The sequence below is a fragment of the Pyrus communis genome, chromosome 11 (assembly GCF_041283825.1).
Source record: "Pyrus communis isolate YQ-2024b chromosome 11, ASM4128382v1, whole genome shotgun sequence".
NCBI classification, from domain to species: Eukaryota; Viridiplantae; Streptophyta; class Magnoliopsida; order Rosales; family Rosaceae; genus Pyrus; species Pyrus communis.
This window is the reverse complement of record NC_142575.1, coordinates 5,538,322-5,606,300: the sequence shown is the minus strand read 5'-3', so window position 1 is coordinate 5,606,300 and position 67,979 is coordinate 5,538,322. Positions and strand designations below refer to the sequence as shown.

At 37.1% G+C, this 67,979-nt stretch overlaps 10 protein-coding genes across 23 annotated transcripts in view; 2 read left to right on the top strand and 8 right to left on the bottom strand.

Moving 5' to 3' along the window:
* LOC137742193 (uncharacterized) overlaps positions 1–1,015 on the bottom strand; it is a 5,280-nt gene extending 4,265 nt beyond the window's left edge. Inside the window, exon 1 of one of the 3 annotated variants that reach the window (XM_068481984.2) lies at positions 503–1,015. The gene's annotated coding sequence lies outside the window, so the exon portion shown is untranslated. Of the gene's footprint in view, positions 1–26; positions 256–502 lie in introns of those variants that run through there. The other 2 variants (XM_088679939.1, XM_088679938.1) reach the window with 2 other exon arrangements.
* A 4,894-nt stretch (positions 1,016–5,909) lies between these two features.
* On the bottom strand, positions 5,910–7,734 carry LOC137743616 (uncharacterized). The gene is made up of 3 exons (XM_068483541.2): positions 7,253–7,734; positions 6,975–7,017; positions 5,910–6,293 (listed from the first exon to the last, which is right to left on the bottom strand). Exons 1-3 carry the CDS (start codon positions 7,526–7,528, stop codon positions 6,148–6,150), a joined length of 465 nt encoding a protein of 154 aa, XP_068339642.2. The 5' UTR covers positions 7,529–7,734; the 3' UTR covers positions 5,910–6,147.
* Positions 7,735–9,305: 1,571 nt separating this feature from the next.
* LOC137742107 (tubulin beta-2 chain-like) lies at positions 9,306–12,047 on the bottom strand. Its single transcript, XM_068481858.2, has 3 exons — positions 11,232–12,047; positions 10,760–11,029; positions 9,306–10,197 (listed from the first exon to the last, which is right to left on the bottom strand). Exons 1-3 carry the CDS (start codon positions 11,623–11,625, stop codon positions 9,521–9,523), a joined length of 1,341 nt encoding a protein of 446 aa, XP_068337959.1. The 5' UTR covers positions 11,626–12,047; the 3' UTR covers positions 9,306–9,520.
* A 610-nt stretch (positions 12,048–12,657) lies between these two features.
* LOC137742253 (uncharacterized) lies at positions 12,658–21,741 on the bottom strand. 5 transcript variants are annotated; one of them, XR_015953451.1, is made up of 10 exons: positions 21,432–21,741; positions 21,257–21,320; positions 20,554–20,801; positions 20,250–20,465; positions 16,984–20,160; positions 16,666–16,850; positions 16,356–16,504; positions 16,216–16,265; positions 14,412–14,510; positions 12,658–12,948 (listed from the first exon to the last, which is right to left on the bottom strand). XR_015953451.1 is itself a non-coding variant. In XM_068482071.2 (7 exons), exons 3-7 carry the CDS (start codon positions 20,758–20,760, stop codon positions 16,417–16,419), a joined length of 3,873 nt encoding a protein of 1,290 aa, XP_068338172.2. In that variant the 5' UTR covers positions 20,761–20,801; positions 21,257–21,320; positions 21,432–21,741; the 3' UTR covers positions 12,658–16,416. The 5 variants fall into 5 exon arrangements, 1 of the variants encoding a protein (XP_068338172.2); XR_015953450.1 differs by having other exon boundaries at positions 12,658–14,510; positions 16,333–16,504; XR_011069376.2 differs by having other exon boundaries at positions 12,658–14,510.
* Positions 21,742–25,438: 3,697 nt separating this feature from the next.
* Positions 25,439–27,962, top strand: LOC137743601 (uncharacterized). 2 transcript variants are annotated; one of them, XM_088679946.1, is made up of 4 exons: positions 25,439–25,785; positions 25,980–26,648; positions 26,735–27,457; positions 27,725–27,962. In XM_088679946.1, the coding sequence occupies exons 2-4, from the start codon at positions 26,028–26,030 to the stop codon at positions 27,803–27,805; spliced, it is 1,425 nt and encodes a 474-aa protein (XP_088536072.1). In that variant the 5' UTR covers positions 25,439–25,785; positions 25,980–26,027; the 3' UTR covers positions 27,806–27,962. The 2 variants fall into 2 exon arrangements, with proteins under 2 accessions (XP_088536072.1, XP_068339627.2); XM_068483526.2 differs by having other exon boundaries at positions 25,471–25,785; positions 25,990–26,648.
* Positions 27,963–28,082: 120 nt separating this feature from the next.
* On the top strand, positions 28,083–31,257 carry LOC137743144 (uncharacterized). 2 transcript variants are annotated; one of them, XM_088679944.1, is made up of 4 exons: positions 28,083–28,219; positions 29,489–30,109; positions 30,203–30,889; positions 30,980–31,257. In XM_088679944.1, the coding sequence occupies exons 2-4, from the start codon at positions 29,906–29,908 to the stop codon at positions 31,088–31,090; spliced, it is 1,002 nt and encodes a 333-aa protein (XP_088536070.1). In that variant the 5' UTR covers positions 28,083–28,219; positions 29,489–29,905; the 3' UTR covers positions 31,091–31,257. The 2 variants fall into 2 exon arrangements, with proteins under 2 accessions (XP_088536070.1, XP_088536071.1); XM_088679945.1 differs by having other exon boundaries at positions 30,966–31,120.
* Positions 31,258–35,296: 4,039 nt separating this feature from the next.
* LOC137742110 (uncharacterized) lies at positions 35,297–39,321 on the bottom strand. Of its 3 annotated transcripts, XM_068481862.2 has the most exons (5): positions 39,146–39,321; positions 38,996–39,068; positions 36,451–37,077; positions 35,682–36,344; positions 35,297–35,565 (listed from the first exon to the last, which is right to left on the bottom strand). In XM_068481862.2, exons 3-5 carry the CDS (start codon positions 37,072–37,074, stop codon positions 35,452–35,454), a joined length of 1,401 nt encoding a protein of 466 aa, XP_068337963.2. In that variant the 5' UTR covers positions 37,075–37,077; positions 38,996–39,068; positions 39,146–39,321; the 3' UTR covers positions 35,297–35,451. The 3 variants fall into 3 exon arrangements, with proteins under 3 accessions (XP_068337963.2, XP_068337965.2, XP_088535891.1); XM_068481864.2 differs by lacking the exon at positions 38,996–39,068 and having other exon boundaries at positions 39,146–39,312; XM_088679765.1 differs by lacking the exons at positions 38,996–39,068; positions 39,146–39,321 and adding an exon at positions 37,915–37,988.
* An 8,901-nt stretch (positions 39,322–48,222) lies between these two features.
* Positions 48,223–51,073, bottom strand: LOC137742111 (uncharacterized). 2 transcript variants are annotated; one of them, XM_088679764.1, is made up of 4 exons: positions 50,364–51,073; positions 49,393–50,013; positions 48,585–49,289; positions 48,223–48,469 (listed from the first exon to the last, which is right to left on the bottom strand). In XM_088679764.1, exons 2-4 carry the CDS (start codon positions 50,008–50,010, stop codon positions 48,395–48,397), a joined length of 1,398 nt encoding a protein of 465 aa, XP_088535890.1. In that variant the 5' UTR covers positions 50,011–50,013; positions 50,364–51,073; the 3' UTR covers positions 48,223–48,394. The 2 variants fall into 2 exon arrangements, with proteins under 2 accessions (XP_088535890.1, XP_068337966.2); XM_068481865.2 differs by having other exon boundaries at positions 50,513–50,879.
* A 4,064-nt stretch (positions 51,074–55,137) lies between these two features.
* Positions 55,138–57,996, bottom strand: LOC148692747 (uncharacterized). The gene is made up of 5 exons (XM_088680404.1): positions 57,560–57,996; positions 56,996–57,067; positions 56,558–56,701; positions 56,023–56,391; positions 55,138–55,547 (listed from the first exon to the last, which is right to left on the bottom strand). Exons 1-4 carry the CDS (start codon positions 57,762–57,764, stop codon positions 56,306–56,308), a joined length of 507 nt encoding a protein of 168 aa, XP_088536530.1. The 5' UTR covers positions 57,765–57,996; the 3' UTR covers positions 55,138–55,547; positions 56,023–56,305.
* A 588-nt stretch (positions 57,997–58,584) lies between these two features.
* On the bottom strand, positions 58,585–66,893 carry LOC137743756 (uncharacterized). 3 transcript variants are annotated; one of them, XM_088679723.1, is made up of 4 exons: positions 65,622–66,893; positions 59,733–60,720; positions 58,949–59,644; positions 58,585–58,832 (listed from the first exon to the last, which is right to left on the bottom strand). In XM_088679723.1, the coding sequence occupies exons 2-4, from the start codon at positions 60,387–60,389 to the stop codon at positions 58,722–58,724; spliced, it is 1,464 nt and encodes a 487-aa protein (XP_088535849.1). In that variant the 5' UTR covers positions 60,390–60,720; positions 65,622–66,893; the 3' UTR covers positions 58,585–58,721. The 3 variants fall into 3 exon arrangements, with proteins under 3 accessions (XP_088535849.1, XP_068339800.2, XP_088535850.1); XM_068483699.2 differs by having other exon boundaries at positions 59,733–60,353; positions 66,529–66,893; XM_088679724.1 differs by having other exon boundaries at positions 59,733–60,353; positions 66,645–66,864.
* Between the last annotated feature and the right edge of the window lie 1,086 nt (positions 66,894–67,979).

Sequence of the window (67,979 nt, the reverse complement as noted above, 5' to 3'; positions counted from 1 at the left end):
AAAAATCATGATAAGGTAAAAACGACCTGTTGTTGGCGTCACTGTCGCCGCTAGAACTAGCGGAAACGACAAAGCTCGCCAGCTATGCCACAATCAGAAGGAGCACTCTCAAATTTCAAAATATTTTACACACGTCTGCCCCGTTTGGCAATGAGAAGGAAATCACAGGGGAAAAAGAAGGACACAATGCTGAAAAGGTGAGATTTTTCTCACTTTCTCAGCTGCCAAACAGTGAATATCTAAACCCCATTTGGCAATTGAAACGGAATCACAGCATAAATAAAAAGGAAATCTTTTTCTCTCAAAATAGAAAATTGAATATCCTTCAACCGACAATTTCCGAGCGGAAGAAAAACGGAAACTTGAAAACAAACCAGCATTTAAACAAGGAAACAGCAAGAAAATTTACATACATTTTCTCGGTAAACAAACGGAAAAAAAAAATAAATAAATTCTCGTAATTTCTGACTCAGACGAGTAGCATCGTATGCGTAGTACTCACCGGAGTGAATCTTTGGTTCGACGCACCGCCGTTAACGGGAACAGCGACGGGCTCGAGGGCGGAGCAGTAAGTGTCGGTGGATCATTGGTCTGTGTGAGCAGAAAGGTAACAAAAAAGCAGAGAAATCAAAGGCGGAGAGGAATCATTAGGTCAGCAGCCTCGTAATCCGAAATGCTTGCGTCCTTCTCTTCCCCAAACTCCAACGCCTCTCAGAAGCTCAGAGGAGAGAGAGAGAATCTGGAGTTAAGAGTGAGAGTGTGTGGTGGTGTTTCTGGCTGGAGCTGATTTTATTGCCGTGAGGTACAATCAGTCAAAGCTAAAGAGAGGGAGGGGGAGGGGAATTTGATCCTCTCCGAGGCAAAGTCTGGGATCCTCATGCACACGCACCGTTAGATTTTGATCTAATGATTACAATTATTATAATTTTAGAAAAATTTCTTGTTTATAGTCATTAAATCAAAATTTCACTGTCTGTGTTATTGAATCAGGAGGATCCCGAAAATTTGCCTCGGAGAGGATCCAATTCCAAGGGGAGGGGGGAAAGAGGGAGGCAATCGTTTTCATCGGACGGCTGAGAGGAAGACCCGCTGTGATCGGGCGGTCGCATCGGATAGCCTCCTAAGAGAGAGAGACAGTATGTTGCCGGGTCCCACTCTGAAATGCATTATTATTTTATTTGTTTCTAATACTTTTCCACCTGTTGATCTCGTTTCGTATCATGAAGATTTTCATTATAAAGGTTGATTAAAAACCGCGGGCCCAACTGACTCGGTTGCAGAGGTTTTTATTTATTTATATTTTCTGGGAAAAGTGTTATTTACAATTTTTTTTTTTAATCTCAACTTTTTATTCTAATTTATAGTTATTTAATCGAATAAATTAAGAATAATCGAATAAATTAAAAAAATAAAAAAGGTTAAGAATAGGCCCTGTGGTGATTGTTGTTTTTATTGGCTATATCTGTTCCAATTTTCATAAAAATATATAATAATTTAGGCTTTTCTCATTACTCCGTTTTTTCTTGTGAACTTTTGTCTTTTAGTTATTTTCCATGATTCTTTTAAAAAATTGACAATTGTAATATTTTTACACAATTATCAAAGTGCATAACTTTTTGAACTTTTGTCTTTTAACTATTTTCTATGATTAAAATTTGACAATTGTAATGTTTTTACATAATTATCAAAGTGCCTTACTTTGGCTTGATTTTAGTCTGGTATTGCAAGTAGCCGTCTTTTTAAATAATCTTTATTGTTTGATTTTTTTAGTTTACAATTCAATTTTATGAAGATAATTTTTAATTTTTGAAACTACTCAGTAGTGTTATACTATTGTAAATAACCGGATTAAAATAGTTCTTTCACGTGTACATGATCTTTCTCTAATTTTCTAACACAAAGCCCTTCACGAACATGGTATATGTAGGGATTGCTCTCAACAAATATGGCTTATTCCCTTGCACTAGTAATTAATGTCATTTATACCTAAATAAATATCATTTAAGTAATTATGAAAAGGAAAATGCACAAACTTGGTTTTATTTTGATTACTTTTATTATTGTTACAGTTACAAAGAAGAGGAATGCTAGTTACGTTTTTTATCTGAGTGTATTTTTGCCCACAACCTTATTTATTGAAAGATAATAAAATTTGATATTTGTGTCTATCTGCTATACAAATCTTGAAATTTAAGCTCATTTACCAGTGATAAATGTGATGGTGAGCATTATCATCACTTAGGTTGGTGAACAAATACATCCTCTTTTCATCTACCTTTTTCGACTTGCAGTTCTCATTCACTATGACATGCGTCATCCACCATCACTTGAACCTAAAAATTTAATATGTTTAAAATTTGAAAATTCATTTTTCATACATAATTACATACCCCTCATAAATCAAATATAACTCATTTATCTTTTTTATTTCTTACTAATTGTTTTTTTATTCTTCCTAATTAAAAGGAAATGAAGAAACCCTCAAAGGGATTCACTTTTTTTAATCCAAAAAGATGTACCAAAATATAAAAAGGATATGCTTTTGAACCAGTGCGTGGGTTTAAAGGGACCACTTTCAACCAAAAAGGGGATCAAAGAGAGGAGCAGTGGAAAAAATAATTAAAGTAAAAGGTGAGGATGTGATGATATGCAAAAGGAAGTGACCTCTTAAATTAATAGAAGAATATGCAGATAAAAAGGGAATTTCAGATAAAAAGAGCATGATTATATTACAATGTAGATCCATGTTTGTCACAATCCTATATTGAAATGAATAAATGCATACAAGAGTTTATAATATAAGAATTATACGACCATTTTTACTTCTCTTTAAAAATGAATCAGTTGCTGACTTCATAACGGTATTCTAGTTTTTTTGTACGTTTGGAAAAATTGTACAACCATTGAATATATCATTTCTACTTTTCACATCGAGCTCTACACTTACACATTGTTACTAACAATGACTATTCGGTCTAGCGACTTTCAATCTTTATTTTTTGAAGAAGCTCTTGAATTATAATGTCATGGATGATAGTTTGTTGTGTTGCTGAATCTTCGAAGGGGAAAAAAAAAAGGCAAACCATATAGATAATTTGAAGTACAGTTACAAAGTATTAAGTATAATATGGTATTATGGTATAAACCTCCCATAAAAAAAAAGAGTCAAAACAATGAATTAACATATTTTTTGTTGAACAAACTGAAATTAGAGTGGTTACTCAATACTACCATTTGATGGTATTCTTCTTCATTTATAAGTAAGAGGTCTTAGGTTTGAATCTCATGGATAGCGATTTCGATACCAAATTAGGTTAACCATTGTGTGGCTTAACCGAACTTCGACTCCACCTCCCCTTAATGTAAAAATATATTGCTGTACCCAAAAAAAAAAAAGAAAACTAAAATTAGAGCGAGGATCCTCTACAACTCCATATATTTTGTATAACCTAACAACTCGTTTGGTCCATTTCAGAATTAATCTAATCATCCAAATTGTTTATTTTGTAGTCATCAATCAAAGATCGTGCTTGCAAAGTCCACTCAAAACATGAACCTATTAGTCATTGATAACTATCGTGGACATTTCATTGTTTATTGACAAAGTTCTGCTTATATTTATGTGGTCACAACTAGATGCCTAAATACATTTCAACTTGAGTGAAAATTTGTAAAGATCATCTTTCAATGATATCTTCAAAACAATATGTTTAGATCATACGAAACAAGAAAATGATTTTCACGCACCCTTTTAAATCTCTCACACATATTCTCATTCACGCACCCTTGAATCAAATTAAAAATAAAAAAATCATAAAAGAGAAAACTTTCACCGGACGGTAACCTCCACCCCCCTCCTCGCTGACCACTGTCGAATTGCCAGCCAAAATGGAAAGTTTGCATTATAAAATTTGAAATTATGTGCGGAAGATGTTTATTGGGTTCAAATATATTATTTTGAAGTTAAATCTTGATCAAATTGTTCTATATAAAAAATAAAAAATTGCAAGACTTGTACCTTATAAAATGCATATAAATTGATTTAACAAGATACCCCTCCATACGAGGTAACATGATTCATCCCAAAATATAGATCCATCCATGTGCTAAATATTATTGCCAAATGGACCAAATAATATTCAACAAATTTTAACTTTTATGATGATTGTTACCATTTAAGCGTTATTGAAATATGATTGTTCAAAATAAAAAATAAAATTCAAAGTGCTAGTTGATAACAGATTGTAAAATGATATTGTTGTACACAACAATTTCTTGGAGATCATCATGAGTGCCTTTGCCCAATATTGACTTTGTTATTGGAATCCAAAGCAACTTGAAGTAGGAACTTCATGATCTGTGCGTCACAATTATGTGGTTCTTTGTACCCATATAACTTTCATCAAGGATACAACAACAACGCTTTATCTTATTAGGTGGGATCGGTTGTATGAATTCTAGAACGTCACTACGCTTAGTTTTGTACAAAGTCTTTTATTAACTCCAAGTACTCTATGTCTTTCTTACAACCTCTTTCCTTGTCTTCCTCTACCCATTTTGCCTTGAGTTTCTATCTCATAATCACATATTTTCTGAGTCTCTGTCTCATAATCACATCTTTTAACTAAATCATTTGTAGGTCTTCGGTTCACAGTGTATAAACCACCTTAACTGATTTCTCTAATCTTATCGGATAAGTGAAAAAAAAAAAATTTATAACTACACTTCTATGACTATATAAATGTTTTACTGAAATTAGCATCATATTTTTCTTTACATGCTTTTTCTAATACAACGAAGTATTAAACTAAGCGGTGGAAAGGCTAAATTACACAATGATCTATTCATATTTATTTGTTTCGAACTTATCATTTACGATAATCAAACCTAAAACATATTCATAAGTAATTAAAAATAACACTAGACTGTAGTCCTAACAACCACTTTACATATTTGTTGAGGCTGAGAAGCACTAAAAAGCTACCCAGCTACCGAACCAAATTCTCAGGCCCGTCTCACAGCAAGGGCAAGAACAAAAGGGCAAAACAAAGCCCAACATAAACGTAAAGGAAGACTGCAATTCTCCCATCGTGGCCATCGGCGTGAACAAGGTCTGTCATGCTTATGCAGTAGAGGGTGCATGACAACAAAACTACCATAAAAGCATTATATTCATGCACAAAAAATGGGATCCTTGTGCAGAAACTTCACCGAATATGACCAAACATGAAATGAGTCAGCTTTTGGAAATCCATTGCTATTACTTTCTATGTAAAGTTGTATGTAAAGTTGATACGAACATACCATTCACCGTAAGGTATCTCTGTAAGTTATAACCACAAGTAGTTTCTTACCGGTTCGTTACGCAGAAGATCAAGCAATAACATACATGATTCTTCTTCATAAGTTCATTGCTGGTTCATCCCATGCAAACAAAAATATATATGCATCTTCTCCTAGTTTTCGTTGCAAGAACGGTAGTCTTCCATTTTTTTACACCTATTTAGCTGGAAATCTAGTCTTGAGTACAAGATTCACAGAGATAGACCTGGAAAATGTGAGCCTAGTGATGCTTCTCTTTTCAATGCTGAAAATGCACAATCAATCGCAGGGGACGTTGTATACACGGTATTATATGCCAACTCGGCTAGGACACTGGCAAAAATTGTAACAGAACATAAACGTAGAAAAAGCTCACACCAAATACAAGAGACACTACAGCACTACACATTAAACTCTTATACTGTCATGTAAATCTTGCTCTATATGAAGTCAAGCATAAATTCAAGCAGCATAAATTTTTAAAACGAAAATTGGACACCATCCTGACTGCATTCATACAATAAGAAGAAACAATACCAGGCACCAAACTACACAAGAGAAGACATTACAAGAAGCAAACTCGAACATGCTCAATCCTTCTCTTTGATAAGCCATTTCCAAATTTGCATTTCCGAAACATTATTCTAGTTTCAGTGCACAAGGGAATATGCTACATTTGATCATCATAGTAAACTGATTTGAAAAAACACACTACCTTATCTAACAAAAAAAATGTACCAATGGACGATACAACTGATTAACTGAAAAAGCACATCCAAGTATAACAGATTGGGCTAAATTCCCTAAAAAAAGAGGAAATACGTATCAAGTTGCTTGAACTTCAGCTGCTGGAGCACTTTCTGTAGGTTTAGTCGTGCTTGGAACAATTTCAGTCTTTGAGTTGGGAATGTATCTCCAACCACGCTTGTGGACTCCACTTATTTTCTTGGGGGCATCTGCAGCTGGCAAGCCTGCAACAAATTCTACTAAATTAATTTTCATATAAAAGAGTAACATAAAATCTACAAAACTAACCCATAAAATGATCAACTATTATTAGCTTAGCAGTCCTGACTCACAAGACTCACAACTACAGGTCTAACACAGAACTCTAAAGAACTAGTACTAAATACATAAATGACAAACAAATAGAGGATCGAGACTCTGTAACAAAAAGGAACCTCATATTCATATACGCAGGTTGTACAGATGCATTATGTTTGTATATGCAAGCGCATAGTGGAGGTGTAAAGAGAGTCAATATCCCGGATCCCGTACACAGTTCTCACTTATTAATTATAACTCAAATTAGGCTGCATGTTCAGTCGCAAAGAAAAATACTGTGACCAGGGAAGCGCTCTGGATACAAACTAAATAACACAAATAACTACCAACCATTCAGGGTGTTCCATTTTCAAATGAATGAAGACGATCATTCTTCTCAGAATGCACCCAAAATCATGTAAACAGAATAAAAGGTTACATGTTTTGGATCACCGTGATACATAACAACGATATGAACAACTTGTCAGAACACCAATAACGATCAGATCAGTAAACCCATTTAAGTAAACCCAGGTACAAATGAAACTCAATTGAACCGAGGACACGAAAAAGTTCAAATTCCATGAAATGTAAAGCTGAACACTGACCTTCCTTATGAACGATTCCCCATGCCTTGCCATGTCTACCATCCTGAAAAATTAAAAACCACATAAACCCTAAACCATTAAACCCCAGACACAATGATAACAACAAACAATAAAAAGGAAATATGAATTAACATTCCCTCATTTTGTACTAGCAATCAAATCAAATGTAAAAGTTTAGAGTAAAAGACATCCCAACTTTGTAATCATTTCCCACATTTTCCCAGTAACCAAACAGAGCAAAAACCCAAAATCTGGGAAAAATTGATAGCAATCAATACCTTGTAAAGATTGATTTTGGTAATCTGGTAAGACACGCCGACCCAGTGGGTCTTAGCCATTTGGTACCCCAATCCCCAGTTGGGAAGAAACTGGGCCACCTCGAACAGGTTCTTCTTCTTCTTCCGCTTGGGTTTCTTTGAAGCCGAAGAAGGAGAAGCGGCGGCGGAAGTTGGGTTTTGGGAAGCGGTGCTGAAGCTTCTGAGGAAGCTCGATGTCAGCCTCCAGAGGCCTCCGGTTCGATCCGTTAATGCTCTGTTTGCGAAACCACTCGCCATTTTCCGGTTCGGCTTTCTCACTCTCTCCTTTCTCCCTGTGATGGGCTTCTTTTGGATAAATTGTGTTTTGCTGGGGAGGCGAAACTCGCTTGAGAGGTTTGTGGTTATTACGGAATGACCTCGTGAGTTTTCTTGAATTGTTAAAGGACCCCTATTTCCTCAGGTGAGTTAGAGATTAGGGATTTTATTTTATTTTATTTTCTTGTAGGAGATATAGGACACTGATGGCAGCTTAATACCTTTTTCATGCCGACTCTAATAGCATGGGCTTGTTAACGACCGGAGCATTACAACGGATGTTTGCTTGAGGGAACTTAAAATGGGTGGGTAAAAGTGTTGCGATCTGTTCACAGAGTTGTGTAAAGTTGTATTAGGCACATCATATACTACTCGAGTTAGTAGAGCACCCTACCCTTAATCGCTCCCCATGCAGTTCAAGTTCACATAAGATGGCAACATACTTTTGGCATCCAGGTCAAATAGTAGCCCCAAAACAAAGCCAATGACCCTATGGAATGTATCATTGGGAGTTCAAACCAAGATTGGGGTCCAAACATTTGCTAACTTTCCTCTTGAACAACCCCTTCAAATTTAGGGATTTTTGAGAAAAATGTACGATATTCATTGATAACAAAGAAAATACATACATCATTGAGAACATGGTGCAAACAATGAGCCTTGATAAAAACTTGCCGAAGATTTCAACCTAATCGAATTTAGGGATTTTTAGATACAGTCTAATAACCATTTAGATTGGGAGTTTTTACGAAAAACTCACGGTACTGTTCACTTTAACGAAAAACCACATTTTTACACTAAAAAGTTAATCCTGGTACTATTCACTTTATCTTTTATTTTGTCCTTATTATTAAAAATCAAAGTTTTCAAACTTTTTTCATTAATTTTCCTTTAAATGTAAGACCCCCATTTAACATTGCAATAAATTATTATTTCTTACATGCGTAGTGTATACAAAGTTCTTGTTGTCATAAGAAGTCACGTCACTAGCACGTGAGGGATATAAAGAGTGTACTCGCTGTTGCAAACGGAACAACCACATGAGGGGATACCTTTTTTTTTTTGGTCGAAACATGAGGGGATACTTTGAGAAGGGAGAAAGAAGTTGAACGGACAGTAGAGATGATAGATTTGATTAAACGAGAAAGAGAGGCCATGGATATGCGTTCAGTAACGCTTGGATGTCTTCGACGGCGGAGGGTGGATTCGAATTTTGAACCATTTCCAACATCGTGCAGCTGGAGATATATCAGAAACTCCCATCGAAGTTCACTTTGAATCGTTGGGTACTTACATATTCGTTTTTTATTTGAGCAACCCATCTTAAACAGCACTCAAACTCTCGTGGGGAGTGTCGCTATGGGCATTTTACTGAACCCGTTAAAAATTCTAATAGGAAAGCCTTATATCTTGAAATTAATCCATACAGCTTCGGCACTCAGCAGCTGGGCTACGGATTTGTCGATTGATTGATTCTCGAAATCACCTCTAAGATCGCTTTAGGTAGTTCCGGCTCGTGCCTAGGAGCGTCTTTGGGTTGTAAAGAATAAAACTCCCTCCTCTGTTCTGGAGATGGATATAGCCCCATAAAGATTAAGCTTCTGAATGCTACAAGTAGTATCCATATAGTCAAAGTGAGGGGTATATCCCCGATTGTCGTCGATGGTATGCCAAAACCCCCGTTCCTAGGTGCAGTTCAATACAATAACCGGAAGTTTGATGCTACTATTACCACCGAAGATAGAGAGAGACAGAGAAAGATCAAATGCTTGAAGGCAAATATATCATCACTACCGCAAATCCATAATGTCGAAAATAAGCGAAGTTACAGCACAAAGCAGCAACTGGAAGTTGATATTAAAACTTGTCCATCATCTCTCTCTCAACCGGAAATTCATTCATTCACATGCTACACAAACGCACTAAACTGGAAAGTCGATATTAAAAGAAGCGCTATTGCTTTGACGATAGATATTACATTTCCTCCTCGTACTCTTGCTGCTCATCCTCGTATTCCTCCTCATCGGCCGTTGCATCTTGGTACTGCTGGTACTCAGACACGAGATCATTCATGTTGCTCTCAGCTTCAGTGAACTCCATCTCGTCCATGCCTTCACCAGTGTACCAATGCAAGAAAGCCTTCCTCCTGAACATGGCAGTGAACTGCTCACTCACTCTCCTAAACATCTCCTGGATGGATGTTGAGTTCCCGATGAAGGTTGATGCCATCTTAAGACCGGTTGGTGGGATGTCACAGACAGTTGACTTGACATTGTTGGGGATCCACTCAACAAAGTAGGAAGAGTTCTTGTTCTGCACATTCATCATCTGGTCATCCACTTCCTTGGTGCTCATCTTACCACGGAACATGGCTGATGCTGTTAGGTAACGTCCATGTCGGGGATCAGCAGCACACATCATGTTCTTGGAGTCCCACATTTGCTGTGTGAGCTCTGGAACAGTCAGGGCCCGGTACTGCTGAGAGCCACGTGAAGTAAGAGGAGCAAAGCCCACCATGAAAAAGTGGAGACGGGGGAAGGGAATCAGGTTAACAGCAAGCTTGCGCAGATCAGAGTTGAGCTGTCCAGGAAACCTCAGGCAGCAGGTAACTCCAGACATTGTTGCAGAGATCAAATGATTCAAATCACCAACTGCAAACATCAAAGATGAAAACAGAAATCAGCTTTCATAATCTTTTCAGGAAGTACACATCAATGATCAATGCGTAAATAGTTCAAATATAGTACTATATGCTTCGCACATAAACAACAAATCATGCTTTCAGAACCCAACAATAAACAATGAAAGAAGCAGTGAACATTCAATAGTGCTCACCAAATCGCATTTTCCCTCGAAATCAAATTCAAGCTTTGAAAGCATGAAACCTCATTTTCACTTCAAAACCAAATCACACCTCACTTTACTTTCACAAAATTTAGACAGATTCATTCATCACCAAAACTCATTTTTCTTAAGAAATGGATGAGGACGCATTACTCAACAATAAATATGAAACCAAATATATCACATAGTGCACAAACTCAAAAGCAAAACACGATTGGACATTCAAATCATGCAACAATCAATCATTCAACAGAGAACAATAACCATAGTCAAATTTCTAGAGCAAATCAAGATGCATAAGCATACAAACACTTGCAGAAAATTGATTCTCAACCAAACAACTAAGAAGATAGATCTGAGCCAACTTACAGCTGGGTGTGGTGAGCTTAAGTGTGCGGAAGCAAATATCGTAGAGGGCTTCATTGTCAAGAACCATGCACTCATCAGCATTCTCCACAAGCTGATGGACCGAAAGAGTAGCATTGTAAGGCTCCACAACAGTATCTGAGACCTTGGGAGATGGGAACACAGAGAAAGTCATCATCATCCGATCTGGGTACTCCTCCCTGATCTTCGAGATCAGAAGCGTTCCCATCCCAGATCCAGTACCACCACCCAACGAATGGCACACCTGAAACCCTGCAACACCAAACAAATCAAAATTAGGGTTTAATCGACCATCGACCCACAAATGAAAACCCCCAATCTCACCCTCACAAAATACAATTAGGTTTTCTTCAATTCAGTAAATTAGGGCTTAACCAACACAGAAATGAAACCTCCAATCTCTAAATCTCACAAATTACAGTTAGGGTTTAATCATTTCAGAGTTTACACATACCTTGCAAGCAGTCGCAATTCTCCGCCTCCTTACGAACCACATCGAGAACAGAATCGATCAACTCTGCGCCCTCGGTGTAATGACCCTTGGCCCAGTTGTTCCCAGCACCCGATTGACCGAAAACGAAGTTGTCAGGGCGGAAGATCTGGCCGTACGGCCCAGATCTGATGCTGTCCATGGTTCCAGGCTCCAGATCCATGAGCACGGCGCGAGGAACATACCGGCCGCCGCTGGCCTCGTTGTAGTAGACATTAACCCGCTCAAGCTGGAGCTCGGAGTCGCCGTGGTAGCGGCCGGTGGAGTCGATGCCGTGCTCCGCGCACACCACCTCCCAGAACTTAGCACCGATCTGGTTGCCGCATTGGCCTCCCTGGATGTGAAGGATCTCACGCATTTTCGGTTCTAGGGTTCACGGCAGAGCAGATCGGCAGATCTAGAGAGAGAGAAAGAGAGAGGAAGTTTTAGAGAGAGAAAGGCGCAGCGGCGGAGAATGAGGGAGCGAGTGATTGAGAGGGAGGATATATAGAGCGGAGTGAGGTGTACGCTATAACGGCTCTTTGCTAATTTTTTTTATATTTTATATTTTTGAGATTTTCACTGGCCGTTTAAATTAACCGGGATCGGGAGAATCAACGGCTGGATGGGCGCCGCGTAATTTGATGGGTGTAAAAACTGTTTAAATTTTAGAGCCTAAAACGAAGATTTTGAATTTAGAATTACGGATACAGCTGGATACGGTATGGCCCACTGGTTTATGGATCCGGAATTATGAAATGACGGAATTGACCCTGGACGGTCTGGTGGTGGTTCGATGTCATGTGATGTGGTTCGTGAAGTTAATAAAAGGCTGTAGACCCTCGAGCTCCTCTGGAAAAAAGGTTATTCGTGATCTGGTACAACGCGCGGGGTCTGGCATTGCGTGTGGTCGAATCTTGACCCCGACTTTTTAACCACTGATTTCGGAAGAAAACTAATTTTTTATTCTCTTTCAGGTTTGATGAAGATATTTTGAGCGAATAAGAAATTTGAACTCAAGACCTCGACATTGTACACATATTGTGGAATGCGAAACCGAATTTGGAACATCCGTTGCAAGGTGAACCAAAAACCTTTTGTGGAATCTCAAGTTTAAATTTTTTTTATTATATCGGAGAATTTTTTGAACTCAGACTTAGATTACTCCGACACATCACGCAACGGTCATTCATCAATTACCTAACTTCAATGGCTTAAGTTTAAAAGGTCTTTCACAGGATGCCAACAATTTTGAGTTTAATTACAATGAAGAAGATTACTTTACACCTAAAATATCTCAGACGACGAGATTAACTTGCATAAAATAGAAAATAGGCTCAACATCACGTGATGTTCTGGTTTAATAATCTTCAGTCAGTCTTAAAAGGATAAGCAAAGAAGTAAATAGAAGTGCATTTAAAACAAAATATTAATATAGCATGCCCAAGAATGTCTGAGAAAATCAAACAATTAAAGCTTACAACCATACCATATACCCATCACTGCAAAACAAAACGCAGATCAAGCAAAATGCCTTCAAAGGCATTGAAGTTTGTAAGGTAAGGAGTCTCCATCGCCCAAATAACCGTCAGATCTACCGCTTCCACACAAACACGCTTTGAGAATAAGCCAGCACTAGAACAAAACAGTAAGCAAGCATCCTACATTGACTCTGCAATCATGCTATAATCCCTGCACCACACTGCAATCTTTATCAAACATTTAAGCTCGTTAGGAATTATCGAACAAAATAACCAGGTTTTCCGCCATTGTTCGTATTATTCTTTTATGTTATTCTTGTTCCTTTGTAAGCCTACTATGACCACATCAGGGTGTTATTCTTGTTCCTGTACGGCCCCGTCATAGATTTTTAAGCAAAGAAGTGCATTTCCGAGACAAGTATTAGTTCAACGGCGATTATACTTCAAACACAGCTGACAGAATCAATCAAATTCAAACATTTCGGTGCTTATGTTCATGTACAGGCTAAAGCATCTAGAGCAAGAACAGTTGTTAAAAGGAAGGATAAATTTTCTAAGCGATTTCCGAAGTTGTGTTTTAGTATTTAAGTTGCTATATTCTGGATTATACAAGGGAAGGTTTAGCATTAGGTAGATATTATTACGTGCAATAATATAAAGAATTCGGGGTTTGAATCGTGCCTAAAGTTACTCCTAGAAATCATGGTAATACTGTTGAACAAAACTAAGATTTGGTGTACTGCATTCACAATCGAAAGTAGGAAAGAGAAGGACAAAACATGCCATTTCTTCCCTTCCTAAACCTCCCAAACTTTGATGGAAAACAAGAAAATTAAAGTGGTAGGTGAGAGTGAAAAGATGTATTGTCTAAGTTTTGTGTTTGTGTGAAAGAGCGAGAGAGAGCGAGAGAGACTTATACAGGTATTAAAATAGACAACAATATTGCTACCAAAATAAAAAATAAAAACAAAAATATTCGAGTTCAACCGGCAAGGCTGCCTCAAAACTTCAACATGAACCTAAAATTATACGCATGGAAAATTGATAGGAAGTGTTTGCCATACCCCAAGGGGACAATAATTGCAAAATTCATTCAAAAGTCGGCAACAAACAAAATAAAATTTATTGTTAGTGAACGTATAAGACAAGCATTAAGAATGTGGTGTGCTTGGGGTGCTGCCCGCCAATGGCAGGGTTGATGGTAATATAAAGAAAACTATCCTGACTCGCTCTTTGCTTTGTTATTCTATATATTTGTTATTCTGTACAAAAGGATCCTGCCTAATTCACTAATTTGGGGGAAGCTACTGAACTTTTATATTTGAAAAATATTTCAGGAGGGATCGTAATACAAAGAAAACTATCCATCAAACTGTCCTGATGCAAAATAATAGATGAGTCATGATCCCTTAACCCTAACAATCCAAGTAGACATCTTTAAATGTAAGCCTGTGGCCCTTTAAAGTTAGGATCTAAATATATGCCTAGTGTATAGAAGGTAATCAGATTTTACCAGTCTCCTAAGGTTTCCTAAGATTTATCCTGCTGCTTCGAAAGATGAAAATATACTCTTCGTAAATATGTAGAAACAGATGAATCCCAACATATCAGCAGGTTATAAAATCAATGCTGAGAAGCAAATTTTGCCAACTAAATAAAATCTGTACATTGAACACAACCTTACCACCTCAAAAACAGATGACAGAGTAAACCTTTTTCCGCTAAACTTTCAGCCCTTATGGAGTCTTCTTCGCCAAAAAAAGACGGGTCGAATTGAAAAGATCTAGTATAGAAAAAGAGAAATTCCACCAAAAAGAAAAATCAACAACAAAATTGACCTTTCACGCTAAAAATTACATGACAGTGTTAAGAATAAATAGTCAAGTCAGTAGTAAAACAAATAACAATAACGATAAAAACTGAACTTATGAAATTGTAAGCCTTTCCCCAAACATAAAACTAATAAGATAAGATCTATAAGGCTTTCCAAGATTAAAAGGCTAGCCAACTTGGTTTAGGTATTCACTTTACCTTTTATTTGACTTGTTTTATCTTTATGTCTTATGTTGATTTCTAGATGATAGTAGTGCTTCTACTCCTAGTCTTTTTAATTTGTCTTTTATATAAAGTCGGGCGCTAGTTTTGTGAGTTTGTAAGTAAGTTTCGGAGGCCTAATTGAATAGTGAAGTAATCAAGGCTAGGAAGATGTATTTAACCCTAATATATCTACCCTTACCGAGACTTTTCATGCTGGTCTGTTATTCCGAAAATTAGACAGCAATCTTTCCATCTTTTTAAGGATCTCATTGTTTTCTCTGTTGTTTTGATGTTGTTTAGTGATCAATATTCTTCTCTATTCCCTAGTGTGTTTTGCTGTGCTACAGCAAATGGACAGTAGCTTCCGCTTCTGTCCTACACCAACTAGCACAAGACCAAGCTGCAGAATAATATACAGATGAATTATGCAGACCAGATTCTTCAATTAGGTTCACGATATTCCAAATACTTGTCACTACAGTTTATCAGCTAAACAAAATATCCTTCAAATAAATGTCGATTCACAAGCCACCAAAACAGTAAATAATAGTCCAACAAGCAATATCACGAGGCCGTCTCTGCTAACTACTATAAAAAAGAAAAGACTAGGATATATGATTTATCATGGCTTCTATCACTTTTTCTTAGAAATCAGCGTGCAAAATCCTGTATAATCTAAATAGTAAAAGGTACTCCAGTCATTGCCTTCTATAAGCCTATACACTTTAAATATTTAGTCTTGAAGCCTACTGTGGTACTACAGAATAGAGATAGACACTTATTTCACCCTAAGTTCATTTGCTTTACAGAAATCATCATCTTTTAGCAAAAACTACTTTAACACTTCCAACTTATTGGGTAAAATTATGACGAAATGTTAGTGATAACTAATCTGCTTAATGTGGTCGGTCCAATCTCTACTAGATTGAAGACCAAGGATCAGGTTGATTACACAATATATACTATACTAAAAGTTGCCTATAATAGAAATGATGAAGCAGGTCAGAGAGCGCAAGTCTCCTTACATTTAAAACAGATATTCTTGTAGAAACCGAAATGAAATGATTGACAATAATGTAAAATTCACAAAGTTACCTAGAGCATAAAGAAAAATGCCTAGTTTAAATTAGCTTCAATGTTCAAGGTAATGTCCTTGTTTCGACCTTTTGAGAGCTATTTAACAATGATACCCTTTATAACCATAAGTACATATCTGAGAGCAGTAAAACTAAACTTAATACATTGCCGGTCCAGTTGAATAAACTTAATATATAAGAGTAAGAGAGTCAAGCATACATACGCATATGCTATAAACCAATGCCATCTCAATAGTACCAAATGCAAAGGGAAGTGATAGCAATATACCACTTTTGGATTGACAATGACAAGGTCAACAAAAAACAATCCGAGTGAAAGTAGAAAACTTGAGAGTCAAAAACAACAAACTTAACTGCCATTGAACTCCAGTTCCAAATACCATCTCCATTAACATGGCAGCAACCTGAAATGACAAAACTAGCATAAACCACCCCAAATCTAGAAAAAAGAGGCATGGAAGGGTGCATCACCTATATTGCTAACGCAATAATACCAAAGAAACAATTGGTCCCCAGGTGAAATGCAATCAAAGAGATCCACATTGCAGCACACGATCATCCATCAATGCTTTTCTCCTCGGCCTTCAAAGTCGGACTTTTTGACTTATTTGCAGCCTCTACCAAGGACTGATCACCAGAGGTTCTACAAAATGAACAAAAAGAAAAAAATGAAGCATCAGACTTCTTAGAAAAGATTGAAAATAATGATAATGTTATAATTAAAATCAAATATGAAGCGAATCAGTAACTTTTTTTCTTTTATCAAAAGCCAATAAGTAACTATGATGTGCTCAAAGAACTTACAGTTTCTGCTTTTTGGCATTCTGCTTGATGCTTCGCACCATTTCCATCGCCATCTTCTGGTGTTCCCTTGTTTGTGAATGCAAGTCCAAGCCTTCAACTGTTTCACAATCAACTTTACATATCCGGCACCATCCCATACTAGCTGGTTTCCTTTTCCTTGATTGATCAAAAGACTCTAGATCTCCCTGAAGATATAAACAGCATCGAAAAATTGGACCATAAATCAAATACAATAAAATATCACAATGGAAGTTGTAGTAACAATGAGAACAGAAGAGCATCACTTAACACATACAGATACTTGAAGTAATACTTAACTGTGTAAGCTCCATCAGTTGGAAATCTTTGAAGTGAAAAGCTGCTCCTAAATCCAGGTTCACCAAGACGTGGATGACTTGGCCTGTTGCCTCGAAATGATTCAAAGTTCCCAGGCCCAGTCATATCTCCTAGGCGTGAATGACGATCACCAAAACCCATAGGTTCTCGCAAATGCAAATGACTATGCAAGTTCTGAGGACCCAAATGATCTCCCCTCCGAAGATGACCAAGGTGCCCATCAACAGTTTGCATATTACTAGGGCCCTCAAACTCACCCCGACGAAAATGACCAGGAAAATTAGAAAGCCTACCCTCACGGAATGAATTTCCATGTGGATCACCAAACCGATGAAATTCCCTTCTATCAAAATCATCAGGGCCAAAGCCTCTAAACCCATGAGATGGGATGCCAGGGTAATCTCTAACTGGGCTTTGGGGAGCCAAACCATCCATAAGGCGTCGTCCAACAAAATCTGGATGACTGCGTGAAGGCTCCATTCTCCCAATATCTCCAGCAGCAGGATCTGTATTCTGACCAATATCATACTTGGGCCCATGAGGTCCCCTATCAAAGGGCCTTGATGAATAATTCCCAAATTTTGAAACGGGGTCAGAATCCAGATACGAAGGCCTAGGGAATCGCTTGAGATCATCTTCATACTCTACCCGGTCAACACCACAAAAAGTTGGATCTACTGGGAAGGGATTCAATCGCTCGTCCGGAAAAGCCTTGAACCTTTCATCCCTCAACCCATGAGTTGATGAGGGGTCAAGGCCTGGAGTTCCATTCATTCTCAACATATTTGGGGGGATTCCAGATGGCTGTCCAATTGCTCCCTGATCAATTTGAAAGGCAGGCCGCTGGTGACTCCTAGGACCGTCAGGGCCATATGGTGCTGCTCTTGCCATCATTCCACCAAATGGAGGGCCTCCAACAGGTTCACCTTGCATCCTGGGAGCCCCTGTTTGGGAAGGAGGTAGTACACCTTGAGGACCATACTGACCTCCCCCGCTTCCAGAGGATGGTCCAAAACCTTGGTTGGCACCGGGTGGCCGCAAATGCTCGGATGGATGAAAAGGTTGTCCGGGTACATGTGCAGGTCCCTGAGGTCTTAAATGAGTCCAGGGGTGCCCAGGCCCCTGTGTATGATGTGGAGGTCCTGGAGGGGGTGCACCAGGCCTTTGGGGGAGTATAGTAGGTCCATGATGTATTGGTACAGGATGTGAGGGTTGTGCAGAGCCACCAGCTTGTACCTGACCAGTTGGAGCTGAAGTAGATACAGCTTGCAAACCCTCATCCTTCTGCAACCTTCGACCCTGTTCTTCACGAAGTTGAGCTTCTTCTGATAAGATTTCTTTTGCACCCTCAGCTACAGCTTCACCCAACTTACCGTTACTTGAGTGCTCCATAGTACTATCTCCACCCTCTTCCTTCAATGTTGGGTTACCTACAAACTCTCCATTTTCAAGTGCATGGAAATCTGGATCTGCCCCCAGCAAGCCCCTAGATTCTGGAATATCCTTAGAAGATGTATCCCCATGATTAGGTTTATCTTCACCACTAGGTTTATGCTCATCATCAGCGGACTTCATACCCATCTCGGATTTGACAGATTTAAGTTTGTCGCCATTTGCAACCTTCCGATTTGATGACTCAGATTCTTTCTCAGTTTGCCTTTCAGACATAGTTGGCCTTGAGTTTGCTCCAGATTGCACTGGGTTGTTTGTTCTGACCATATTATTCTGATCTGTAGATGGATGGTTTACAGAAGGATGCACTGGCCTCACTTGGCCAGCAGTTTGTGTGTAGGGCTGAGGTTGTACTGCATGACTTGGCATCATAGGCCTTCCTACAAGATTAGACTGAGTATGTTGAATGCCTTGAGACAATGCAATGTTCTGCTGAGACTGCGTAGAGGCATGATTATGTTGAGGGAATGAATGAGATTGGCCTTGGGGACGTAACTGTGTAGATGGTTGCTGCTGTACATATGGCTGATGATGGAAATATTGCTGAAGCATCGGTTGTTGAATTGCCTGCATAAGCGGGCGCTGGTAGACCAAATTTCCAGGTTGCTGAGCATAAGAGGGAACTGGCTGCTGTTGTGCAGGTTTGATGTTTTGGACTTGACCAGGTGAAGGCAACAAAGCTGGCTGCTGCTGGTTTGGAATTGTTGTAAGAGACGAGGGTGGCCGCACAAGTGGTAGTTGTTGAGGGAACTGACCCTGTACTTGAACATGAGTCTGTAACTGAGAGTGAGGCATGCCTTGAGATTGCACGTGCATGGTGTGTTGTTGTGGGGCTCCTGACTGCACTGGTTGGTAAAGGTGAGGTGGGGGATATGAGTTATTTCCAGACACAGCATGGGATGATGGATGTGCCTGAGGCTGGACAGCAGCATTCATGGGCTGAGAAGGGTGAAGTTGGGGTTGGTGTTGAGCCTGTGCCTGTGGCTGAGGTTGAGACTGAGAATGGGAATGGTGCTGTGGGTGGAGCTGGGCCTGGGTATGTTGCTGAATTTGGGGCTGCTGATACGGAGGCACTTGCACCTGTTGAGGATGAGGTTGTGAATGGGGCGGAGCTTGGTAATATGGCTGTTGCTGCCCATGACCTGCTGGGTATGTCTGCACTGTACGGTGGACTTGCTGCTGTTGGTTGGCTTGTACCTGATTTTGAGTTTGAGCCGCAATAGGAGCCTGGACATTTGGAGGTTGAATTTGGGGTGTTGGTTGAACTTGAGCTTGAGAAATTTGAGGCTGTAGCGAAAGTTGAGTTTGGGGCTGGGGTTGCAAGTATGTCCGAGGTTGATTCTGAACAGTCCCATATGGCGGCTGAGCCTGCAGTGATTGTGGAACTGCTGGCTGTTGATATGGATAGTAGTTCTGATATTGCTGTTGATATGGGTCATATCCAGGATACTGCTGGTAGTACTGTAGATATTGTTGCTGCTGTTGGTACCATTGGTCAGCAGACGGCACAGCCGCTTGAGATTGAGAACTTGAGTTTTCTTCCTGAGTTGGATCAGATCCAGGTGCAGTTGTAGTTTGAGAAACCAAGGCCTGAGATGTAGTTATTCCTGTTTGAATCGCGGCCTGGGTTTGATCAGCAGTAGCTGCTGATGTGCCAGAAGCTGAAGTGTTTAGAGCACTCTGTGCCTGCTGCGCTGGCTGCACACCCTGTAATTGAAAGATAACCATAAAAATTAAATAAGTCTCAATTCCAAACGGTTGAAAAAAAAAAAAAAAAAACAAATGAAAATACTTACAGAGCAAGTTTGCCCATGTTCCTGCACTTGACGATGTACAATTTGGACTCCACACCTGTTGCATACTACAGGAGAATTTCCAAAGGCACATCCAGAACAATGAGGTGTGCACTCGGATAACGGTCCCTGCCATGTGCATCCACTCCTTTGGAAAAGGCAATGAACTAGTATTTTTCCAATGGTTTCAGCGAGGGCCTTATTTGACTCAGTAAGTGGCTGCATTGATTGTGTCAAGGTTTATCAATAAACAGACAAAGAAGAAGATTAAAGATTTTGCTACAACCAAGGTTGTATAAGGAAGGACCTTGGCATCTGCTTCTGTAACTAAGTAGCCGTCATATGGGCAAGCCTGGGTGGTGCTTACAACGTATGTCAAACAGGGCTTGCAGTAGAGATGAGTACATTGCGACTGTAGCGCTTCATTTGGGTAAACAAGCAGACGACAAACCGGACAAAAGTACTCTCCAGCAAGAGACTGGATATTCAATATGCACTCATTATCAAATCCCATGCCGCTCTAGCAATTCAGCTTCAAGTCCTAGTGCATCAACGCTATAAACCCAGATGAGCACAAAAATGGTGAGCCCTTAGTGAAGATAAAGAAACAATCATTTTTCCATTACCATTCATGACTTACTAACTTCAAAATCATACAACAAATCCTATGACCGAAAAAATGACCAATCGCATAAAACAGGGAGGCATAAATGCAAATACAAAATGTACCCATCACTCTATTAGCATTTGGTAATAATTAGAAAATCGCATTAAACAAAAATCAACGAGAATCCCAAACCTTTCGACGCGAACGAAGAAGGCAGTCTGAAAATAATCAAAATTCGAGTTTTTGTTCGTTTTCAGATTCAGATCAGTGCGGTTTCAACTTTCACAAGTCCAAACAGATTAAATTCAACAATTATACAAAAAGTTTTAAACTTTCGTTTATAAATTTCCAATTCCCAAACTTTCTCAGCAGCCAAACATTGTAAAGAAAGGAATTCCGGTACCTGGGAGTTTCTCTAATGTCTACCAATTCGATTCGAGACCTTAAAACCCTAGCCCAGCTTAAACCTGTAAAAAAAAAATTAGGAAAATTGAAAAAAATAGAATAAATCTTAGGGTTTTCATGAACGAAATGTTGTGCGTGAAGGGAAAGTAAGGGCAGAAATCGAGTGGGATTACAGTTGGCGGGGATTGGTCGAGAAACGCAAAGAGTCGCTGGGCACAAGAGAGATGCTATTGCTAAAGTGCGAACGGAAGCGCAGAGCAAGAAGACGGTGCTTATAAAACAAGTGTTGCTTGAGTCCCTTTTTTAAAATGTAAATATAACTTCAAGATAGATTTTACACATACATTTAGAAGACCGAAAATAAAATTGGTGCGCGAAAAATAAAAATAAGATGTTAGATTTAAAAATAAATATATGAATAACATCGTTCCTAAATTTATTCAATAAGAAAAACCTTCAGTGACAACTGCATCTAGAACAATCGAAGAAAAAAACATTTCTAGTAATAGTTAATAAAGACCTATCCAAATATAGCATCGCAAATGAGGTGACCAAAGCAACTAATGATATCAGCAAGAAAATTTAACTTCAGAAAAATATGAGGCCAAGATATAAAAAAAAAAAAAATCATGCAAGTAATCTAATATTCTCAGTAACTTGTTTGGGGTCATATTAACTTTTTTCTTTAAAAATAATATACAAAAAAAAATAAAAAAATTAGAATTGGTCCTTACACAAGTTCATTTTTGGTCCAAATTCAATTTTTTAATAGAAGATAAAATAATTCATACTAAATTCATCTTAATTACTGGATAGAAATCGGATGCGGGACCTCATTTTTGTTGACGGCACCCTACATTCTTAAAGATTGTACATCTATTTTTTTAAATCAAAATCTATTTTAATAAACCTAACATACTTTCCAATACTACCCTCACACTGATACTGTATCATAATCTTGTTTACAAACAAGTCAAAGATTCATTTTCATCCCACATCATAAACGTTTGATGTTTTTCGAGGACTTGATGAAGATATTAGATAAATTTAACTGTGTCTACTTTTTTTCAAAACATTTTAAAAGGATATTGTGTGCGCTTCAAATTTTCTCTCTTGCGCATGGATTTTGTGCATGAGTTGTGCATGCCCCGATTGGGTCCAATGACTTCATATCGGCACTACCACAACAACAATCTGATATCATAATGGGATTCATGATTACTCTTCAATTCTTCATCCAAGTTTAGATTTGGTCCCAAACTTTCATCATAGTTTATATTTGGTTGTTTAACAAATATTTAGAATTCGAAATGTGTGACGCACATATTTACTACATCATCAAACTAACTAAATTTTTGACAAAAGTTTATGACAGGCATAGTGGTGCAAATTTTGATAATTTCAAGGACAAATTGTAAACTAATGTGAAGATTCAGGCACCAATTCTAAATTTGTAAGTTTTCTTTTACATGATAATATATTATCATTAGGACTGGTTACTCGAACGAAATTCCAAATTGATATTAACATACTGAACAGCTAACTAGTGTAACTCACGTCTACTTTGTTTCTTGATTTTCTCATCGGAAGTGAATAACGTGTCATCCTAATTTCTTGGAATGGCCAAACAGCCGATTAAAAAAAATTCGAAAAATTTAGTTATTGAAAGTGTAATGTTGGACCGAACTCTATTACACTTTGATTCTGGTTTGATTTGGCCTATATGTTTATTAACAGTTTGGGATCCGAATAGATATTAACATAGTGCTACAAGAAAGGATGTGCTGTCAACTTATTCAAGTAGTATCTCTTATAAGACACCTGCGAAAGTTGTTAACCTTAAACTTAACTACTCCGAGTCCTGGTGTTCTTCTCGGCATGGATTTGTAACTGGATCGTCAATGTTTATGAAAACTGACAGTGTTAGTCAGGCCTCTGTCTCCCCTCGTTGACGTTTCTGTTCTAAACGAATTGCAGGTACCTTTCTCTGACATCGAGTCCCAAACTGTTCATGTTGGCAGGGAGGAGGTTAGTCATCGCTTTCGTACTTTTTCTTCGCTGCTTTCTTTGTTCTCGATTTTTAGATTCATTTACACTTCACGCTTGAGATATCAAAACTATTCATTTAATTTTTTTGCTTCTAGTTTTTAAGCTTCAAAGTATTTTTATAGGAGAAATTAGGTTCTCATCCTTCTTTTTGCTGCTACATTGATTAAAATTCTATTCATTTTCAATTTTTGATCAAGGTCTTTGTTTATTAATAACATCATTTACACTTCACGCTTGAGATATCAAAACTATTCATTTAATTTTTTTGCTTCTAGTTTTTAAGCTTCAAAGTATTTTTATAGGAGAAATTAGGTTCTCATCCTTCTTTTTGCTGCTACATTGATTAAAATTCTATTCATTTTCAATTTTTGATCCTTGTGTATTAATAACATCATTAATTATTTCAATAATAAAATATTTTTTTTATTTCTAAATATATTCATTTAATGTTAAAAATGTTACAATTACTATATTTATATTTATGAATAATTTTTTTTATCATATATTTTTAGTTTTAGTTTGTACCCTTTTTTAATTTGTACCAATTTTCTTTTTAGTTTTAATTTGTACCCATATATTAATTTCTTTTTGTGCCCATATTTTTTAAAGTTATTTGTATTTGTACCCATATTTTTTTTATTTGTACTTTTAATTTTGCAAAATGTACCCATGCTAATTATAAGTACCCATTCATATAAAACTTTTTAATCTTAAAATGTACTCATTCTTAAATATACCAATTTGTTATATGTAAAATGTACCTTTTTTTTATATATATATATAATCTATTCAATTTTTTTCTAATCCATTTTTAAACTTATATGGGTACATTAATTCTTTTTTCTTTGATTTTAAAATGTATCTATGTCAAGTTTAATCGAAGAAATTTACTAATGTTATTAAGCGTAATACCTTCTTTTGTTTTGTGATTTTGAAGAATGTACCCATGTTTTGATACAATAATTTTTTTGGTTAATTTTGATGAATGTACCCATGTTTATATATATACACACACAATAGTATATTTATATTTTAATATTTTTAACCCACAAATTATGATTTTTTATTTAAAATCTCATTTATATAAACAACTAAAATTTCTAATTTTTAATTTAAAAAATATAGTAACGTGCATAGAAATAAATTATCACATTAATTTCAGAGACCTCGATCAAAAATTAAAAACTAACAAGGTTTCAATCAAATAATATTCATAGCTAAGGACCGCATCCAAAGTCTCCCATTTTTATATGGTGTTACTGTGCTGTTCTAATTGTTGTTTCTCTCTTGTATTGTTACTTGCTGCAGGCTGTTCATCTTATGGTGACTTCGTTTCTTCTGTGACTCTGCTCTCACCATGTCTTCCTTAGGCAGCCAAGGACAAAGAGCAATGACTTGAGCTAGGTCATCCGATATCTGGAAGATGATGATGCTTTCGTTTCTGCAAACTGGAATTGATCGGACCAGTAAATGATACAATTTTGTTTCAAGTTTTTCAGTACTGTTGTATGCCCTCCTTTTGGGGTTGCAAAATTATTATTCTATATATTTTTGGTATTCTCGCGATATTGCTCGTGGATTCTGTTGTCTTTTGAAGTTAGTGACGACATTTTGGCTATCAAATTCTATGTATCAAAATATTTTTAATATCAAATCTTCCATCTACTCATTGACTACCATTGACTATATTAGCAAATCAATTAAATTGATAGTGCTTATTCTTTTGATCTGAGGTCGGATTTTTTTTTTCTTTTCTTTTTGCTTTTGATCCCAATATTGTTATACTGCGTCCTCTAAATTAATGATAATTCATTTATTCGAGTTGTACTCTTCACTACGAGAGCAAGTGAACATGGGTGAAGACGACATTGGAATCAGAATTTGTATGATAAAATTACGAGATTGTACGAGGAATCTCAATTATTAAAGATTAGTGTGAGGTCCACGTTTTTGGTATTAACCGAGGCTTTCTCTTGAGAGTTCTTACCGACAAGAAAATTTTCAATGTGTTAAAAATACAACTCGATATATTAAGTACAATAATACAATTTGTTGAACACTTCAAAAAAAAAATTTAACAAATTATTTTATGATAATTGTTATATCGAGCTGTCTTTTGAAAAAGCTTCTCCTAACCAATACCTTTCTCTTCCTTTTTCCTTTTCCTTTTCCTTTTTCCGTCCTTCCACTCTCCTTCGTTTTCTCTGTTTTCCACTCATTGTCTCTGTTTTCCACGCAGACCTGTCTCTCCTCCCTCACGCTCTCTCTCCCGCTCTCACTGTGCAGAGCACTGTGAACACACGGTGCACAGCCCTCCCGGCAAACCAAGTACACCACCAGCTTCTTCTCGTCCTCGCGAACCCAGAACAAGCAGCCTCGCCTTGAATTTCCTTTCCGACGACTTTCCGACTATTTTCCGTCCAAACCCAGGCGAGTTAGCCATTGTGAAGGGAACCAATCTGTTCGTCTCGTTCCAAGGTATGATTTTGGTTCTCGAATCATTCAATTTGATTGATAAATGACAAAGTGATGAAGATAGAATTATATTCGGCGCAAATTTGATAGAATTTACTTGTAATGTTGTTGGGATATTTTTAAATGTTTTATCGGAAATTACTTCTCTGTATGTTATATTATGTGTTATGGATTTTCACCTTGACTTTATATTCAAGTTTGGAGCAGGGAAACAACATTTAAATAATCAGCTCCGTTTCGCATCCATGGCCGCTCAATCTCCGAAAAGTTTTAGCTTGAAGGCAATTGTGCACAAGGACAGTAACAGAGTTCTCTTCGTAGAGTCAGATAATTATTTTGTTGATGTTCTCTTTAGTTTCTTGACAATGCCTATGGGGACAATTGTTGGGCTTTCCGATAGTCATTTGCCTCCAATGCGAGTCGGTTGCATGAACAATTTATATGAAAGTGTCGAGAATATTGATCTACAGCTTTTGAAAACCGAAGAATGTCGTGCCATGTTGTTGCATCCTCGCAATGCTGCTGAATCCCTTTTAAGGTGCCTCAAATTGAAAATTGATGATAGTGAGCCCATGCATTACTTGTGCGATAACCCGTGTTGCGCCCTTTATAGAAACAGTTTTAGTTATTATGCAAGTGTTCCTTGCTGTGGTTGCGGCAAGCTGATGGATCTGGGGGTCAATTTTTTAGTAAAAGGCGGTCGAGTTGGTGGGGTTTTTGTGGACGGACTAGACAAATTTATAATTAGTGATGATTTACAAGTGATGCTCCCGTTTACTTCTGAGTTCTCTTCTTATCTTTCGAAGTGTGGAGTCGTGGATCTAAATGATATCGAAGAGCTGACATTCAATGTAGGAGTTGATGAGGTAATTATAGGTCAATATTGACAAATTATCTAATCTTTTTAGAACTGAAACGCCAGGGTTGGTTTCTGATCTTTGACTTTTGCTAGGTTGTGAGTCTGCTAATGGGTTCGTTAGTCTTGAAGACACCATTTACTGAAACTCTGCTGAAGCCTAAACCGGAATCCCAGTTGGTTGATATCAATAAAGCGCGTGAGCAAAAAATATCTATAATTTCTAAAGTGGCTAGAGGCACCAATGATACCGAAACAAATGTTGTTGTTAACCTTATAGTTAGCAAATCTACTAAGAGGGTTTGTTATGCAGAAGCAGGGGCGGATTTTGTTAATCTTCTTTTCAGTTTCCTAGCTGTTCCACTTGGGTTTATACTAAAGCAGATGGCGGATGATTCTTCTTGGACAGGATGTATCGATAACTTGTACAAGAGTGTGGAAGATATTGATGGGAAATACCTGAAGTCAATTGACCATAGAACAATGCTGCTTAATCCCAAGCTTGCCCACGGTTTTAGCTATGCTAACTATCCTTTCGGGATTGAAGAAGCCACTATATACACCCCTATAAAATCAGAAACACCAATTTTTGTTGACCCCAAATCTCCCTATCATGAAGATGGATGTGTTGATGGATGTGTGGATGGATGTGTGGATGGATGTGTTGATGGATTCTTGAAAGATCCAGTGATGTTCATGGTAACTGATAACCTGATCGTACGACCCCTATCACCAATGTTTGGCTTGTCCATTCTGAAGCAATTGAATGTGCCGATCACTGACATTGAAGTGCAAACTGTGAATCTTGGCAAGGTGGAGGTGAGTTACGATTTTGCAATTTCTAGTTTACTGAATGAACCCTTGGTTTTCAATTGTGTTTGGAATTGTAAACATTTATCTCTCCATAGACTTGCCAATACACAACCTTTGTGCATCAACTCACTTGTTTGTACACTCCGATCCATTGCCCTTCCTTCGTCTTTTCAAATTCTTTATGAACTGTTGAAGGTGGCATGGTTTTCTATTGTGACATTTAATGTCTCATTTATTAGTTGATATTTTTTTTTTTTTTGTTTCTTCCTGCAGGCTGTGTGTCTTTTGGTGGCTGCCCTTTGTTTTGATTCTCCTCTAACTGGTTTCTCTAGGATGACAGATCAAGAACAATGAGGATCACGGTTGCTTGTTTATCTACTTTGGAAGATGATGTATCTTTTGTCGTAGACATGAGAAGTTCGAGTAGATGTTTTGCTGTATGCACTGAATATATGAATATTTGTTATGGATTGTATGTCTAGTTGGTTAATTATTGCTCTAACTTGTATAATGTTCTGAGGTTTCTTGTTACTTTGATCCTGGAAAGTAGGAAATCCCGTAGAATGCATCTGTGAACAATTGTTAGCCTTTCCTGTAGCAATTCACTAGAATCACTACCAATGGAAGTCAGTTGAAGTGTTCAAAATATTGATCTACAGACTACAGCATTTCCGAACTAAGGAATGGCCCATGTTGTCGTCTCCCCGCAACGCATCTGAATCCTTTAGTAGTCATGGAAGTGTTCGCGAATTCGTTGCAGTAGTTGTGGTGAGCTGAATGATCTGGGGATCAGTTTGCAATGTGCTACAGTTTGCAGCACTTTTACTGGCATGGAAGGCTCTTTGTTTCTAATTAGCCTTTTAAATTTTTGGATTTTGATTGTTCGTTTTCAATTTAATTTTCCTCCTCAGTCTTTGGTTTTGTTCTTCTTTGTTTCTAATTAGCTTTTCTCCTTATACCCAAGTCCGAGTACCCTCTCGGTAATTTAGATTAGAATTTTTTTTTATTTTTTTTTATTTTTAAGAACTAGCTAGTGGCTACCGTTATGGTAGTGTTAAGAATAGAACTTAGGACAAAGTCGTGTGGAATATTGGTATAGAATTCGTCCTCAACTATTAGGCCACCTGGAGATGGTTTCTGGCGGCCTATTATAGTGGGAAACACCTTTTGTTGTGAGAAGAAACCCTAGCTCCAACTTATCACTTCATACTCTTTCCCATCCGGACTCCAATTCAATTAAATTTGTTCATCATTATCAAAATATGTGCAGTAGAAAAAAAATTATTCACACATTCGGATTTAGGAAAGTCACCAAATCCAAAAGGCGTATATCTCATGTATGTATATGGTCATCTACGGTTTCAAAAATACAATTTGGATTAGATAGAATATCGCTTAAATAAAAAAACAATTGTACGTATAATTAATTTTTATTTAGTCCATTTATAAATCAAATACAATTGTATGTTGGATCATAATTTGGATTACGAGAGGAATATCTATCTAGTCAATGTGATAATGTTGGATCATAATATGAGTTTTATTCTTTACCAAATTCCATTCATCTAAAAATTCATATATAAATACATAAATATATATAATTCATGCTTCTTCTTCAAATATTTCTCAAACAATCAACAGGAAACAATTTTGGGAGTTCAGAGGTTAGTGAAGAACTATCTTGATGAAATGTATATCTTGATCACGCATGTTACTTATCTTGGTTTTCTGAAATTTTTTTCTGTAAAAGTGCTTCATTGAATTTTTAATGTTCTTCTTGACCATCTATCACAAATCGTTATATTTATGGTAGTGATTTTCACCCCTGTTTCTCCTTTTGCACTCCTCCGACTTGTTTTTATCCGTTGATTCTTCTTTGATTTATTCAATCCCAAGGCAATAAAAACATGGAGAAAGAGGAGAAAAAGGGATTGCGTATGTCTATCTTGGTAGTTGATGCTTATTTAGAATCTCTTTTTGTGAAGCAGAAGTTTAATAATAACAATTACTCATTCAGTTTATTATTGTTTCTTGCAGGCCATGGGAGAAAAATCTATGAACAAAATTAGCTTGAAGGTCTTGGTGAACAATTTGACCAACAAAGTCATCTTTGCAGAGTGTGATAGTGATTTTATTGATGTTCTCCTCAGTTTCTTGACAATCCCCATGGGAAAAATTGTTAGGCTTTCCAATCGTTCACAACCCTTAAGAATTGGTTGCATGGACAATTTATATGGAAGTGTTGAAAATCTTGATTTACAGCTTTTTCGAACAGCAGAATGTCGAGACATGTTGCTACATCCCCGCAGTAGAGCTGAAGATCTTTTGATGAACCTGAAACTGAAATACGATCAATTCGAGCCCTCCTGGTACTTTAAATGATCTAACGAATCTTGTCGCAGTCCTATACAAAACTATAGTTATTACGAAACCGTTTGTTGTTGGTGTAAGGGTATGATGAATGTGGAGACCACATTTAAAAGGAAAGAAACCGAAGGTGGTGGGGTTTTTGTTAAAGGACCAGCCAGATTTATAATTAGTGATGATTTACAAGTGCTGCCCCCATTTACTTCTGCAATCTCTTCTTTAGTTGGGTTAAATGGATTTGCGGACTGGAATACCGTTGAGGAGCTGACTTTCGATGTAGGAGCCGATGAGGTAAATCATGTCTTGACATGTTATGCCAAGTTCAATTTTTGAACTGAATGCCGGTTTCTGATCCTTCACTTTTGTTTTGTTTTTCTCTTCCAGGTTTTGAATGTGCTTATGTGCTCATTAGTATCAAAGACACCTCTGTCCGATACTCTCCTGAAGGATAAAACCGTTCCAAACGTGAGCATCGAATATCTTGACGAAGAAATACACATTGAATCTCAAAAGGTGGAGGACAAAATGAATAAGGAAGAACAAAAGATTCCTATCAAGCTTATAGTGAGCAAATCTAAGAAGAAGGTTTGTTATGCAGAAGCCGGGGTGGATTTCGTTACCTTAATCTTCAGTTTCTTGACTCTACCACTAGGGTTTATAGTAAAACAGATGCAAAATAACTCTATGAAAGGTTGCAATGACCGGCTTTACAGAGGTGTCCGCGATCTTGATGAGCAGTACTTGAAGTCATATCTCCACAAGAAAATGTTGCTGAGTCCGGAGCTTCCCCCTAAATATGGCTATGAGAATCATCCTTTGGGAATTGAGGAATCCTCGTATAAAGATATATCTGGCGTGCCCGCGAAAGTGATTGATTTCGTAGACCCCAAATCGCATGACAATGAAGATGTTAAAGCTTGCGGATTCATGAAAGGACCAGAGATGTTCATGGTAACTGACAATCTCAATGTGAGTCCAATATCTGCAATTCTTGGCATGTCGATACTACGCGAAATGAATGTACCTGTCACTGACGTTGAGGTACGAGTTGCTCATGTGGGCGCGGAAGAGGTGAGTTTTCAGACAATAAACTCTTCTTATCAAAACTTTGTTTTGGAAAATTTTCAAATGTTGAACCTTTAGACAGGTTTCTGAACGCAGGCGTTCCGTCTTTTGGTGGCTTCTTTTGTTTGCGACGCTGCTCTAACTAGTGCCTTCCTTGCGAAGCCAAAGCGAGATGGAGAACTGGGATGCCTTGGTTTTCTAAGTTAAGAATAGATCATGCACTTTATTTTTACAAATTTATGCGTCTTCCTTTGAACTTTCATATTTTTTGTGTTATATGCTTATGACTTAATTTTGGGTTTCTTTTATTTAATTATTGCTTTGTGTGTGTGTGTGTTGTTATCATTGTGAAGCTCGTTACGGATTTCTACCAATCATGAATTAGTAACATTAGTTAGTTCAAACCATTTTCAGATAAAACTTTGTCACGCTCCGATCCCGACATACGTCCCGAATCGACACGCGACATCACCAAATACTCGTATATTTAACATACCCATCTCCAGGATATGGCAAATCACAACTCGAGAATCAAATCTCATAGTAAATTTTTTTGTATACTTTATGGTTGCATCTAACCTCCTTGTTAGACTGCCTACGTACCCTCATTAGGGATCAAGCCATACGTGGTTCACCATTTCACTATACTCGAACATTCATCACATAAGTCGTTATGTCCCAACAAAATATCACAATATATATCATGCAATCCTTCAAAGAACAAACGACGAAGCACAATCATATTCTCTTGCCATATTTATCAACAAGTCTAGGCATAACCATAACAACGATATCCAACATAATAATCCCACAAGACGAATAACATTTCCACTTAATCCATCACATAAATCATCATGTTCCCACATAAAATCACAATTCATAGCGTGTAACATATTAAAGAATTAACAAAGCACAATATTATTCTCTAGAAATATTAATCAACTAAAATAATCATAATAACAATACTCATATCCAACGTCATTCCACAATCCCGTCAATTAATCAATTCGTGAATCAAGATGCACAATCTTAGCATTTAATTATGTTAATCAAGCAATGTGATAACAAAACATTTCACGAATTAACCAAGGAACTCTATATAATTTCCCACTTGAATTATGAGTAATAAACATGGTAATTCCAATTTATATTCACAATATCTATTGTGATTAATTCCCATCCACTCGAATTTAGAATTCTAAGATCACCTTAAGGAAATGAACAAGAGCAAAGATTCCGGACCACTCAACGAAATCCAACAATATCGGGTTCTGGACCATTCAATGGAACCAAAATATCAAGCGGTTTCTCATAATATACCCAGACCTGTCATATGTAAAGTCAATGCCTACATTATGGGATTGGTGCACTGGCAAATCAGGCACTCATATAAGCTGTGAGGCTCGGGGGAGTGACAATAATATAAGCATGTGATACAATAATAAAATCAGCCATCAATCACAATTTATAAACCTTGAATATAAATCATTCATAAGAAATTAATACCAAACTTTTGAAAACTCCGAGGAAGTCACCCAATCATCCAACGGTTCGTCTGAAACAATCACAACATCTCATAACCATATTCTCATACACACAATGAAAAGTAGGGTTAGAGCGACACAGTTTGGCTGAAGTCTACATCCTTAATCCAAACTCAATGAAATCCAAGAGGGATTCGATCCCGGATCATTACTCAACGGAATCCAAACCAGGATACGATTTTGGCTCGTCACTCAACAGAATCACGGAGTGGAGTAGGAAGGATTCTGGACCATCACTTAACGGAATCGTGGAGCACAATGCATAACAACCAATCAATGAAACAACACATGAATCAAATTACTTAAGTTACGAAGACTCAACGAACGAGAATGAAATAATGACATAAGCGCTGACACATGTTTCGAAGCAACAAATCCCATGATAATGAGTTAATGGTCCACTACTAGCCCTCACCTTTCATTAAATCAAGCCAATCATACAAAACAAACCATATTCCCAATATGCATGTCAAATCCCACTTCATATAACTACATCGATGACTAAATGTAAAAATTAACAATTTATAGGAAACATAATTATAAAACCCTTTCATATTCACATATATTAAAGTCACTCATATTTCATCATATCATACCATCTATGCAAATCAACCACCTTTCGAATATGCACGTCAATCGCATATCCCGATCATCATCAGTACACAAGCCAAATCATGTTTAATAACATAGGTCTATGGCTAAATATATAATCACATTTCAATATTAATCACATTATAAAACCAAGTCATATTCACAGATGATACCAATATAAGAAATCAAGGTAATAACGATATTACATACTCAAAAACTCTCATATGTCTCCCACAACAACATTTAATGAGGGATCGAACCATCGTTCTGAGGCAGGGTCCATGATCTTACGTCGCTTGCTCCGTAAGATCCAATCACTAGATTTTCACTAGTAAGTTCCTAAGGTCCTTAAACAATATCTACCATAGCATACTAAAATTTAGTGTCAATTCAATGGTAAGATCGTCAATTGTTAGAATAATCAAGCGGCAGACCTTAACGATAATATATTCAACCAACAGAATTTTCATGAATCGAATGTCACACAACGGGAAATTCGATTTTTTCCAAAAATTCTCAAATTTTACAAGAATGAAGATCTCAACAAGTAGAGTAAACTTTATACCTGCGGCCAAGGCCAATTTGGCCGAAAACACCCCAAACTGGCCACGAACCGCCGGGAACTCTAAGGTGGGTGTTCATCAATTCGACTTCCTTAGTGTTCCAACGCCCCTACAACCTATTGGGTCTTGTTCTTAGGTCCAAGGGGAGTTGACTAAGGGCGGTGGTGGGTGGTGAAATTCACCGGAACGATGGAATTACCGTCGAGCACCTCCGGTGCTCCGGTGGAGTTCCTCACGATTTTGGGCCTAACAACCCTCAAATTTGGTTGGAGATCGTAGAGGGGAGGTTATGGAGTAGTTTTCAGGTGTTGGATGGGTGAATTTTCCCTGAAAAATGACAGAAATTGGCCGGAATTAGAACTGGATCGAAATCGGTTTTGTCATGGGTGTGGTCGACAGGAAGAGGGAGGTCTCTCCCCACCTTCTTTTTTTTTTTTCCTTTCTATTGGCTGCTGCCTATCCATTTCCCACCCCCCAAAATCTAATTCGTCCCCTCCTCCTTTTAACTAATTGGTCCCTTAACTCAAATATCTTATTGGCCTCTTACCCACAAAGTGGGAATTAATTAATTCCTAAAATCTATAGTATCACAACTTCAAACGTCTGTAACTATACCTTTATAATCCGGATTCGCAAATAACTTTCGTCTATGCGTTCGTGGGATCGAGCTCTATTCAGAAATATTACTTGTAACCTCAAAAGGTCAACTAGTAAATAATAATTTTCCAAACTTCATTCTATAACTAGTTTAGTGAAAATCTAAATTCAAACAACTTAAAATAAATTCTCGAGAAATAATATAAAATCTCAATAATACAAATACGTAGATTATAACAATGAAATCCAGGAACGGGATTTCACACACTTGGTTGGAGCCTTGGGTGTGAGACTGGAGGAATTTGTTATCAAGGAAGAAGGAAATTTTTGGAAAATATATTCTTACGGATTTCTGCTAATCATGAATTAGTAACATTAGTTAGTTCAAGCCATTTTCAGATAAAACTTTGTCACACTTAGTTGGAGCCTTGGGTGTGAGACTGGAGGAATTTGTTATCAAGGAAGAAGGAAATTTTTGGAAAATATATTTGTAGTGTTTACCTAAATAGGTGTTCATAAGAAGATGGTGGATGTCATTACGTGTTTGTAGCATCTTTCGGACATTTTGAGGAGCACGAGTGAATATATAACGGACAACAAGAGAATTAACGGTGTAAGACACATGAACTAGGACGAGTGGCAACAAAGTGAATTTGCTTTACCAAAAATAGTATTTAAAATAAGAATTTGCTTTACCTAAAATAGTATTTAAATTAAAATCGATTTTTCGATGTATTCGAGCTACCAACTTTATTTACGTTTCTGCAGTATTTAAAAATAAACAGCTTTCTTTCTTCTAATAAGGCATGGCACTGTCACGTGCCTGATTTTGGAGCATGACAAGGCATATGCATTAGAGCAAGAAGAAAGTGAAAACCAAAGAAGAGCGAATGCTATCACCATACTCGTTTTTTTACTCGGAAAGAAATTGCAACTGCAAAAGTCTCGTCTTAGAGGCTCTCCTCGTACGATTCAACACTCTTTTCTTCTTGAGTTATCCATCTCCCACCTCCGATCACAATTTATTCATTTCTTCCTTCAAGGGCTTGAAAAAACTAGCGTGTTAGGGATTCCTAATTGTCTGAAATCAGTAACTAGCACAATGAAAGCACGACACGAAGAGGAAAAAACAGGAATATTATCTGAAAATAGCAAGATCCATCCCTTACATAGTTATGCTAGAAACAGCACAAATTATAGGTCATATAACACAAAACGATGATAGTGCACCAAAAAAGGTACATAAATTTGTGACAGAAAATGCATACTCTTCTTAAATTAGAAAACGTAGGCACCCTAATAAATCTCCAAATCGCTTTGGCTTCGTAAGGAAGACACTAGTTAGAGCATAGGGACAAACAAAAGAAGCCACCAAAAGACGGATAGCCTGCAATGAGAAACATGTCTAAATCATCAACCTTGGAACGAGATGTATAGACTCAAATAAAGAATCACTTTCAAAAGACCAGTGTTTTGATTAGAAGAGTTTATGGTATGACTCACCTCCTCTTTCCCCACATGAGCCACTCGTACCTCAACATCAGTCACAGGTATGTTCAGTTCGCATAGAATTGACATGCCGACAATTGCAGATATCGGACTTACATTGAGACTGTCAGTTACAATGAACATCGTCGGTCCTTTCAAGAATCCACAACCTTTATCATCTTTTTTATGATGGAATTTCAAGTTTACGAAGTCTTTCCATTTATACGATGCTTCCTCAATTCCCAGAAGATGATTCTTGTAGCCAAATCCGGGGAGAAGCTTCGGACTCACCAAGTTTTTCTTGTGTAAATTTGACTTTAAGTACTGCTCATCAAGATCTTGAACACTTCTGTACAGCTGGTCAATGCAACCTTTCAAAGAGTTATGTTGCATTTGTTTTACTACAAACCCAAGTGGAAGGGTCAAGAAACTGAAGAGTAAATTAACAAAATCCTCCCCCACTTCGGCATAGTAAACCTTCTCCTTAGATTTGCTAACTACAAGCTTAATAGAAATCTTTTCTTCTTCCTCATTCTTTTTTCCTCCCACCTCTCGATATTCAATGCATAAATCTTGGTCAAGGTTTTCGTCAATCATGTTTGGTATGGTTTTATCCTTCAGCAGAGTTTCAGTCAGAGGTGTCTTTGACACTAATGAGCGCATAAGCAAATTCAAAACCTGGAAAACAAAAAATAAACAAAAAGTGAAGGATCAGAAACCAGAATTTTAGTTCGAATTGAAAATTTTTAACTTGGCAATACACGTCAGACACATCATCATTTACCTCATCAACTCCCACAATAAAAGTCAGCTCCTCAACGCTATTCCAGCCCATGAGTCCATGGTTCGAAACTAAAGAAGATACTGCACAAGTAAATGGAGGGAGTACCTGTAAATCATCACTAATAATAAACCTCCCTGGTCCTTCCACAAAAACCCCACCACCTTCAGCTTCTTTCGTTGTAAAAATGGTCTCTGTGTTCATCAGACCCCCACAACAACAACGAACAGTTTCATAATAACTAAGGCTTTGTGCAGAACCTGAATTGTGGCAATATCGTTTAGAACACTTAAAGTACCGCGGGGGCTCACATTGATCATATTTCAATTTCAGGTTCCTCAAAAGATCCTCAGCTTCATTGCGGGGATGTAACAACATTTCTCGACATTCTTTAGTTCGAAAAAGCTGTAAATCAAGACTCTCAACACTTCCAAATAAGTTGTCAATGCAACCAATTCCAAAGGATTGCGAATGATGGGAAAGCCTAACAATTGTTCCCATAGGAATTGTCAAGAAACTGAAGAGAACATCAATGAAATCATTATCACACTCAGCGAAAATGACTTTGTTGGTCAAATTGTTCACCAACACCTTCAAGCTAATTTGGTTTTCAGATATTTCTTCCATGGACTGCAAGGAATAATAATGAACTGGAATAAGTATCATTCCTCTATTCAAATCCAACAGCAAATGACAGAATTACCTTCTTTTTTTTTTTTTTTGAACAAGAAATGAATACTTGTGAATTAGGATTAAATCCCTGCTCAGGATATAGAGATTCAAATAATAATAACCAACTACCACAAGAAAATGCAAGTGAGTCATCTAGAATTATACTAAAAAATAAATAAAAAAGGGACCAATCCTCCAAAGAAATTTTCAGCAAACCATGATATATACAATCAAGATTAGACATTTTATCACGTTGGATTTACTAATCCTTTACATATGTTCGTGTTTCTAACCATCCACTCGTTTTTGCTCAATCCCCCGTTATGCTAATACATAAAAAAATGATAGTGAAAACTCAATACGGTTGATCTTTTGAACCCACTTCAAGTCAGGATCACTAATCAACCAATCTTGGGGGAAACGGTCTCTTCTGTTTATGTTTATTTCCGCTTAACTCTCTAACTCTTATGTCACATCTCAGTCCGCATAGCAAGATATTGTCCGCTTTGGGCCACGCCCTCACGGATTTGTTCTTGGATTTCGGCACAAGAACTTCTCAGGGGGTCACCCATCCGAGGACTGCTCTAGCCCAAACTCACCTAACTTCGGAGTTCTTATGGGATCCAGAGCTAGTGAGTTCCCAAAACGCGTCCTTGCAATGGGAGGTGAGCATGTACATATAAGGCATAGAGGATCCTCTCCTCTGGGCGATGTGGGACACTACATCTTATACAGTTGTAACGAAAAATAACAAATCAAGCACACTTGTAGATCAAAATAGTTCACATCACTAACCTCTGAACTCCCACCTCGCAAGATTATTTTGGATTGAATGATTTGAGACTACCACTTTGCAAGGACAAGAGCTTATACGCTAAAAAGAAATGAAGCCTAACTTATATATGAATTCAATGAGATAAATACTAAAGGAAGAAAACTCATACTATCTTCATCACAAATAAGAAATTTGGAAGTTTTCTACATAGCTCATTGTTCGGTGCCACTACAAAATATGGGCACTGCAAACGAAAAGTTAATGGTGCCATACGAGGCTCAAGCCTTAAGGACACCAATATATGTGTCCTATATGGCAACACTGCAGGAACTAAAATATTATTTGGGTCCTGTGCAGGCGTGCATTGTTCATAGGGGCGCAATATGACGTTTTGTGCTCCAAGAGTTAAGCACAAGAGAAATGCTAAGAAGACTTTATATGGATTTTGTCACCTTATGAATTTAGTATAATTCTCATGTCAGCATTATAAAATATTGTGCAACCTTGTCAGATGACTTTCCCAACAATTTTTGTAATTATGCCCTATCAGTTAAATATTAATAAAGAGAAGAGATCCTCTCCGGATCTCTTCCACCAAGGTTACTGGATCAAATGATCCGGACCTTTGAAATTTTATTCAACGGTAAAAAATTATTATAGCTTTTAAAAAATCAAAACAGAAGTGCACCGTTGGATGAAATTTCAAAGACCGGAATCACTTGATCTAGTGGTCTTAGTGGAAGAGCGTACAAATAAAAAATAAAAAATAAAAAATAAAAAATAAAAAATGAAACTCGGGATCATGAAAATATATAAATACTAACTCAGATCTGAAAATATATAAACTCAAATCCAAAAAAGAAACACAAATTCGGATATGATGCTGTTTAAAAAAACCCATATCTGATACACTTACAATCTCTTCTAACCAATTCCTCATACACTTTTACCCTCTTAAATTCCAGCGAAAAAGTTCGAAACTTTCCAATATAAACTCACCACCTCCAAATAATTCACATAAAAAAACACACAGAAATCAAGCCCAGCACTTAGAAATCGAAAGATGGCTACAATTACGGTTCAGCTTTATAGGGTTCTTACCCAAATCCAACAATTTGAACCACTTTCTTACAGCCCACGAACCAAATCTCCCAAACACAACCACGAACCAAGTCTTCAGCATGCAAGTTTAAATCGAATTAGGATCTTGAACCTCAAATGTAAAAGTTAAAATTGAAAAAACCCACTTACATAGACAGGAAGCTCACGATCAGAGGATCACTTTTGCTGTTGGTTAACGGAGAGTCTCCGTTTGGTTGTTTTACAGAGAGTGAACAGAGAGAGAGAGACGTTTGTTTGGTTTTGAGTCTTTGTGTTTTCATTACCCTCGTCCTTACTTTAGCGACTTTACCGAAAAAAGGCACTTTGAATTCCTAACTTTATTTTTAGTTATAATGTAATTTGGAATTTGTGCTGTTGCACTATATTTTATGCCTACTCTTTTTATTTTATCGTAATGAAATTTTAGAATTTATATAAAAAAATATATTTAATGAGATAAGATTTAATTGTTGTTATTGTCGTTACTATCTTCGTATTTTACATATTTTGTAACACATATCAGTAGTAATTCGAATCTTTTGATAAAAATATTGGTTGTCCATTTTAGATTTAAATCACATTAATTTGTAATCATACTCGATTACGCCTTTGGACTATGAAAGGATAAAAAAGGATGCATGAACAATTTGTATTCAGGTGTGAAGGAAATTGACGTACGTGAGTTGCGGTCAGTGCATGTAGAGAAATGTTGTTACTTCCCCACAACGCGGCTGAATCTCATTGCAAGAACCTTGTATTGCAAATTGATCACAATGTCAAGCCAACACAATACTTTGTATGCTCTCTTTGTTGCCTGAACACGGCCACAAGAGAGTTCTTCAGTCATTACCAAGTATCACTTGTCCACAAATTCCATGCGTAGCGCGATTACATTTTTTGTGGATGTTGCAAGCGCCTTTGTAATAGAGTCAGCCAAGCTTCTGACTACCGATGATTTATAACTGATCTCCCCCCTTAGCGAATCAATCGTTTCTTTATTTTCCAATCTTGGGGTCACCATGGGAATATTACCGAGGAGTTGAATTTGAATACTGGAGTTGTTGAGTTGAATTTGCGAGTGTGTGTGTTGTAAGTTGTGAGTGTCAAAGGATATGTACTCGCCGTTTCTTGACATACAAGTAACTTGGTCAATCCGAGTTAATAGTTAAAAAAATTATGGAGCCTTATTTGGTTAGGTTTAGGAGTCCTTATTTAGTGCAATTAATCATGAAAACCTTATTAGTTGACAAAGAATTTGTTACCATTTAGGACTATTATGATACCCGAATTGATATGGAATATCCCATGTATCAGTTGATAGGCCGGATGACATGGATAATTATCAGTATACTAGGAGGTCCCTACACTCACAGTAATTATCCTTGTTTCGTGCTAAACCCTATTCACTAGCAAAGTAACTTACGACTGCTTGAGTGGAGAAGACCCTTCCTGGAACCCTGGCATCATGTTCCTCTTCTACAGATAAGTTTATTTCCTTTTCATGTTGATTTTATTATTGCATTCATGATCCTAATGTCTTTTTGTTGTTCTTATGATTTAAAAAATATCTTACCTCTGGTATCAGAGCCACACAACAAGCTTAGGGTTCGGATAAAGGGGTTCTTTGCGATTGGTTAATTTCAAAATTCTTTTCAACCAATGTGATTCGAGAGCCGTGATATATATAATTCTATTTGGTATGATTTCTAATGACTATAATATATGGACTGGTCTAGGTGGTGACTATGCATACTGCTGCCTTTAAGTTTTCATGAAATTTAATTATTTATTTTTCTTTTTGGCTCTCATTTAATTAGGCCTTGTTTTGGTTCGATTAATCACACTCTTGTGATATGATTTTGGGGTTTTTCTTGCTTTCGCGCTTTTTCTTCTTGTATGGATATGTAACCTTGTATTGTCGAGAAGATCGTGTCATCTATGTTGTGATTTTTCCAGTTATATGAATCAAGTGTCTTTAAATGAATTATCTATCTAATGCCAAAATAAAGAACTAGAAAAAGGGATTGTTGAATCTGGGCAATGAAGTTTTTCTTTCATAACCATGCTTATGTTTTCTGCAAAATTTTTCTTGCAGTTTTTTTTTATCACGTTTACCTGGCCATCAAGATAAACTGAAATTAGGTATACAACTCTAACAAGGTTTGTTGTATGCGACTTTATAGACTCCTATTTGATAATTATGAATTAATAATTAATATATATATATATATATATATATCAAGGTCACTATTGTTTTCGGTGAACGATGACCTAATCTCACCTTGGGTAATATTTTGATTTATTATATAATTTTCTGATTATTAATTTAGTTGATAAATATTACCGGTTTTTATTTGATTATTAGAAAAAAAAAAAAAAAAAAGAGGTTAAAACATGCGAACAGTAAAGGGTTTCTCCCTCGCGTGAGGGTTGCTGTTCATCAATGCCCAGCTTACACCAACCTCCTTCAATCATTGTAATGCTCGAATTGAAGCTTGAAATTTCGGGGTATTCATGCGAAGGTATGAAACTGCTTTTCATAAATTATTGTAATTTGGTTGACTTGAAATTAAGCTTTTTGTTTCAACTGAATTGATTTTGTGATATTATAATTGAGAAGTGGAAAACTATCTTGTTGTTTTTGAGCAAATATAGTGTTTTCATTTGGGATTAATACAATTTTGCATTTTTTCGACTCTTATCCTTGTAGTGCATATGCAAATGAATAAGTAAGTTTTGGTTCTTGGTTATTTCTCTATGAAATGATAGTCGCTTCTATTATTGCAATGAATATTACTTTTAGTATTATATATAAATAATGTAATTTTCGTAAGGAAAACCATTCATGACAATAACCTGGGCTTAATAGACTTTCATAACTCCAAATATTATGAAATTTTGTCATGTTGTAATATCGAATGGATTGTAGACGCTGGCAATATTTCCTTTTTTTTTTTGGACAAGAAATGGATTTATGGTAAATTTTTAAGTGTGATATCATGTTGCTGGAAGCCTGCAGACTTCTACAGAATAGTGTGTTTGTAATATTATTTTGATATATTTATGTAATTGATAAATTCAAGAAATTTTAGTATGATATACATTGAGATATTTATTTCAAATCTGGAAATTTTCGTGAGCATTGGTTTGAAAATGAATTATTAGTGAATTTTTAATCTCGAGACTATACTGCAGAATTTATGCAGTTTCTGCAGCACATTCCATTTCAATTTTATCTTTAGCCCACTTTTAAAATCGAAAAAATCATGGAATTTTGGGTGACAATAGATTTACATGTCTACTTCATTTCTGAAAATCTTCATGCATATTGGAGAAAAATTGAATTTTTGGTGAATTATTTAGTCTCCAGTATATACTGCAGAATTTTTGCCGTTTCTGCAGCACATCCCATTTCTAATTTTCTTTTAGTACACTTGTAAATTCTCAAAAATGATGAAATTTTGGGATTTAACAGATTTGTATGTTTACTTTATGTCTGAAAATTTTCATGCATATCGGATGAACAATGAATATTTGGTGAGTATGTAATCTCAGGTCCGTCATTTTCTGCAGTTTCTAAAGCACCTCTCTTTTTGAATTCATGTTTGGCTCGCTTAATAATTTAAAAAATCATGAGGTTTTGCGAAATAGTAGCCATATATGTCTAGTTCATACCTAAAAATTTTCATGACAATTTAAAGAAAATTGAGTTTTTAGTGAATTTGCGAACTAAAGTAGTATTGCTGAATTTTGGTACTTCAAAACTAGTTTTGTTATGTGATATTGTTTCACTGATTTGTGCACATCTATTGGTACCGATTATTATACAAGTTTATGGTTCCACTATGTCCTTATTTTATGCAAATTCTCAATACTGATGACTTTTATAGACAACATTGATTAAATTTTGATTTAAAGATGTATTGGTTTATTTTGCTCAAACCAATATTTTGTTTGGTCATCAATTACGATTATGATGATCATTGTCTTTTGAGAAAAGAAAAAAAAAAAGAAAAGGAAAGTGATATCAGTTTACTAATTGATCATTTTGGTCTCTATCAAATAATTGAATAATCATGTTTTCTCTTTCGAGAATTTTATTGTTCAATGTTAATAATGACATACTCTTGTGTTTGATTTAATCTTTTGAGAATCGGTTATTTAATACTGTTCTAAAGGATTATTTTGAAAAATCAGAATTCTAATTTATATGGTGAATACTTTTGTCCCAATGGGAATTTCAGGAAATCACTCACCAATTATAAATTAGTATTATAGCAACATAAAATACTTCTAACATATTTTCATCTGGCCAAAGCTGTTTAAGCTATATGTATTTTGTGTATTTTATGTTTTGGCTAGCTATGCAGGTATTTTCTTTGCATGATTAGTTTCTGCCAAAGGTGTAACAATCATGCAATTTGGAGTTGGTTCGATTCTCCACAACTCGACTACTTTCATGATGAATCTTGCAGAATCGAGAATGAGTACGTAAATTTGCCAATCTTTTGCCTTAATTTTCTGTGAATTCTAAATTGGATTAAAATTATTGCTGAAAAAATGATGTTGTTGAGATATCTATGTATTTACTTTAATCGACTTTGTTTTAGAATTAAAACATAAATTTTGAGTTTGGATTCTCTTATTAGGTTTCATTTTAATTTATGACCTAATCTTTAACACATATGTGACATCCCACATCGCCCAGGGGAGTAATCCTTAAATGTATATTCCCATCCCTACCTAGCACGAGGCCTTTTGGGAGCTCACTAGCTTCGGATTCCGTAAGAACTCCGAAGTTAAGCAAGAAGGGGGTTAGAGCAATCTCATGATGGGTGACCCACTGGGAAGTTGCTCGTGAGTTCCCAAAAACAAAACCGTGAGGGAATGGTAAGCCCAAAGCGGAAAATATCGTGCTACAGTGGTGGAGTGGGCCCGGGAAGTGATCCGCCCCGGGCGGGGATGTGACAATTTGGTATCAGAGTCTAACCCTGGCCGTAGTGTGCCGACGAGGACGTCGGGCCCCTAAGTGGGGTGGATTGTGACATCCACATCGCCCAAGGGAGTGATCCTTATATGTATATTCTTATCTCTAACTAGCACGAGGCCTTTTGGGAGCTCACTGGCTTCGGGTTCCGTAGGAACTTCGAAGTTAAGCGAGAAGGGGGCTAAAGCAATCCCATGATGGGTGACCCACTGGGAAGTTGCTCCTGAGTTCCCAAAAACAAAATCGTGAGGGAATGGTAAGCCCAAAGCGGACAATATCGTGCTACGGTGGTGGAGTGGGCCCGGGAAGTGATTCGTCCCGGGCGGGGATGTGACAATTTGGTATTAGAGCCTAACCCTAATCGTGTGTGTGCCGACGAGGACGTTGGGCCCCTAATGGGGGTGGATTGTGACATCCCACATCGCCCAGGGGAGTGATCCTTTAATGTATATTCTCATCCCTACCTAGCACGAGACCTTTTGGGAGCTCACTGGCTTCGGGTTCCGTAGGAACTCCGAAGTTAAGCGAGAAGGGGGCTAGAGCAATCCCATGATGGGTGACCTGCTGAGAAGTTGCTCGTGAGTTCCCAAAAACAAAACAGTGAGGGAATGGTAAGCCCAAAGCAGACAATATCGTGCTACGGTGGTGGAGCAGGCTCGGGAAGTGATCCGCCCCAGGCGGTGATGTGACACATATGTGGGTCTTCTCTTATACACTAAAATAAAATAAAATTTGTAGTCATTGCATAAGTTTTTATTGAACTTTTAATTCTAACCTACTTTAAAAAAAAAAAATTATGTATTTGATCTTTATCGATTCAACTAGCCTATATTTTGTTATATGAAAACCGCTTTCTCTAGTGTTTAAACTTGCAATTTTGAGTGTTTGCCCAAGTGGGAGAAATAATGTATTATGGGCTTCACACTCATCAATTTTGCATGCTTTTAATGGTCATGGTTTTGGTAGATAAAACGTACATTATCATACTTGTTTATATTTTATTTGTTATATATGCAACTAATCTTCCAGGAAATTGAAGAAGGGTTAATGAGTGTATTCTGCTCAAAAGTGTTTTGCTTATTATTTCTTGTTCGTTGTTCAAGAAATTGGACTTGTGATTTATATGTTATTGATGGATAATTAATCAGCTCAAAAGTGTTTTCTTATTCAGTCCAAATATAAATCCATGAACGGTTAAACATGGAATTGACAAGATTGTATATACTTCATCTGCTCAAAAGTGTTGAAATTATATACGTTTGCCCTTGTATTTTATGTTTTAGCTGTGAAAATCTAATATAATCAGATTCTATCCAAAGATGATTATGGAATTATATGTTTTTGTTGCAATCAGAAAACGGTTTGTTAAAGTTTTCTGTTTCTGTCAAATGTTAGATGAACAAAACTGACCAAATGATTTTGTATAGATTTTCAGTCACAAGAGTCACTTCCCTACCGATATCTAGAATAAAGATGTTGAGCTCACAAATTTTATGTTTTGCTAATGGGAGTATTTGAAAGGTATCTGTTTCATTTTTTAATTTTTTTTTTTAGACATTTATAAAGTTTTTTTTTTTTTTACTCTCTTAGTTAGTGGGAGTAATAATTTATCTATATAATTTTATTTCTGTTAATCAGTGGGAGTAACAGATTACCTTTTGTGTTAAAAAATTTGAAGTGTTAGTGGCTGATATTTTAAGAGTTATTGTTTAAGTTTTGTTCATAAGTTTGATAAGAGGTCCTAATTTTGTAAATAGTATGTCGTATTTACTTGTTATCTTATCACATTATAAATTGACAGAAAAATATGAGCCATGCTTGCATGAGGCTCAGTTCAGGAGTTGATCTTTTGCTTATCAACCTGAATTTAACGAATGATGTCAGGCAACATTGTACTCGTAATTTGATATTAGTGGTAATAGAGTAAACATGTAGAAGCAATTACAAGTTATTTTCTATAATCCAACATTTAAACTACTAGTGACAAGTTGTTAAAGGTATAGTTGCAAATTTTGTGGGACTCAGTGATCACCTACCACCTAACCAAGTAAGTATCATGTTCTTGGACACTCAAGTGGGAGCATGTAGGTTGTGAGTGTCAAAGGATATGCACTCGCCATTTTTTGACATACAAATAACTTGGTCAATCTGAGTTAATAGTTGAGAAAATTATGGAGCCTTATTTGGTTAGGTTTAGGAGTCCTTATTTAGTGCAATTAATCATGAAAACCTTAATTAGTCGACAAAGAATTCGTTACCATTTAGACTATTATGATACCCTAATTGATATGGAATATCCCATGTAATCAGTTGATAGGCCAAATTACATGGATACTTATCCGTATATTAGGAGGTCCCTGCACTCACAGTAATTATCCTTGTTTCGTGCTAAACCCTATTCACTAGCAAAGTAACTTACGATTGCTTGAGTGGAGAAGACCCTTCCTGGAACCCTAGCATCATGTCTTCCTCTTCTACAGATAAGTTTATTTCCTTTTCATGTCGATTTTATTATTGCATTCGTGATCCTAATGTCTTGTTGTTGTTCTTATGATTTCAGAAATATCTTACATGTGCAAGTTCGAATATACTAGTTTCGTTTTAATACCGTTAATTGGGAATGGACAACAATTGATCAACTTCCTTGGAGAAGTCAGATCTTGTTTAAGCTTAATTAGGGATATTACTCATTTGTTTAATTTCTAGAAGAGGTTGAACTTTCCTTATATTGTACAGACTTAATGAACATTTGTTCGTCATTAACCTTCTAATGCAGGTTTCTTCATTTTCTTCTCTAATCGTATTTTTCGTAATTCAGTAGACCTTATCAGTTGCAGTCACATTTAGCTATCAAATGCATCAATCTCTCTTATAAAAGACTAATTAGAGGCCTATGTACCCAATTTAAAGAAAATTGATCAAACTCATTAGGTTGCCTCTTATGTATCCTTTGGAGATTATATTCTATTAACACCTGATTAGCTGGAGGTTAAATTTCAGAGCTTCGCATCTGCATGTACGATGAAACCGTAAATTTCTTCCTAGCTATGTAAAGTAATGAATACTTCTTTTCGAAAGCTAAAGATGGCAGCCCTTTATATGCACCGCCACTCAAAGTGATCCTCACTTCTTTTCAAAAGCTAAAGCTTGGTTATCTTAATGCATGATGGTGACGCTTCTTCTGTTTCTATAAACTGATCGTACGGATTGTATTATTCATTGTTTGATCGATCTCATCAGGTTGTTGTTTAATAAGGTCACCGTGATGCACCCTTCTGTAAGTTCGTCACTGAGATAATACTGCCCTTTTTATAATTGAGCATCAGTGATGCGATCAATCTCACGGTGATGAAAACGCGAGGACTTTTTGCATTTTCATCCGTGTGAGTGTGAGATCAATAGAAGGAAATATATTCGTATTGTTTATTGAAAAAGGTGTTCATTAGAAGATGGTGGATGCCATTACGAGTTTGTAGCATCTTTTGAAACATTTGTAGGAGCTCGGAGAAATTTAGAATAGACAATACGAGAATTGATGGTGTAAGACACGTGGACTAGGATGAGTGGTGACAAAGTGAATTTGATACTAAAAAAGGAAGTATTATTGGCACTCCAAAAATCTCATTCTATACTCCTCACTTCTTTTAAAATATAGAAAGTTTGGAGTGTAAAATGAGTTTTTTGAAGTGCCAATAACAATTCCCTACTAAAAATTGTCATAACGCTGTAGTTGACTAGCATGTTAAATTAAAATCGAATTTTCGATTTATTTTCGGCCTACCAATTTTATTTACGTTTCGGCAATGTTTTAAAATAATCAGTTATCTTTCTTCTCTTAATTGCCTGAAGTCTATTGGGAACGTGATTTTATAACGTCGCATCCTCATGTTAAAGTATTGGGAACGTGATTTTATAACGCCGCGTCCTCATGTTATAGTATCGCCTTGTCAATAAGGTGTGGCACTGTTATGTGCCTGATTTCGGAGCCAATGCTATCACCATACTTAGATATTTTCCTCGAAAAGAAATTGCATCAATCTCGTCTAAGACGAGGCTCGCCTCTTATGATTCAACATACTATTTTCTTCTTGAGTTATCCATCTCCTACCTCCGACCACAAGTTTTTCATTTCTTCCCTTGAGGGCGTAAAAACTCTAGTATGTTAGGGATTCCTAATTGTCTGAAATCAATAACTAGCTTCACAATGAAAGCAAGACATGAAGAGAAAGAAACAAGAATATTATCTGAAATAGCAAGGTGCATCCCTTAAATAGTTATGCTAGAAGCAGCACAAAATAGAGGTCATATAACACAAAACGATGATAGTGCAAGAAAAAAGGTACTTAAATTTGTAACAGAAGGTGCATATCCCCTTCTTAAATTAGAAAACGTAGGCATCCTAAACCTCCATATCACTTTGGCTTCGTAAGGAAGACACTAGTTAGAGCAGAGGGACAAACAAAAGAAGCCACCAAAAGACGGATAGCCTGCAATGAGAAACATGTCTAAAGCATCAGCCTTGAAACAAGATGTATAAACTCAATAAAGAATCACTTTTAAATGACCAAAGTTTTGATTAGAAGAGTTTATGTTATGACTCACCTCCTCTTTCCCCACGTGAGCCACTCGTACCTCAACATCAGTCACAGGTACGTTCAGTTCGCACAGAATTGACATGCCGACAATTGCAGATATCGGACTTACATGGAGACAGTCAGTTACCATGAACATAGTCGGTCCTTTCAAGAATCCACAACCTTTATGATCTTTTTTATGATGGGATTTGGGGTCTACGAAGTCAACAAAATCTTCTTTACGATGGGATTTGGGTTCTACGGAGTAAGTCCATTTATACGATGCTTCCTCAATTCCCAGAAGATGATTCTTGTAGCCAAATCCAGGGAGAAGCTTAGGACTCACCAACTTTCTCTTGTGTAAATTTGACTTCAAGTACTGCTCATCAAGATCTTGGACACTTCTGTACAGCTGGTCAATGCAACCTTTCAAAGAGTTATGTTGCATTTGTTTTACTACAAACCCTAGTGGAAGAGTTAAGAAACTGAAGAGTAAATTAACAAAATCCTCCCCCACTTCGGCATAATAAACCTTCTTCTTATATTTGCTAACTACAAGCTTGATAGAAATCTCTTCTTCTTCCTCTTTCCTTTTTCCTCCCACCTCTCGATATTCAATGCATAAATCTTGGTCAATGTTTTCGTCAGTCATGCTTGGTATGGTTTTATCCTTCAGCAGAGTCTCGGTCAGAGGTGTCTCTGATACTAATGAGCGCATAAGCAAATTCAAAACCTGGAAACAAAAAATAAACAAAAAGTGAAGGATCAGAAACCGGAGTTTTAGTTCGAATTGAAAATTTTAACTTGGCATTGCATGTCAACACATCATCATTTACCTCATCAACTCCCACATTAAAAGTCAGCTCCTCAACGCTATTCCAGCCCGTGAGTCCATGGTTCGAAACTACAGAAGATACTGCAGAAGTAAATGGAGGCAGTACCTGTAAATCATCACCAATAATAAATCTCCTCGGTCCTTCCACAAAAACCCCACCACCTTCAGCTTGTTTCGTTGTAAAAGTGGTCTCCATGTTCATCAGACACCCACAACAACAATGAACAGTTTCGTAATAACTAAACCTTTGTGCAGAACTGCCGCAATATCGATTAGCACACTTAAAGTACCGTGGGGGCTCACATTGATCATATTTCAATTTCAGATTCCTCAAAAGATCTTCAGCTCCATTGCGGGGACGTAACAACATGTCTCGACATTCTTTAGTTTGAAAAAGCTGTAAATCAAGACTCTCAACACTTCCAAATAAGTCGCCAATGCAACCAATTCCAAAGGATTCCAAATGATGGGAAAGCCTAACAATAGTTCCCATAGGGACTGTCAAGAAACTAAAGAGAACATCAACGAAATCATTATCACACTCAGCGAAAATGACTTTGTTGGTCAAATTGTTCACCAAGACCTTCAAGCTAATTCTGTTTTCAGATTTTTCTGCCATGGACTGCAAGAAATAATAATGAACTGGAATAAGTATCAAATTCCTCTATTCAAATCCAACAGCAAATGACAGAATTATCCCTTTTTTTAAAGAAGAAATGAATACTTGTGAATTATGATTAAATCCCTGCTCAGGAAATAAAGATTCAAATAATAACATACCACAAGAAAATGCAAGTGAAGTCATCTAGAATAATACTAAAAAATAAATAAAAACGGATCAATACTCCAAAGAAATTTTCAGCAAACCATGATATACATGATCAAGATTAGACACTTTATCACGTCGGATAAACGGTCGGAAAAACAACAAATCAAGCACACTTGCAGATCAAAATAGTTCACATCACTAACCTCTGAACTCCCTCCCAAGATTATTTTGGATTGAATGATTTGAGACTACCACTTTGCAAGGACAAGAGCTTATACGCTAAAAAGAAATGAAGCCTAACTTATATATGAATTCAATGAGATAAATACTAAAAGAAGAAAACTCATATTACCTTCATCATAAACAAGAAATTTGGAAGTTTTCTACAGAGCTCATTATTCGGTGCCACTACAAAAAATACGGGCACTGCAAATGAAAAGTTAATGGTGCCATATGAGGCTTAAGGACACCAATATATGTGTCCAATACAGCAACACTGCAGCAACTAAAATATTATTTGGATCCTTAATTTTCAGGCGTGCACATTTTTCATAGGGCACAATATGGCATTCTGTGCTCAAAGAGTTAAGCACAAGAGAAATGCTAAAGAGTCTTTCTATGGACTCTCCGTCATTTCATGTTTTTGACATAATTTCCGTACCAAAATTATAAAATACTGTGCAACCTTGTCAAATGACTTTCCCAATTCACGTTAGCACAATTTTTGTAATCATGCCCTATCGGTTAAATATTAATAAAAAATGAAACTCGGGATCATGAAAATATATAAACAGTAACTCAGATTTAAATTTGAATACTAGAGTTGTTGAGTTGCATTTGCGAGTGTGTGTGCAAGTTTGAATATACTAGTTTCGTTTTAATACCGTTAATTGGGAATGGACAACAATTGATCAACTAATTCCTTGGAGAAGTCAGATCTTGTTTAAGCTTTAGGGATATTACTCATTTGTTTAATGAACATTTGTTCGTTAGAAGGTTTATTCCTTTTCTTCTCTGATCGTATTTTTCGTAATTCAGTAGACCGTATTAGTTGCAGTCACAGTGAGCTATCAAATGCATCAATCTCTCTGATAAAATACTAATTGGAGGCCTATGTACCCAATTTAAACAAAATTGATTGAACTCATTAGGTTGCCTCTTATGTATCCTTTGGAGATTATATTCTATTAACACTTGATTAGCTGGAGGTTAAAGTCATAATGCTATACATAATTTCAGAGCTTCGATTCTGCATGTACGATGAAACCGTAAATTTCTTCCTAGCTAAGAAAAGTAATGAATACTTCTTTTCAAAAGCTAAAGATGGCGGCCCTTTGCATGCACCCCCACTCAAAGTGATCCTCACTTCTTTTCAAGAGCTAAAGCTTGGTTATTTATGCATGATGGTGACGCTTCTTCCGTTTCTATAAACTGATTGTACGGATTGTGTTATTCATTGTTTGATCGATCTCATCAGTTTGTTGTTTAATAAGGTCACCGTGATGCACCCTTCTGTAAGTTCATCACTGAGATAAACTGCCCTTTTTAGAATTAAGCATCAATGATGCGATCAATCTCACGGTGATGAAAACGCGATTACTTTCTGCATTTTCATCCATGTGTTTGTGAGATCAATATATCAGTGATTGTGTAGAAGCCGAGTCCTTGTTTTATTCTACCCAATTTTTTTTAACAGCAGCAGCCAGAGACTTTTTGGTCCACACTGATTAGGGGCGGAGTCAGTGAAAATATACAATGATGCCGAGTAATTTTCGCTGTTATCATCACATTATCATGTTTTTTTACCAATTCACTCAAGTTATAGCACATTGATTAATAACACAACATAGTAGAGTCAGTGAAAATATACAATGATACCGAGTAATTTTCGTTGTTATCATCACATTATCAAGTTTTTTTTACCAATTCACTCAAGTTATAGCACATTGATTAGTAACACAACATAGTAGTTGTGAGAATGTGAAGGTACATGAGTTTCACATCTGTCAAATGAGAAAACTTGCAATGGCAGGTTAGGCTACTCCCCATAGTTGCCAATTGGTTTTATGGTGGAACCTCAACTTGTTCATAGTATCAGAGTAAGATTGACTCACGTGTGAAGCCCAATAACCACACAACACGTGCTCTATGTCACCCAATTCTTACAACCTAGACTTTCTTCACTTGTGTCACCGTAAAACTTCCGTACAAGTTTTTGTCTTTGACATCTTCTTTTAGAGATGCTATTAACACCTCATTAGCTTTTCAAAAGCAAAAGCCAAAATGCTGGGCCATGACATATGCACCCCCTTGCAACCGTCCCCACTTGTGTATGACTTTAAGAAGAGCCGGAGAATTGGGATGCGTTGGTTTTCTAATTTAAGAAGAGATCATGCACTTTATTTTACAAATTTATGTATCTTCCTTTGAACTTTTATATTTTCTTGTGTTATATGCTTATGACCTAATTTTGGGTTTCTTTTATTTAATTATTGCTTTGTGTGCGTGTGTTGTTATCATTGTAAACAAGATTCTAAAAATCGTTAGGCGCTAGTCGGGCGGCGAGTAGAAGCATAACACCTAGGCACCTAGGCAGTATAGGTGGATTTATGTATATTTATTATATATCTTGTAAATAAGTGCCTATTTACACCTAAAAAAACAATACTTGTATGAATAATAAAAGAATGATAAAAAGCAAATTAGGTACACCATTTCCATAAGTATTGGATGAACTTGTAGTCAATCCATCATTTGCAAATTAGGTACACCATTTCCATAAGTATACCACCATGAAACCAAAAAAGAAAAAAGCACACAATTAATAAAAAAAAAATACAAAAAAAAACCACCTAGGAGTCGCCTAGCTTCTAGCTAGACCTGACAATTTCTTACATGACCTGTTAACACGACATGAAAATAACAGGTTTCGGGTCAACACGATAACTAATCAAGTCATTATCGGGTCACACAATAATAACAGGTCCTTAACAGGTTTACACGAGAATGACATGTGGGTAACCTATTTCGACAAGATAAGAAAAAAATTATTTTGATGATTTTAATTTTTTAAACTACTAAAAAAAAATTACTATAAAATACAATAAATATAATGAATATGTATATATTTTTTATTAATTATTATTCTATAAATTTTAAAATTTAAGTTTTATTTATTTTTATAGTGTATTATAGGCAAAGATTGAAATTAAAAATCATAAAACACATTAAAAATAAAAATATCAAGTAATTTAAAAATACCAAACACATTAAAAAAATTATAATAATTAATTTACATGTGCCAAAAATATGAAAAAATATGCAAACGCTCGTAGTCGTATCCTCTACGATTTGAGGATGGGTATATGATCGTTTGAATTTTTAAAACCATACAAACTCTCATGAATAGTATTTTAAGGGTGTTCAAAATAAACAAAATTCATAATCATTAATGTATAAGTCTGAAAGATGTGAAAGCATAATAAACGTTTATAATTGCATCCTTAACGCTGAGATGAGGGTTACATGGTCGTTTAGATTTTTAAAACCCTCCAAATCTCATGAACAATGTTTTTTTATTTGAGTGCAAAATTAATAATAATTATTGTAGAAGTGTGAAAAATGTAATCACGTGTAATAAAAAGCATTACAACTTTCATGAAGGGGTCAACTTCGAAATTTAGTATGTATATACTGATTTCGGGTCGGGTCATATTACTCATTTACTTTAACGGGTATTACACGACACAACCTGTTAAGTTATTGGGAATGACATGAAAATGACATGAACACGAGAAACACGATATGAATGTCAGGTCTACTTCCAGCTGTTTTTTCCAAACGCCTTGCCCAAACTCGGAGCAGGGCTCCACCGCCCAACGCCTAGGCACTGCCTAGGCCGATCTTTAAAACAGTGATTATAAAGCTATTTATTGATTTCTTCCACTCGTGAATTAGTAACACTAGTTAGTTAGTTGAAGCCATTTTCATACAAAACTTTGTCACACTCAGTTGGAGCCTTGGATGCGAGAGGAGCCTTGGATGTGAGATCCGAAGAAGAATTTATTATCAAGGAAGAAGGAAATTTTCGGAAAATATATTCATATTGTTTTATCCAAAAAGGTGTTCTAAAGAAGATGGTGGATGTCATTATGAGTCTGTAGCATTTTTCGAAACATTTTTGGGAGAACAGATGGATTTATAACAGAAAATATGGGAATTGACGGTGTAAAACACGTGGACTAGGATGAGTGGCGACAAAGTGAATTTGCTTTAATAAAAACGAGTGCATTTTTGCTCACCATCATAAATTATGATGTATGCTCATCATTTTATTTATTACTGTTACATGAGTTTGAATTTCGAGATTCGTGTAGTAGAAATTTTTCGAAAAATATATTCATATTTTTTATCAAAAAAGGTGTTCATTAGAAGATGGTGGACGTCATTATGAGTTTATGGCATTTTTCAAAACATTTTTAGGAGCACGGAGAAATTTAGAATGGACAATAGGGCTGGGCACGGGCCGGGCCGGGCCCAATTTTGAAGGGACCGGACCGGACCTAAGTTCAAAGGAAACTGGGCGGGCCGGGCCGGGGATTACATTTTTCAATATAAGAACCGGTCATTACCCGGCCCGGTTGAAACGGGCCGGTTCGGGCCGGGTCCACGGGTCCCTTTTTTTTTTTTTTTTTTTTTTTTTGGTTGTTTGAAAGAAAAAAAAAATTGTACATATTTACAGATTGCAAACTGCACAGTTTGCAATCTGCACAAAACTGCACAGATTGCAAACTGCACAGATTTGCACAGATTGCAAACTGCACAGTTTGCAATCTGCACAGATTTGCACAGATTGCAAACTGCACAGATTTGCACAGATTGCAAACTGCACAGATTGCAATCTGCACAAAACTGCACAGATTGCAAACTGCACAGATTTGCACAGATTTGCACAGATTGCAACTGCATTTACGCATATTTTGCACAAATTCACCATTATTCACATCCAATCTAAATACAAAGTCCAACATCCAAGTTTATAAATTAACAATACATTCAAAATAATAATATTACATCTTCCAACATCTAAAAATTAAATCAACATACAAAATATCCGAAAATCCAAGTTCCAACACCCAAGTTCCAACAACAATCTTCATTGAATCTGTAAACAAAAATAGAATATAAACATGACATTTTTAACATCCAACATCATATTATCTATCCTCATTCAAATTGAATTATTGAAATTTAAAGTTTATTCATTTGAGTTTGAAATATTACCGCAATTCCTTTTCCTTTATTCGTTTGAGTTGTTTCAATTTCAGGAACACTTGATGAGATTGTTGAACTTGTAGATATAGTATTTGCTCTTTTTCTTTTATATTCTACAACAAAGAACAACCGTTAATTGTAAACCAATTAATATAAAGTTATAAACCAAACTATTAAAAACAAGATAATTACCTTCTTCACACTCTTGATAAAATTCAAGCTCCGCGGGACTTGCTTCATACTCAATGCTGCCAATTGGTTCACTTCTTATCCAATTTTGAAGGCACATCAATGACTCCACTGTTTGAGGAAGGAGACATGATCTACAAGGATCAATTACTCTCTTTCCTCCACTAAATGCAGCAATGCAAGTAAATGCAATCAGAATTCAGATTTCAAAATTCAAATCGTGTGCAGGGCAGTAACATGCAGCTGCTAAAGAAACTGTTTTCTGCAATATTGGCCAAGTACTTATTGTGTGTGTCACTGTGTGTGTGTGTGTGAGATGTATATGTATATGTATTATATTATATATATATATATATATATATATATATATATATATATATATATATGCAGGCAGAAGGCCTCGGTTCTCATTCTTGCATTGCATACAGGTCCTAACTTCTAATCCCATTAATTTATATTTCCTTGAAGACTTGTTAACGTAGAAGATAAATTTTATCAAAGCCATATAAACTATCACTTTAGAATAAAACTTATACTAAAATATGAGATACAAAAGAGTAAATGTCAAAGGAGATACCTGAAATTGTCAATTAGAATAATTACTTCAAATGTCAAAGGAGATGTATATGTAAGCAAACAAAAAATAACCATCCAGTAAGCAAACAAATTATTATATGGTACCTTACTTATTGCAGATCTTACAATTGTTTGCTCCAGAATCTGAAATGCGAGCACCAAATAGGTCCAGATGTGTCAATCCTGTAAGACCTGCACCACCTTCGGCATAAATTCTTTGACTGTCTATATAGTTATGATTAGAAGAATTCAAGAACATGATTAATTTCAGTGGAAATCAATGCGTCGATCACAAGGTTTTCTACACAAATAGCCAATATTTTCCCTCTACAGCTTAAAAATACACAAAAATCCTTACTTGTAATAGCTGCAAGTCCAGCATCAGAAATTTGCCGAGCATCCAGATTAAGTGATTTGAGAGATGTCAATCCAGATAACCTTTTCAAGCCACTGTCAGTTACTAGGGTGAACGACAAGTTCAAACTTTCGAGATTTTTCAAACCTGAAAGTGATAACAGCCACCCAAATTAATGCTTAAAAAGAAATGCTTTCAAAAAGATGAACATGCACCAAATAATACAAAGTTTACAAACTGCTTAGCAGAAAAATTATGAGGTGCAGTTTAACTTTGAACACTAATGAGACCTTCAAAGAATTTGAGCCACAAACTAACAAGGTAGTAAATTCAAAGCTTCAGCATAATGTATAGCCTACAGCCTCACACTGAACTCGGAAAACATTCAGATCATAACCATGCAATAGTCTGAGACTCTGATGCAATGCAATCAATCATCACCTGAGAGATGACGAAGCCCGTTGCTTCCAACTTCAGTATCAGATAGCTCCAAGTTCTTCAAGAGTGTCAGCCCTTAATATAGAAACAACACGATAAAATCAGATAGGTGGCCATGTCTTTCAATCTCATGCATTTCTAGCAAACAAACGAAGCTAAAAAATGCAACTAGCAATGGTGTGGCAACAACAGCATGACATGGTGCCCACTGTACAACAGAGAAAATCTTAGTGGTGCAGATTCACAATTATAAATGACAAATTTTAGTCTTTTGTATTCAAACCACACAGGGTATCAGTGTAATGGAAATAATCTACCAACTGTAAAGAAACACAATGACATACATGACGACCGTGTGGAACAGAAGGAGCAGGTTACATACATCAGATCAGATCAGAGGTTAAAGAAGCTAAAAAATCAAAAAAATCCACCAAATCAGCAAGAACAAACATGAACATCCCAATATATTGAGCACATATTACATACATCAGATCAGAATCATCAGATCAGAGGTTAAAGAACCTATTATAAAAAAAAAAAAAAAAAAAAAGAGGTTAAAGAATTCACCTGAACTGGCAACGGCGATGGAGTGTTGCAGAGACGGTGAGGTGATGGAGTGTTGCAGAGACGGTGAGGTGATGTCGGACTTCAAGAAGAAAATCGAGGATGAGAGAGTCAGAGACGGAAAGGTTGAGAGGTCGATCGAGGATTCGAGAGAGAGCAGCAAACAGCAAAGACTCTCTATTAGGGTAAACCTAAAACCAACGGTCATGATTGGAAGGTCTGTAACAATTCAATCTGGGCCGTCCATTTCAATTACAAACGGGCCGGTTCGGGGCCCCGTTTTTCTATAAATCTGGAACCGGCCCGACCCTAGAAAAACATTACCTAGGCCCGCCCCGCCCCGTTTCCCCCTATTTAAAAACAGGACCCGCCCCGTACCCGCCCCGACCCGCCTATACCCGCCCCTACCCGCGGGCCTAAGACCCGTTTGCCCAACCCTAATGGACAATATGAGAATTCACAGTGTAAAACACGTGGACTAGGATGAGTGGCGACAAAGTGAATTTGCTTTACTAAAAAGTGTCATAACACTGTGGTTGACTCGTATGTTAAATTAAAATCGAATTTTCAATTTATTTTCGGCCTACCAATTTTATTTACGTTTCAGCTTTGTCTTAACATAAACAGTTTTATTTATTCTCTTAATTGCCTGACATTTTATTGGGAACGTGATTTTAAAACATCGCGTCCTCATGTTGTAGTATAACCTTGTCAACAAGGCGTGACACTGTTACATCCCTAATTTCGGGGCATAACAAGGCATATGCAGTAGAACAAGAAGAAAGTGAAAACCAAAACAGAGCCAATGCAATCACCATACTTTTTTTTTCCTCGAAAAGAAATTGCATCAGTCTTGTCTTAAGTAAGACGAGGTTCTCCTCGTATGATTCAACGTACTCTTTTCTTCTTGAGTTATCCATCTCTTACCTCCGGTCACAATTTTTATATTTCATTTCTTCCTAATTGTCTGAAATCAGTAACTAGCTTCACAATGAAAGCAAGACATGAAGAGAAAATAACAAGAATAATATCTGAAAATAGCAAGGTGCATCCCTTAAGTAGTTATGCTAGAAGCAGCACAAAATATAGGTCATATAACACAAAACGATGATGGTGCATAAGAAAAAAGGTACATAAATTTGTACCAGAAGGTGCATATCTCTTCTTAAAATAGAAAACTTAGGCACCCTAAATCTCCAAATCGCTTCGGCTTCGTAAGGAAGACACTAGTTAAAGCAGAGGCACAAACAAAAGAAGCCATCAAAAGACGGATAGCCTGCAATAAGAAACATGTCCAAAGCATCAGCCTTGAAACAAGATGTATAAACTCACATAAAGAATCACTTTCAAATGACCAAAGTTTTGATTCGAAGAGTTTATGGTATGACTCACCTCCTCTTTCCCCACATGAGCCACTTGTACCTCAACATCAGTCACAGGTACGTTCAGTTCGCATAGAATTGACATGCCGACAATTGCAGATATTGGACTTACATTGAGACTGTCAGTTACCATGAACATCGCAGGTCCTTTCAAGAATCCACAACCTTTATCATCTTCTTTATGATGGGATTTGGGGTCCACGAAGTCAATACAATCTTCTTTACAATGGGATTTGCGTTCTACGGAGTCAGTCCATTTATACGATGCTTCCTCAATTCCCAGAAGATGATTCTTGTAGCCAAATCCAGGGAGAAGCTTAGGACTCACCAACTTTTTCTTGTGTAAATTTGACTTCAAGTACTGCTCATCAAGATCTTCGACACTTCTGTACAGCTGGTCAATGCAACCTTTCAAAGAGTTATGTTGCATTTGTTTTACAACAAACCCTAGTGGAAGAGTCAAGAAACTGAAGAGTAAGTTAACAAAATCCTCCCCCACTTCGGCATAATAAACCTTCTTCTTAGATTTGCTAACTATAAGTTTGATAGAAATCTTTTCTTCCCAAAATCCTCCCACCTCTCGATATTCAATACATAAATCTTGGTCAAGATTTTCATCAATCACGTTTGGTATGGTTTTATCCTTCAGCAGAGTTTCAGTCAGAGGTGTCTCTGATACTAATGAGCGCATAAGCAAATTCAAAACCTGGAAAACAAAAAATAAACAAAACGGGAAGATCAGAAACTGGAGTTTTATTTAACTTGGCATTGCATGTCAACACATCATCATTTACCTCATCTACTCCCACATTAAAAGTCAGCTCCTCAACGCTTTTCCAGCCCATGAGTCCATGGTTCGAAACTACAGAAGATACTGCACAAGTAAATGGAGGCAGTACCTGTAAATCATCACTAATAATAAATCTCCCTGGTGCTTCCACAAAAACCCCACCACCTTCAGCTTGTTTCGTTGTAAAAATGGTCTCCATGTTCATCAGACCCCCACAACAACAATGAACAGTTTTGTAATAACTAAACCTTTGTGCAAAATTGCGGCAATATCGATTAGAACACTTAAAGTACCGTGGGGGCTCACATTGATCATATTTCAATTTCAGGTTCCTCAATAGATCTTCAGCTCCATTGCGGGGATGTAACAACATGTCTCGACATTCTTTAGTTCGAAAAAGCTGTAAATCAAGACTCTCAACACTTCCAAATAAGTTGTCAATGCAGCCAATTCCAAAGGATTGGGAATGATGGGAAAGCCTAACAATAGTTCCCATAGGGATTGTCAAGAAACTGAAGAGAACATCAACGAAATCATTATCACACTCCGCGAAAATGACTTTGTTGGTCAAATTGTTCACCAACACCTTCAAGCTAATTTTCTTCTCAGATTTTTCTTCCATGAACTGCAAGAAATAACAATGAACTGGAATAAGTATCATTCTCTATTCCATTCCAACAGCAAATGACAGAATTCCCTTTCTTTTTTTTTTTTAAGAAGAAATGAATACTTGTGAATTATGATTAAATCCCTGCTCAGGAAATAGAGATTCAAATAATAACCAACTATCACAAGAAAATGCTAGTCATCTGGAATAATACTAAAAATAAATAAAAACGCATCAATACTCCAAAGAAATTTTCAGCAAACCATGATATACGTGATCAAGTTTAGAAATTTTTTCGCATCGGATAAATGGTGTTGAGGAAAAAAGAACGAATGAAGCACACTTGCAGATCAATATAGTTCATAACTAACCTCTGAACTCCCAACTGTAAAATCTAGAGACTCAGTTTGTTTCACTTCAATTGCATACCCCATCAATCATGGGATGCATGTATTTATAATACTTCCATAATTACAGATTGGGTTTGAAAACCCTAGATACAAGAAGTTGTGAACAGCTCAAATACAATCAGATCATAAAGATAGGATTACAATCACAAGATCAGATTACAACAGAAACAAATACCAATCATTCCTATAAACTAGGAACGGCTGAAAAAGGTAGAAGTTTAAACCAAAGTAAACTCCATTGGTTTCGGTGATGTGCTGGACAACTGACTTCGTCTAACAGCCCCCCGCAAGCTGACAGGTTGTGGAACAACCGGAAGTTTGGAGACAAGAAACTTAAACCGAGACGACGACAAGCCTTTGGTAAACAGGTCCGCAAGTTGATCTTGGGAACAAATATAGTGAACCAATAATTGACCACGAACAACCTTCTCCCTGACATAGTGATAATCAACCTCTAAGTGTTTGGTTCGTGCATGGAATACGGGATTGGACGCTAGAGCAATGGAGGAGATATTATCGCACCATATGGGAGGAGGAATCAGATGCAAATGCAAGTCTTTGAATAAAGACCGGAACCAGGATAGCTCCGCTGCAGTGTATGCTAACTGCCTGTACTCGGCTTCAGCACTAGACCGAGATACTGTCTTCTGTTTCTTCGAACTCTAGGAGACGAGATTGGAACCAAGATATATACAAAAACCACCCGTAGAGTGCCGAGTATCCGGATTGCCTGCATAATCCGCATCAGAGAAGGCACTGAGTTGGGTAGTGCCAGGCTTATATAGAAGACCATGATTATGCGTAGCCTTCAAATATCGCAAGATCCGTTTGACAGCCATCCAGTGAGAGGTTTTGGGAGCATGCATAAATTGGCACACTTGGTTGACAGCATAGGACAGATCTGGTCGTGTAATGGTGATATACTGTAGGGCACCAACTACACTACGATATACCTCAGGTTTGTCAAACAGGTCTCCCTCATACGCACTGAGCTTATGTCCAGAAGAGACCGGAGTGGAGATAGGCTTGGCTTCAGTAAATTTTGTACGAGAAAGCAGGTCTAAGGCATATTTAGACTGACACAGATGCATCGCAGTCCCATAGTATGTCACTTCGACACCCAAAAAATAATGAAGAGGACCTAAATCTTTCATCGAAAACAACGTACCAAGTCGCGTAATCAACCTGGAAATTTGAGGAGGACTATTGCCGGTGATTAGTATATCATCGACATAAATTAAAAGAATAATATACACACCCGGCTTTCTGAAGACAAACAAACTGTAGTCACAACTGGATTCGTGAAATCCAAGTTCAAGCAGAAAATCGGAGAACCTTTGAAACCAAGCCCGGGGCGCTTGTTTTAAACCATAAAGACTACGTTGAAGCGTACACACATGTGTAGGGAATTGTTGATCAACAAAACCTGGTGGTTGGCGCATGAAAACGTCTTCCTGCAAAAAACCATGCAAAAACGCATTTTGCACATCCAGCTGCCTGACAGGCCATTTGTTGGACACGGCAAGACTTAAAACAAGCCGTATCGTACTGTGCTTAACAACGGGACTGAAGGTCTCACTGTAATCCACACCAGCCTGTTGATGAAACCCGTTGGCGACAAGTCGAGCTTTATGTCGTTCAATCGAACTATCAGCACGTCGCTTCAACTTGAACACCCATTTATTGGGCAGCAGATTCATGTTAGGACGATGAGGAACCAAACTCCAAGTTCCACATCGCTGCAGGGCATTAAATTCTTGAACCATGGCATTCCTCCACTCCTGAGACTTGACAGCTTGACTGAAACACGTTGGTTCAACAGGGAACTTGTCAACAGTTAAATGCATAGCATATTTTGGATTGGGTTTATGGATGCCTGACGTAGAGCGTGTGGTAATCGAATAGTGTGGGCCACTGGCAGTGACAGGAAGCACAGATTCAGAAGGTACATCGACTTGCTCATTTGATGGTTGGATAATCTGGGCAGAAGGAGATGACACGGGTATTGGAGGGCAGGGGAGGATGGCAAGAGGGTGAGATTGAGGAATAGGTTGGCAGGGTTGTGACAACTTGGGCACGTTGTGGTTCGACCAGATTAAGATGACGGGGTTGAGGCATACTAGGGCAACTAGGGTTATCAAAAATTAATAATAAGTCTGGGGCTTGGTTATTACCTGAAGTGGTGACACTTTCTGAAGAAGATGTGAGACCCTTAAAAGGGAAGCAGTCCTCATCGAAGAGGACATGGCGAGACACGTAAATGCGTCTGGTAGACAGATCCAAGCACTTGTAACCTTGGTGATTCAGTGAATAACCTAAGAAGACACACGGTTTTGATTTTGGTTGAAGTTTATTTTGCATGTAAGGTACTAACCAAGGAAAACATCTACATCCAAAAACCTTTAAAGTGTCATACTTGGGTTGTTTTTGAAAAAGTTTTTCATAAGGAGACGCATAGGATAGAAGTTTAGTGGGCAAACGATTTATCAAATACATGGCCGTGGAGCATGCATCAAACCAAAATCGGTTGGACATGTGAGATTTAGACAGCATGACTATGGTCGTTTCAATAATATGGCGATGTTTGCGCTCTGCTATTCCATTTTGTTCAGGGTGTTTAGGACATGAAAATCTTTGTGAAATGCCATTAGCAGCAAGAAATTGAGTAAAGGCATGGCTTTTATATTCGCCACCTTCATCACATTGAAGAATTTTAATCGGAAAATTAAGCATTTTTTCAACATGTGCCTTAAATTGAACAAAGATTTGAAACACTTCACTTTTGTTTTTCATTGGAAAAAGCCAAGAATAGCGAGAGTAATCATCCACAAACAAAACATAGTAACGAAAACCTTCATTCGAAATAATGGGAGAACACCACACATCAGAATGCACTAGTTGCAAAGGAAACTTAGAAACAGACTCGGACAATTGAAAAGGTAACTTAGTACTCTTACCTAAGGGACATGACTCACAAAAATTGACCTTTGAAGGACCATGAATTGGTACCAAATTATTTGAAATTAAAAACTTAATGATAGAATTGGCAGGGTGACCAAGCCTCGCATGCCATGTATTCACTGAACACCGAAGCCCTACAAATGCAGATATTGGATGCTTGAGTTGTCCAATGCCACATGGAAATGGATATAATCCATTTTCACATCTCCCTCGGAAAAGCGTCTTCCGGGTCTTGAGGTCCTTAACAAGGAAAAAGGAAGGAAAAATCAGTAGGTAGCAATGGTTGTCTAAAGTAAATTTGTGTGCGGAGAGAATGTTTTGGGTGGCAGTGGGACAGTGAAGAATGTTAGGTAAATCAAAGGAGCAAGTGGAAGTATGTAATGTATTTGAACCAGTATGAGAGATAGAAATGCCAGATCCATTACCTACACCCCCAATAGTTTCATTACCAGAGTACTCTTTAGGGTTAGCCAGATTCTAAAGATCAGGAGTAAGGTGAGCGTTGGCACCTGTGTCGAGCAGCCAGGTTCCATTCTTTTGTTTGTTGACAGTGACTGGAGAAGACACCATGGCTGTGAGCTTGGTCGCTGGAATTCTGCCTTCAAATGCAGCATTCATTCGGTGATAACAGTCAAGGGCCGGATGACCTGGTTTGCCACAGATTTGGCAAACAATCCTCTCACCATTAGAGCCAACCCGCTCGCTACTGCATGGCAGAGTGCGGTGGTTGGTGTTGTTGTTGTTACGAGGTGCAGGTCCGCGATGATTGAAAGAAGTACTTCGAAAGGATGATGATGCTCCTCGTCCAGTGCCTCGAGTGCGACCAAACCCTCGTCCTCGAGAGGCAACAAAGGCATTAACCTGCGCAGATTCCATCAAGGGAGCAGTGTGTTCAGCTATGCGACGCTCGGTGGTTAACAGCAGAGCCTCAAGAGTAGGGTAGGTGATTGGTGTATCACGGGCTTGAGCTGCACTGACAGTCATCTCAAAGGCAGGTCCGAGATTGTTCAACACAATCTAAACGAGTTCATCATCACTCACAGGTTGCCCTGCTAGGGCAAGGTTGTCAGCGATCGCGTTCATGCGATCTAGGTAATCCGCAACAGGAAGATCACCTTTCTTTGTCTGCAGCAATTCATTTCGCAAAAACGAAATCCTATTTTGAGAAGTAGAAGCATACCGTTGCTCGAGTGCTTCCCAGGTGGCTCGAGCAGTCCTCTTGCTTGCCACGACAGACAATACAGACGCTGTCAAAGATCCATTGATCCAACTGAGGATCATTTGATCCTGTTGAACCCATGCAGTGTAGGCAGGATCCACAGCTGTTGAACCAGACACGTACTTGGACGGGGACACCAGGGTACCATCCACATATCCCATCAGATCTCTACTTTTGAGAATTGGGAGGATTTGGGTCAACCACAGTGGGTAGTTGGTCCTGTCAAGTTTGATGTTAACTACGGTGGAAAAAGGGTGGAAGGACGGATTGGTAGTGGAGTTGGGAGTAGCGTTTGTATGGGAGGAGGAGGGGGTAACATTGTTGTCAGCCATTGGAGCGTGAAGAGAAAAGGAAGGATCGATGTCGTTAGACAAAAAATAGGCTCAATACCATGTAAAATCTAGAGACTCAGTTTGTTTCACTTCAATTGCATACCCCATCAATCATGGGATGCATGTATTTATAATACTTCCATAATTACAGATTGGGTTTGAAAACCTTAGATACAAGAAGTTGTGAACAGCTCAAATACAATCAGATCCTAAAGATAGGATTACAATCACAAGATCAGATTACAACAGAAACAAATACCAATCATTCCTATAAACTAGGAACGGCTGAAAAAGGTAGAAGTTTAAACCAAAGTAAACTCCATTGGTTTCGGTGATGTGCTGGACAACTGACTTCGTCTAACACCAACTCCCAAGATTATTTTGGGTTGATTGATTGGAGACTACCACTTTGCAAGGACATTATACGCTAAGAAGAAAGGAAGCCTAACTTGTATATGAATTCAATGAGATAAATACTAAAAGAAGAAAACTCATATTACCTCTAACTTTATCACTTTTGCCGGAGATCACTTACCCGATATGACAATTGAAATTAAATACAAATAAAACTGACGATTGAATTTAAAATACCAAATAAAACTTCATCATAAACGAGGAATTTGGAAGTTTTCTACAGGGCTCATTATTCAGTGCCACTGCAAAACATATAGGCACTGCAAACAAAAAGCTAATTGTGCCATATGAGGCTTAAGGACACCAATATATGCGTCCTATATTGGAATTCACTGCAGCACCTAAAATATTATTGTGTCCTTTGCAGGAGTGCCCATTGTTCATAGGGCACAATATGGCGTTTGGTGCTCAAAGAGTTAAGCTTTTTTTGTGCTTCTGTTCTGACAACCTTGTCAGATGACTTTTCCAATCCATGGTAGCACAAGTTTTGTAATCGTGCCCTATCAATTACATATTATATAAAAAAATAAAAATATGAAACTCGGGATCATGAAAATATAAAAAAAATAACTCGGGTCTGAAAATATATAAACTCAAATCCAAAAAAGAAACACAAGTTCGCATCTGGTGCGGTTTGAAAAGAAAAAAAACCCATATCCGAGACACTTACAATCTCTTCTAACCAATTCCACCATAAACTTTTACCCACTTAAATTCCAGCGAAAAAGTTAGAAACTTTCCAATATAAACTCACCACCTTAAAATAATTCACATAAAAAAAACACAGAGAAATCAAGTCCAGCACTTGGAAATCGAAAGAGGGCTACAATTACGGTTCGGGTTTATAGGGTTCTTACCCAAATCCAACAATTTGAACCACTTTCTTACAGCCCAGCTCGAACTCAATCTCCCAAACACAACCACGGATCTTGAACCTCAAATCTAAAAGTTAAAATTTAAGAAACCCACTTACATACAGAGGAAGCTCACGATCGGAGGATCACTTTTGCTGTTGGGTAACGGAGGGTCTCGGTTTGGTTGTTTTAGAAAGAGTGAACAGAGAGAGAGACGCTTGTTTGGCTTTGAGTCTGTGTTTTCATTACCCTCGTCCTTACTTTGGCGACTTTACGGAAAAAACGCACTTCGAATTTCTTGCTTTATTTTTTGTTCCAATGTAGAATTTGTGCCGTTGCACTATATTTTATGCCTACACTTTTTATTTAATGGAGCGTAATGAAATTTTAAAATTTATACAACTAAGATTATTTAATGAGATAAGATTTAGTTGTTGTTATTGTTGTTACTATCTTCTTATTTTACACATTTCATAACACATATTGGTAGTAATTCGAATCTTTTGATAAAAATATTGGTTGCCCATTTTGGATTCGAATCACATTAATTTGTAGTCATCTCCTGTTACGCCTTTGGACTATGAAAGGATGACATAGGATGCATGAACAATCTGTATTCAAGTGTGAAGGAAATAGACGTACGTGAGTTGCGGTCATTGCATGTAGAGAAATGTTGTTGCTTCCCCACAACGCGGCTGGATCTCATTGCAAGAACCTTGTATTGCAAATTGATCACAATGCCAAGCCAACACAGTACTTTGTATGCTCTCTTTGTTGCCTGAACACGGCCACAAGAAAGTTCTCCAGTCATTACCAAGTATCACTTGTCCAGTGTCCACAAATTCCACGCGTCGTGAGATTACATTTTCTGTGGATGTTGCGAGAGCCTTTGTAACAGAGTCAGCCTGGCTTCTGATTACCGAAGATTTAAAACTGATCTCCCCCCTTAGTGAATCAATCGTTTCTTTTTAGTGAATCAATCGTTTCTTTATTTACCAATCTTGGGGTCACCACGGGAATATTACCGAGGAGTTGAATTTGAATACTAGAGTTGTTGAGTTGAATTTGCGAGTGTGTGTGCAAGTTTGAATATACTAGTTTCGTTTTAATACCGTTAATTGGGAATGGACAACAATTGATCAACTACCTTGGAGAAGTCAGATCTTGTTTAGCCTAATTAGGGATATTACTCATGTTTAATTTCTAGAAGAGGTTGAATTTTCTTCCTTTGCTTCTCTGATCGTATTTTTCATAATTCAGTAGACCTTATCAGTTGCAGTCACAGTTAGCTATCAAATGCATCAATCTCTCTTACAAAAGAATAGAGGCCTATCTAGCCAATTTAAACAAAATTGATCAAACTCATTAGGTTGCCTCTTATGTATCCTTTGGAGATTATATTGTATTAACACCTGATTAGCTAAAGGTTAAACTCATAATGCTATACATGTCTT

What these genes read in the sequence shown, in the direction of transcription:
- LOC137743616 (XM_068483541.2), bottom strand. Translation starts at nt 7,528, where the DNA reads ATGGCGAGTGGTTTCGCAAACAGAGCATTAACGGATCGAACCGGAGGC. An exon ending in CCAAAATCAATCTTTACAAG is followed by an intron (nt 7,018 to 7,252) that starts GTATTGATTGCT and finishes TTAATTTTTCAG; the next exon opens with GATGGTAGACATGGCAAGGC. An exon ending in GGGAATCGTTCATAAGGAAG is followed by an intron (nt 6,294 to 6,974) that starts GTCAGTGTTCAG and finishes AATTTGTTGCAG; the next exon opens with GCTTGCCAGCTGCAGATGCC.
- LOC137742107 (XM_068481858.2), bottom strand. Translation starts at nt 11,625, where the DNA reads ATGCGTGAGATCCTTCACATCCAGGGAGGCCAATGCGGCAACCAGATC. An exon ending in GAATTGCGACTGCTTGCAAG is followed by an intron (nt 11,030 to 11,231) that starts GTATGTGTAAAC and finishes TTGGTGTTGCAG; the next exon opens with GGTTTCAGGTGTGCCATTCG. An exon ending in TAAGCTCACCACACCCAGCT is followed by an intron (nt 10,198 to 10,759) that starts GTAAGTTGGCTC and finishes TGATGTTTGCAG; the next exon opens with TTGGTGATTTGAATCATTTG.
- LOC137742253 (XM_068482071.2), bottom strand. Translation starts at nt 20,760, where the DNA reads ATGGGATTTGATAATGAGTGCATATTGAATATCCAGTCTCTTGCTGGA. An exon ending in TTACAGAAGCAGATGCCAAG is followed by an intron (nt 20,466 to 20,553) that starts GTCCTTCCTTAT and finishes CAATCAATGCAG; the next exon opens with CCACTTACTGAGTCAAATAA. An exon ending in CAACTGATGGAGCTTACACA is followed by an intron (nt 16,851 to 16,983) that starts GTTAAGTATTAC and finishes TTATATCTTCAG; the next exon opens with GGAGATCTAGAGTCTTTTGA.
- LOC137743601 (XM_088679946.1), top strand. Translation starts at nt 26,028, where the DNA reads ATGGCCGCTCAATCTCCGAAAAGTTTTAGCTTGAAGGCAATTGTGCAC. An exon ending in TCAATGTAGGAGTTGATGAG is followed by an intron (nt 26,649 to 26,734) that starts GTAATTATAGGT and finishes GACTTTTGCTAG; the next exon opens with GTTGTGAGTCTGCTAATGGG. An exon ending in TGAATCTTGGCAAGGTGGAG is followed by an intron (nt 27,458 to 27,724) that starts GTGAGTTACGAT and finishes TTCTTCCTGCAG; the next exon opens with GCTGTGTGTCTTTTGGTGGC.
- LOC137743144 (XM_088679944.1), top strand. Translation starts at nt 29,906, where the DNA reads ATGATGAATGTGGAGACCACATTTAAAAGGAAAGAAACCGAAGGTGGT. An exon ending in TCGATGTAGGAGCCGATGAG is followed by an intron (nt 30,110 to 30,202) that starts GTAAATCATGTC and finishes TTTCTCTTCCAG; the next exon opens with GTTTTGAATGTGCTTATGTG. An exon ending in CTCATGTGGGCGCGGAAGAG is followed by an intron (nt 30,890 to 30,979) that starts GTGAGTTTTCAG and finishes TTCTGAACGCAG; the next exon opens with GCGTTCCGTCTTTTGGTGGC.
- LOC137742110 (XM_068481862.2), bottom strand. Translation starts at nt 37,074, where the DNA reads ATGGAAGAAATATCTGAAAACCAAATTAGCTTGAAGGTGTTGGTGAAC. An exon ending in TTATTGTGGGAGTTGATGAG is followed by an intron (nt 36,345 to 36,450) that starts GTAAATGATGAT and finishes TTTGTTTTCCAG; the next exon opens with GTTTTGAATTTGCTTATGCG. An exon ending in CTCATGTGGGGAAAGAGGAG is followed by an intron (nt 35,566 to 35,681) that starts GTGAGTCATACC and finishes TTCTCATTGCAG; the next exon opens with GCTATCCGTCTTTTGGTGGC.
- LOC137742111 (XM_068481865.2), bottom strand. An exon ending in TTAATGTGGGAGTTGATGAG is followed by an intron (nt 49,290 to 49,392) that starts GTAAATGATGAT and finishes TTTTGTTTCCAG; the next exon opens with GTTTTGAATTTGCTTATGCG. An exon ending in CTCACGTGGGGAAAGAGGAG is followed by an intron (nt 48,470 to 48,584) that starts GTGAGTCATAAC and finishes TTCTCATTGCAG; the next exon opens with GCTATCCGTCTTTTGGTGGC.
- LOC148692747 (XM_088680404.1), bottom strand. Translation starts at nt 57,764, where the DNA reads ATGACCGTTGGTTTTAGGTTTACCCTAATAGAGAGTCTTTGCTGTTTG. An exon ending in CATCGCCGTTGCCAGTTCAG is followed by an intron (nt 57,068 to 57,559) that starts GTGAATTCTTTA and finishes TTCTATATTAAG; the next exon opens with GGCTGACACTCTTGAAGAAC. An exon ending in TGGACTTGCAGCTATTACAA is followed by an intron (nt 56,392 to 56,557) that starts GTAAGGATTTTT and finishes AAGGTGGTGCAG; the next exon opens with GTCTTACAGGATTGACACAT.
- LOC137743756 (XM_088679723.1), bottom strand. Translation starts at nt 60,389, where the DNA reads ATGATACTTATTCCAGTTCATTGTTATTTCTTGCAGTTCATGGAAGAA. An exon ending in TTAATGTGGGAGTAGATGAG is followed by an intron (nt 59,645 to 59,732) that starts GTAAATGATGAT and finishes TTTGTTTTCCAG; the next exon opens with GTTTTGAATTTGCTTATGCG. An exon ending in CTCATGTGGGGAAAGAGGAG is followed by an intron (nt 58,833 to 58,948) that starts GTGAGTCATACC and finishes TTCTTATTGCAG; the next exon opens with GCTATCCGTCTTTTGATGGC.